This window comes from Triticum dicoccoides, chromosome 3A, assembly GCF_002162155.2.
Source record: "Triticum dicoccoides isolate Atlit2015 ecotype Zavitan chromosome 3A, WEW_v2.0, whole genome shotgun sequence".
Classification (NCBI taxonomy): Eukaryota; Viridiplantae; Streptophyta; class Magnoliopsida; order Poales; family Poaceae; genus Triticum; species Triticum dicoccoides.
Genome location: NC_041384.1, coordinates 210,183,876 through 210,255,964, shown reverse-complemented (window position 1 = coordinate 210,255,964; position 72,089 = coordinate 210,183,876). Strand labels below are relative to the sequence as shown.

General features: G+C 46.1%; 3 protein-coding genes across 5 annotated transcripts; 1 reads left to right on the top strand and 2 right to left on the bottom strand.

Annotated features, from left to right (window-relative positions):
* Positions 1 to 40,015: 40,015 nt before the first annotated feature.
* Positions 40,016 to 41,880, top strand: LOC119267886 (pentatricopeptide repeat-containing protein At5g56310-like). Its single transcript, XM_037549326.1, has one exon. The coding sequence runs from the start codon at positions 40,049 to 40,051 to the stop codon at positions 41,531 to 41,533; it is 1,485 nt and encodes a 494-aa protein (XP_037405223.1). The 5' UTR covers positions 40,016 to 40,048; the 3' UTR covers positions 41,534 to 41,880.
* A 54-nt stretch (positions 41,881 to 41,934) lies between these two features.
* On the bottom strand, positions 41,935 to 49,208 carry LOC119267885 (kinesin-like protein KIN-14B). Of its 3 annotated transcripts, none has more exons than XM_037549323.1 (14): positions 48,888 to 49,208; positions 48,608 to 48,789; positions 48,310 to 48,476; positions 47,722 to 48,029; positions 47,559 to 47,642; positions 47,280 to 47,444; positions 47,084 to 47,190; positions 46,772 to 46,950; positions 45,603 to 45,764; positions 45,122 to 45,337; positions 44,979 to 45,016; positions 44,750 to 44,877; positions 43,341 to 44,421; positions 41,935 to 42,280 (listed from the first exon to the last, which is right to left on the bottom strand). In XM_037549323.1, the coding sequence occupies exons 4-14, from the start codon at positions 47,939 to 47,941 to the stop codon at positions 42,165 to 42,167; spliced, it is 2,496 nt and encodes an 831-aa protein (XP_037405220.1). In that variant the 5' UTR covers positions 47,942 to 48,029; positions 48,310 to 48,476; positions 48,608 to 48,789; positions 48,888 to 49,208; the 3' UTR covers positions 41,935 to 42,164. The 3 variants fall into 3 exon arrangements, with proteins under 3 accessions (XP_037405220.1, XP_037405221.1, XP_037405222.1); XM_037549324.1 differs by having other exon boundaries at positions 48,310 to 48,424; XM_037549325.1 differs by having other exon boundaries at positions 48,310 to 48,418.
* Positions 49,209 to 57,825: 8,617 nt separating this feature from the next.
* Positions 57,826 to 59,031, bottom strand: LOC119271488. Its single transcript, XM_037553303.1, has one exon. It carries the CDS (start codon positions 58,969 to 58,971, stop codon positions 57,913 to 57,915), a length of 1,059 nt encoding a protein of 352 aa, XP_037409200.1. The 5' UTR covers positions 58,972 to 59,031; the 3' UTR covers positions 57,826 to 57,912.
* Positions 59,032 to 72,089: the final 13,058 nt, after the last annotated feature.

Below are 72,089 nucleotides of genomic sequence, written 5' to 3'. Positions count from 1 at the left end.
TCCTCTAATAATTATGGTAATTCCTACAACAATTATTATGGAAATTATAATAAGATTCCCTATGATTTTGAATCTAGTATTAAAGAATGTATTGGTTCGCAAAAGAGTTTCAATGCTTTGATTGAAGAAAAATTGCTTAAGATTGATGAATTGGCTAGGAACGTGGATAGAATTTCTCTTGATGTTGATTCTTTGAAACTTAGATCTATTCCACCTAAGCATGATATCAATGAGTCTCTCAAATCCATGAGAATTTCCATTGATGAGTGCAAAGAAAGAACGCTAGGATGCGTGCTAAAAAAGATTGCTTCATAAAAGCGTGTTCTTCTAGTTTTCATGACAATAAAGATGAAGATCTAAAATTGATTGATGTGTCCCCTATTAAATCTTTGTTTTGCAATATGAATCTTGATAATGATGGGACTGGATATGAGTCAACTTTAGTTAGAAGACGTCCCAAAAATTCGTAGTTTTTAGATCTTGATGCAAAAATTGATAAAAGTGGGATTGGAGAGGTCAAAACTTTCGATAGCAATGAACCCACTATATTGGAATTAAAGGAATTTAATTATGATAATTGCTCTTTGATAGATTGTATTTCCTTGTTGCAATCCGTGTTAAATTCTCCTCATGCTTATAGTCAAAATAAAGCTTTTACTAAACATATCGTTGATGCTTTGATGCAATCTTATGAAGAAAAACTTGAGTTGGAAGTTTCTATCCCTAGAAAACTTTATGATGAGTGGGAACCTACTACTAAAATAAAAATTAAATATCATGAATGCTATGCTTTGTGTGATTTGGGTGCTAGTGTTTCCATGATCCCAAAAACTTTGTGTGATTTGCTAGGTTTCCGTGAATTTGATGACTGTTCTTTAAACTTGCACCTTGCGGATTCCACTATTAAGAAACCTATGGGAAAGATTAATGATGTTCTTATTGTTGAAATAGGAATTATGTAATTGTAGATTTCATTGTTCTTGATATAGATTGCAATCCTTCATGTCCTATTATTCTTGGTAGACCTTTCCTTAGAACGATTGGTGCAATTATTGATATGAAGGAAGGGAATATTAGATTCCAATTCCCGTTAAGAAAAGGCATGGAACACTTTCCTAGAAAGAAAATTAAATTACCATATGAATCTATTGTGAGAGCCAATTATGGATTGCCTGCCAAAGATGGCAATACCTAAATCTATCTTCGCTTTTATGCCTAGCTAGGGGCGTTAAACGATAGCGCTTGTTGGGAGGCAACCCAATTTTATTTTCGTTCCTCGCTTTTTGTTCCTGTTTAGTAATAAATAATTTATCTAGCCTCTGTTTTGGTTGTGTTTTTTGTGTTTAATTAGTGTTTGTGCCAAGTAGAACCGTTGGGAAGACTTGGGGAAAGTCTTTTTAATCTTGCTGTAAAACATAGAAACTTTAGCGCTCACGAGAATTGCTGCCATTTTTTATTGGAGAGTGATACTTAGTTAATTAATTTTGAAGATGATTAATAGATAAATTCCTCACGTCCAGCAATTTATTTTAGAATTTTTGGGGTTCCAGAAGTTTGCGTTAGTTACAGATTACTACAGATTGTTCTGTTTTTGACAGATTCTGTTTTTCGTGTGTTGTTTGCTTATTTTGATGAATCTATGGCTAGTAATAGACTTTATAAACCATAGATAAGTTGGAATACAGTAGTATTAACACAAATGTAAATAAAGAATGATTTCATTACAGTACCTTGAAGTGGTGTTTTGTTTTCTTTCGCTAACGGAGCTCACGAGATTTTCTTGTTAAGTTTTGTGTTGTGAAGTTTTCAAGTTTTGGGTAAAGATTTGATGGATTATGGAACAAGGAGTGGCAAGAGCCTAAGCTTGGGGATGCCCAAGGCACCTCAAGGTAAATCCAAGGACACCAAAAAGCCTAAGCTTGGGGATGCCCCGAAAGGCATCCCCTCTTTTGTCTTCGTTCATCGGTAACTTTACTTGGAGCTATATTTTTATTCGCCACATGATATGTGTTTTGCTTGGAGCGTCTTGTATGATTTGATTCTTTGCTTTTTAGTTTACCACAATAATCCTTGTTGTACACACCTTTTGAGAGAGACACACATGAATTGGAATTTATTAGAATACTCTATGTGCTTCACTTATATCTTTTGAGCTATATAGGTTTTGCTCTAGTGCTTCACTTATATCTTTTAGAGCACGGTGGTGGTTTTATTTTATAGAAATAATTGATCTCTCATGCTTCACTTATATTATTTTGAGAGTCCTTTAGAACAACATGGCAATTTGCTTTTAGGCATAATAAAAAACGTTCATATAAGTGCATTGAATAATAAGAGAAGTTTGATACTTGATGATTGTTTTGAGATATGGAGATAGTGATATCAAAGTTGTGCTAGTTGAGTAGTTGTGAATTTGAGAAATACTTGTGTTGAAGTTTTCAAGTCCCGTAGCATGCACATATGGTAAACGTTGTGTAACAAATTTGAAACATGAGGTGTTATTTGATTGTCTTCCTTATGAGTGGCGGTCGGGGACGAGCGATGGTCTTTTCCTACCAATATATCCCCCTAGGAGCATGCGTGTAATACTTTGTTTTTTATGACTTGTAGATTTTTGCAATAAGTATGTTAGTTCTTTATGACTAATGTTGAGTCCATGGATTATACGCACTCTCACCCTTCCATCATTGCTAGCCTCTTCGGTACCGTGCATTGCCCTTTCTCACCTTGAGAGTTGGTGCAAACTTCGCCCGCGCATCCAAACCCCGTGATACGATACGCTCTATCACATATAAACCTCCTTATATCTTCCTCAAAACAGCCACCATACCTACCTATTATGGCATTTCCATAGCCATTCCGAGATATATTGCCATGCAACTTTCCATCGTTCCATTTATTATGACACGGATCATCATTGTCATATTGCCTTGCATGATCATGTAGTTGACATCGTAGTTGTGACAAAGCCACCGTTCATAATTCTTTCATACATGTCACTCATGAGTCATTGCACATCCTGGTACACTGCCGGAGGCATTCATATAGAGTCATATCTTGTTCTAGTATCGAGTTGTAATCATTGAGTTGTAAATAATAGAAGTGTGATGATCAACATTAATAGAGCATTGTCCCAAAAAAGGCCAAATAAAAAAAGAGAAGGCCCAAAAAAGGGGGCAATGCTACTATCCTTTTTCCACACTTGTGCTTCAAAGTAGCACTATGATCTTTATGATAGAGAGTCTCTTGTTTTGTCATTTTCGTATACTAGTGGGAATTTTTCATTATAGAACTTGGCTTGTATATTCCAACAATGGGCCTCCTCAAGTGCCATGGGTCTTCGTGAGCAAGCAAGTTGGATGCACACCCACTTAGTTTCTTTTGTTGACCTTTCATACATTTATAGCTCTAGTGCATCCGTTGTATGGCAATCCCTACTCCTTGCATTGACATCAATTGATGGGCATCTCCCTAGCCCATTGATTAGCCTCGTCGATGTGAGACTTTCTCCTTTTTTGTCTTCTCCACATAACCCCCTTCATTATATTATATTCCACCCATGGTGTTATATCCATGGCTCACCCTCATGTATTGCATGAAAGTTGTAAAAAGTTTGAGATTACTAAAGTATGAAACAATTGCTTGGCTTGTCATTGGGGTTGTGCATGATGAGAGCATTCTTGTGTGACGAAAATGGAGCATGACCAAACTATATGAATTTGTAGGGATGAACTTTCTTTGGCCATGTTATTTTGAGAAGACATTATTGCTTAGTTAGTATGCTTCAAGTATTATTATTTTTATGTCAACATTAAACTTTTATCTTGAATCTTTCGGATCTGAACATTCATGCCACAATAAAGAAAATTACATTGAGAAATATGTTAGGAAGCACTCCACATCAAAAATTCTGGTTTTATCATTTACCTACTCGAGGACGAGCAGGAATTAAGCTTGGGGATGCTTGATACGTCTCCAACGTATCTATAATTTTTGATTGTTCCATGCTATTATAATATCTGTTTTGGATGATAACGGGATTTATTTTACACTTTTATATTATTTTTGGGACTAACCTATTAACGAGGCCCGGCCCAAATTGCTGTTTTTTTGCCTATTTTAGTGTTTCGTAGAAAAGGAATATCAAACGAAGTCCAAACGGAATGAAACCTTCGGAAGCGTGATTTTTGGAACAAACGTGATCCATGAGACTTGGAGTGGACATCAAGAAACAATCGAGGAGGCCACGAGGCAGGGGGCGCACCTACCCCCCTGGGCGCGCCCTCCACCCTCGTGGGCCCCTCGTTGCTCCACCGACCTACTTCTTCCTCCTATATATATCCATATACCCCGCAAACATCCACGAGCACCACAAAACCCTATTTCCACCGCCGCAACCTTCTGTACCCAAGAGATCCCATCTTGGGGCCTTTTCCAGAGCTCCGCCGGAGGGGGCATTGATCATGGAGGGCCTCTACATCAACTCCATGGCCTCTCCGATGATGTGTGAGTAGTTTACTTCAGACCTTCGGGTCCATAGCTAGTATCTAGATGGCTTCTTCTCTCTCTTTGGATCTCAATACAAAGTTCTCGATTCTCTTGGAGATCTATTCGATGTAATCTTCTTTTGCGGTGTGTTTGTCGAGATCCGATGAATTGTGGGTTTATGATCAAGTTTATCTATGAACAATATTTGAATCTTCTCTGGATTCTTTTATGTATGATTGGTTTATCTTTGCAAGTCTCTTCGAATTATCAGTTTGGTTTGGCCTACTAGATTGATCTTTCTTGCAATGGGAGAAGTGCTTAGCTTTGGGTTCAATCTTGCGGTGCTCGATCCCAGAGACAGAAAGGGAAACGACACGTATTGTATTGTTGCCATCGAGGATAAAAAGATGGGGTTTATATCATATTGCATGAGTTTATCCCTCTACATCATGTCATCTTGCTTAAGGCGTTACTCTGTTCTTATGAACTTAATACTCTAGATGCATGCTAGATAGCGGTCGAGGTGTGGAGTAATAGTAGTAGAGATGCAGGCAGGAGTCGGTCTACTTTTCACAGACGTGATGCCTATATACATGATCATACCTAGATATTCTCATAATTATTCGCTTTTCTATCAATTGCTCGACAGTAATTTGTTCACCCACCATAATACTTATGCTATCTTGAGAGAAGCCACTAGTGAAACCTATGGCCCCCGGGTCTATTTTCCATCATACAAGTTTCCAATCTATTTTATTTTGCAATCTTTACTTTCAATCTATATCATAAAAATACCAAAAATATTAATCTTATTATTATTATCTCTATCAAATCTTACTCTTGCAAGTGGTCGTGAAGGGATTGACAACCCCTTTATCGCGTTGGTTGCGAGGTTCTTATTTGTTTGTGTAGGTACGAGGTGACTCGCGCGTGGTCTCCTACAGGATTGATACCTTGGTTCTCAAAAACTGAGGGAAATACTTACGCTACTTTGCTGCATCACCCTTTCCTCTTCGAGGGAAAACCAATGCAGTGCTCAAGAGGTAGCACCCGCCGGCCGTGGGCGACCTACGGCGCATCAAGCAGCAACCAGGGAAACCCTGCAGAAGTACATCCAGTGCTTCAACAGCGTCCACCTCAAGATCCCCAAGGTGACGGACGAGGTCATCATCTCTGCGTTCTCCGATGGCGTTCGTGACGTCAAGATGAAGGAGGATCTCTCCATCCACGAAGAGCTATACTCGGCCCTGGAGATGTTCAACATGGCAACCAAGTGCGCAAGGGCTGTGGAAGGGCGCCTTTCCCTCCTTGAGCTCCCAGCTGCAGACCAGGAGGACAAGAAGGCAAAGGTCAAGGACATGAAGTGCAAGGGGGCTGTCGTGCTCGCGGCAAAGCCGGAGATGAAGCGTGGCCGCGACCACCCCAAATCATCAAGGGCCAACCGCCCATTCTGCGCCTTCCACAATGTTCACATCCACAACACCAGCGACTGTCAAAAGCTCAGGACCATCCGAGATGGGCGCTTCGGTCGACGCCCCGAGCGCAACGACCGAGGCTATGACCGAGGAGGAGGATGAAGTGGAGGACGCTGGGACGATTGCGGTCCCCACCAGGAGTGGCGTGACCGGCCTCGTGAGGACCACTGGCAGGACCAGCCTCACGAGGGCCCCTGGAGGGAGCAGCCTCGTGAGGACCGCCCTCAGGGCAACACTGGCCTCCCACCGCTGCCGCCACCACCAAGGAGAAACAACGACCATCATCAGGACGAGGGGGTTGGGGGCTTCCAGGAGCCACGCGCCATCGCCTGTATCTTGGGTGGTGCTCAAGCCCCAGCCTCTTAGCGTGTCTTCAAGCAGTTTGCTCACGAGGTGAATGCGGCCCTTCCCAGGCTCGAGGCCACGCGCCCGCTCAGGTGGTCCAAGTGCGCCATCACCTTCAGCTCAGCAGACCAGCTCAAGTGCGCGGCAACTGTCGGCGCCCTCCCGATGCTCTGCTCACCTGTCATTAGCAATGTTCAAGTCACAAAGACCCTCATCGATGGCGGTGCAGAGCTCAATGTCCTGTCCGTCGAGACATTCGACAGCCTTCAGGTGCCATACGATCAGCTGCAGCCCACCAAGCCTTTCTCAGGAGTGACCGACGGGTGCACCACCCCGATAGGGCTGGTCCGCCTCCCTGTCACCTTCAGCCAGCGTGACAGCTACCGCACCGAGCTCATCGACTTCAACGTCACCCACATCTGCATGCCATACAACGCCATCCTTGGGTATCCAGCCTTGGCCAAGTTTATGGCAGTGACCCACCACGAATACAATGTCCTCAAGATGCCAGGGAGTGGCAGCGTCATCTCGGTCGCCTGCGAGGAAAGAGATGTGGTGTGCTCCCTCGAGCGTGCTTACCAAGCTGCAGCGACCGAAGACCCTGACAACAAAGGCACCCTGTACCCTCCTGAGGCCAATCCCAAGAAGAAGAAGCGGCTACTCCATCAAGGGCCTCAAGAGGGCGGCGTCTCCAGCGGCACCACCTCATGACCTGCACCCGCAGACAGGGCGCCTCCTTCCCTCGCATAGGAAGACGCACCTGGCACCCTCCTCGGGCTGGGCTCGGGGGCTCTCTTGTGGAGGGCCTCAGACCTGGCCATCATCACGAGGGAGGCGCTCGGGCACCATGTGGAGGCGTGCTTTGCCGCACGCTTCCCTCAAGAGGGAACGAGGCGTGGAACGCCTTGTGCTCTGGAGTTCATCACCAAGGCGATCTAGGAGCTTCAAGAGGCAAGGACAGTACATGGCGACCGTCGCCCACCACCCAGCGCAGCTCCCCACCCTGGCAAGGGCGGCGGGCTGCGCATCCGCATCGACATTCCAGGGCTCAACAGGGTTGTGTCTCAGGGACGTTTCTGGCCTTCGCGCGTTGGGCGATGCGAGGGTCCCCCTCACAGCTATGTTCGCATGCCTCTAGGTCTGCCAAACACGGCTGTCACCTTCCAGCACCACCTGCGGAGCATTCTGGCGGCTCAGGAGGCCAGGCATCACATTGTCCTGGCAGAGTCGCGACAGTTCTTCAGGAGCCACCTGGGCCTGCGGAGCCTCCCGAGGCTTAGGACCCTGGTGACTCATGAGGGGCAACTTCTCTTGCGCACATCTTCAGCTACCCCGACACCACTCCAGTTACGGTATCAGGTGACTCTTTCTAGTTTATTCAGTTAGGGGAGCCCTTCGGGCAGCATCGTCCCCAAGTCGCATGGGCCTGTCCCTGCGGCGTGTATCCTTTTGCGTCTTTAGCTTACTCTGTTGGGAGCGCCTCACGGACTGCATCATCCCCAGGCCGCTTGGGTCCGTCCCAGTGGCATGTATTGTTCTTGCATCTATCTGAACCAGCTTACCCTCTTGCATGAATTGCCTTATGATTATCACATGCCTATCTGGTACTTCGATACCATGAATGTTGCACGCCCTTGCAAGCCCGCCCACGACCGCCCCGTGATTAAGGACTAGCACGGCGTCTCTGCTCGAGTCCGTCCCTGCAGCGTCGCCAAACCCCAAGAGGCTGAGCTCTGGCTCGTGGGCCCGCTCATGTGTACGTCACCTCCCATGGCCCTTGGTGCCTTGTTCTCGCATGGGCTAATCGCGGACGGACAAGCCAGGGCGCGTGACCCAGTGCCCCGCCACCACGAGAGCCGCGCGCCGGCCGTCTTTCTTTAGGATTTTCGCATGAGAAGACTAGGAACGCCGTCTGTGCTCGGGTCTGTCCCTACAGCGTCGATAAACCCAACGACTGAGCTCTGTCTGGCGGGCCGGCCCCGTTCACATCACCCCCTGGGGTCGTTGGTGTTTGGCCTTCTCATGTGATCGCCTCAGGAGATTCGTCCAGCGCAGGTTGCCTAACCACCTCGCAGGACCACCGCAGCCATCAAGAACCAAGACCAGGCGCAACCCGCCTTGAAGTAGGGCCTCGTGAGTCCCGTGCTGGCTCATGAGTGCCCAAACACACCTCGTCTAGCCCTGCCGTGCAAGCCACGTGTTAGGGCGGGGCTGTACACACCCCAAGGGCTCCACTCAGAGGAAGCCCTCACCCACGCACTAGTGGAAGCACCATGCTCCGCGTTGGCAGTCGACATGGTCGAGGAGCGGCTATGCCCGTGCAAGTGCGGAAGCGCTATGCTCCGCGCTGGTGATAAACAACTGAGGGCGACCCCTTGGCCGCATTAACCTCAGGGAGCCATCAGGCTCAGTGTCCAGCCTCACCACAACGATTTCCCCTCGGGAGAGTCACGCGAGGGGGCTAGGCACAGGGGCTACACTCAGGTCATGCCTAGCGTACGTCGCCTGCCAGGTCCCCTGGACCTGGTCGTCGTGCATCCCTCCCGAGCCGGACCTCGGCGAGGACAGGTATGAAGGTCTGTTTGCGCGTCAAGGGGGACTCATGAGCATTGCGACTCAGGAGCCTAACTGGCCACATAGCCCCTCGCCCCTTGGCCCCGTCCTGGCGATCCGGATGGTCCAACGGCGGCTGAGGTATGCGCGGGGTCGGGCTCTGCCGACATAGAACACTAAGGCCTACTTTCGCACCTCCTCCTGGCAGGCTGTTTGCGCGTCAAGGGGGGCTCCTGAGCATCGTGACTCAGGAGCCTAACTGGCCACGTAGCCCCTCACCCCTTGGTCCCATCCCAGCGATCTGGATGGTCCAATGACGGCTGAGGTATGCGCGCGGTCGGGCCCTACAGACGTAGAACATCAAGCAAACGGGAAGGGGGTCACGGAATCTTAACGAGATACTACTAAAAACATGTTGTTCCTTAAACACCAAACAAGAGTTTTAACACCTCCACGAGGCACGTCGCATGTTGCAGGAAAGTTCGCACAAAGTAAAAGCAGGAAGGAGCACCATCGTCTACCAGCGAGCCTCCTCTTCACCCTTGGATGCCGTCGTCCGGAAGAGCCCGCTCGTCGGCAGTGTTGCCGTCGCCCGTGTCGTCGGCGTTGGTCGAGGGATCGGCAGCACCATCAGCTGGAGGCACGGAGTCGATGGCAAGGAACTTCTTCAGCAAGGCCTCCACTTGGCCCTTCACGACCTTTGCAGTGGCTTCCCAGCGCCCCTCATCCACAGGCTCGAGCCGGACACCAAGGTCGGCGTTGGGGTCGCGAAGGTGAAGGTGGCTAAGGACGCGCGTCAGGGCCGATGAGGAAAGCACGCGCGCTTCCCCCTCCACCATGGGGCCGATTCCGTCAATGACATCCTCAAGCGCTGTGACGAGCTGAGGAAGCAGTTGGGCGGGCCGTCGTCGTCAGTCACCAAAGACTTCTCCAAACCCTTCTCATAGAGACCCTGCAGCTCCTTGCGGAGCCTCTCCTCAAGAGACTTGAAGGCCTCGCGATCTTCGGCAAGCACCTTCGCCTTAATTTCCAGCTGGGCCCTCTCCGCTTCCACCTCCCCCTCCAGCTTCTTCAGGCGGTCGCGCTCTGCGGCCTGCGCCTGCGCCAGCTGCTCCAGCTTAGCGTCACGACCGACGACCGTGTCAGAAAGTGCGTTATATCGACTAGAGGGGGGTGAATAGGCGATTTTTATGAAAGTCTTCAAAACATGGAAGTTATGAAGACAAACGATAGAAATAAACCTATTACCCTGCAGCGGAAGGTAGACTACACTAGGCAAGCCATAGTCAAGTATTCAATGGAGTGAAAGCACAATGACTAATAGCATCAATGTAGTAAGGATCAGGTAGGAAGATATTATGAAGCCAAACAGAAAACGCAGTCACTCAGTGAAGATAAAAGATAGTGCAATCATACAATGACTTCACAAGGAGTAACAGTAAGTAAAGGGAAGGGAAGATGAAACCAGTGACTCGTTGAAGACAATGATTTGTTGGACCAGTTCCAGTTGCTGTGACAATTGTACGTATGGTTAGGGCGGCTAGGTATTTAAACCTTAGGACACACAGTCCCAGACACCCAGTCCTGAACACGCAGCTTAGGATACCCAGTCCTCACCGTATTCCCCTTGAGCTAAGGTCACACAGACCTCGCCCAATCACTCTGGTAAGTCTTCAAGGTAGACTCCCAAACCTTCACAGACTTTGTTCACCGGCAATCCACAATGTCTCTTGGATGCTCAGAACGCGACGCCTAACCGGCTGGAGGATGCACAGTCCTCAAGTGTAATAAGTCTTCAGATCACACAGACAAGAAGACTTAAGTGATGCCTAATTCTCTTTGGCTCTGGGTGGTTAGGGCTTTATCCTCGCAAGGAATTCTCTCTCAAAGGCTTCGAGGTGGGTTGCTCTCAAATGACAAAAGTCGTACTCTGAATCTGAGCAGCCAACTGTTTATGGTTGTAGGGGGTGGGCTATTTATAGCCACTTGGCAACCCGACCTGATTTGTCCGAAATGACCCTTGGTCACTAAGGAACTGACACGTGTTCCAACGGTCAGATTTCAAACTCACACGGCAACTTTACTTGGGCTACAAGCAAAGCTGACTTGTCCGACTCTGGACAAGATTCGCTCTCAAAGTCTTCACTCGAAGACATAGGTTTTGTTTAAGCATCACTTCAGTCATTCTGACTGGTTCTCTTGGACCCCACTTAACAGTACGGTGGTTCCTATGACTCAACAAAGAGGAAGAAAAAGAACTACGAAAGATCTAAGTCTTCAAGCTCCATAGGCTTCATGCGATGTCTTCTCTTGTCATAGTCTTCAATGTGAATATCTTCATATACCACCTTTGACTTCAATGTCTTCATACATTTTTAGGGGTCATCTTTGGTAGGAAAACCGAATCAATGAGGGACTTCTACCTATGTTATCCTGCAATTCTCACAAACACATTAGTCCCTCAACTAGGTTTGTCGTCAATACTCCAAAACCAACTAGGGATGGCACTAGATGCACTTACAGTGTCCTCTTGGGCCTTCATCTTCTCCTCCTCCGCTTTGCGATCGTGAGCCTCGGTCGCATGCTCATTGCGCATGGTCTCCAGCTCGGCCTCCATCACCCGGCAATGCTCCTTGGAGGCTTCGTCATCCTTCAATGCCGCCTCGCGGGGCGGCCGTGGCCTGGTCGATGGCCCGCTTGCCCTCCTCGAAAGCCGCCATGGTCTGACCCCAAGCCACCCTCACAGACGCGGCGGACCGCAGCCACCCCGAGATCAACTCCAGGCGCCCTGATGCCAAACGATGGTTGGCGCCTCGAAGGTCACCTCGAAGCTGGGTCATCACGACAAGAGCCTCCTCCAGAGCGTCTGGTGAAGCAGCTGGATCACGGACCGGCGCTATGACGGGAGGAGGAGGAGGCAGAATCATCGTCTGTGAGTCGGCGACAGCAGAAGAAGGGGCCAGGGGCTCCCGAGCCTTTGGGACCTTGGCCGATGAGTTGGGGGCGGACGCCTCCAGAGTTCGCTGGGCTGGTGAGGCGGTTTTCTCCTGAGGATGGTCCTCTGCGCCTCGCGAGGATGACCGGACCGGAGAATCACGGGCACCGTTGTTGCCTCTCCGCACCAGAGGGGCTGCAGTCGCTCCCTCTCTCTTCTTCTTTGCCGCCAGCGTCGGCCTGATGGCGCAAAAGGAGAGCATCAAGAAGCAGCGGCAGAAGCAGAAATGAAATCAAGGCAAGGTACTTACTGGTCCACTGCGGCGTAGTCCCTCGGCATCTTCAGAAGCACGGAGCCCGGAGGCCTCGCAGCCCGGGCCACCGGCCCGCGAGTCCCACGAGCGGACGAGGTCGCGGCGATCGGCACTGCGGCAGCACCGGATGATGTCAGAACGGTGGCGCCACCTCGGGAGACCAGCGCCGACCTGCTCTTCATTAGGACCCCAGCCAACGGCTTCTTCAGGGGGGTGCCCCTGGACCTCGTAGTGACTCCGGCAGGGGCCTAGACCTCCCTCACCGGATGGTTGTCGACCTCGTCATCGTCGGGGAGGGATCGGAGGAGATCCGCTGCAAGGGGAGAAGTCTCACCTTCCCCCTCCAGGGTCGCCTCCGAGTCAGGCCTCTCCTCCTCGCCAGAATCATTAGAAGACAATAGTACTAGGGTCGCCTCCTCCGTGGCCTCAGAAGACGCTGGCGGCACGAGCCCGCGCCCATCAAAGACAAGCATGGTGGCAGCTACCTTTGCCCCATCTGGGCGGTGGTACAGAGGAAGATGGGAGTCTAGCGGGTAGCCCAGATCGTCCACGACCAGGAGACGGATGGCCGCTCCCAGCCCCTCTTCGGACAAGGCATCCAGGCGCAGACGGAGGTCGTCCCCCTCTCCCCCAAGCTTCCACAAGGGGTGTAAGCGCGCCTGGAGCGGGGCAACGCACTGTGCCAAGAACTCCTTCACGAGCATGGCCCCCATTAGCTTCTCTGCCCTCGGGTCGTCAGGCTTCAGGTCGGCAGTCATCTTCTCCAGCACCTGCTTCCCCCGAGGGTCGGTAAGCTTCGCGCGGAGCCAACTGTCGTGAGGTGAGGGCATCCCCGTCGGCAGCACCAACCGTGGGTGGATGCACTTGGCGTCCATCATGACCCACTTGCTCCTGAAGCCCTCGGCCTTCTTCCCGGCCTTCGAGATCGCGTTGGTCCCATTGGCCGCAACGAATTTGGCGCACCCCGAGTAATGGCCCTCCTTGAGCCAAAGGTAGAAGAAGTGGCGAAGCGACGCCACAGACGGCATCACCCCCACAAATGCCTCGCAATAGAAGGCGAAGATCGACAAGAGGAGGACGGAGTTGGGATGACGATGAAGGGCATGCAGCTTGTAGTGGCTGAGGACGGCATAGAAGAAGTCGGAGAAAGGAGGGACCAGCCCCATGACGATGTTGTTCATGAAGAAGGGATAGAAGGTATTACCTAAGGGCCCCGCCTCGTCGGAGCCAGCCTGAAGCGTGGTCTTTCCCCCTTGTTGGTGCTATCCGCCGTCATCAGGAGCGTGATGGCGAGATTCTTCTCCGAGATGCTAGGCGCACTCAAGGCCGGCTCGTACCAGGAAGGCAAGTTTGCGGCCTTCACCTTGTCGGACGCCATCGGTTGCAGGCTCGGAGAAGGGTTCGTGTGGATCCGGAGTCTCTCGGGGTGAGAAAGAGAAAGGGGATCTGGAGCAAGGAGAGGCAAGGCAATGAAAGCCATGCAGCACGCGCCAGCCTTTTGTCAGCCAAGAACAGTTGCCGAGGCAGCATGGGGAAGCGGAGACGCCCATGACCTATCAATCACCACGCGTCAATCAAGGCCGTGGGCGGTTGGGGCCCGTGGTGCTTCGCACTTGTCCTTTGGCTTCGCCTCGAAGCCAAGTCCGCACGCACCTTGGGCTCGGGGGCTACTGTCGACGTCCTGGGAACGGGGGTACCCAGACTTGCCTGCCTGCGGCCCAGGGCATGGCTCCACCAATGGCCTGGTACGGCCAATCTTCATCAGCAGTCACTCAAGACCCTCGCGAGGGGCCAAGCCTCGCGAGACGGATGACACCAAGACCTCCTCTGGGGCGGCCTCGCTAGGCTTGCTCCCGAGGAGCGGAGATATCTATGCAAGGAGCACCTTGCGAGGTCCGCGTGACCTAAGCCATGACGACCGAAGCGAGGCAGGCGCCAGCGGTTGCAGAGTGCCAGTTTCCTCTTTGGTGCTAAGGAAGCAGGCGCAGGCGAGGAGTCCCGAGGCATCAGGCAAATGTTACCATGTTGGTGCAACAAGACCAAGACCAGCAGGACGGCAGGACGGAGGTCACAGCGGAGCCCACGACGGCGTCACTACCAAAGCTTTTAGCAGGCGAAGACCACCTTTCATCAGGATAACTTGTACTAGTTGTCCCCCTTTGAAATTGGTCATTGTGGGATCCCTTCCCGCCTAAACATTTGGGAAGAGGACCAAGGCCTCTATAAATAGGACTAGCCACCACCGTAGTCAAGGATCGGCTCATCTGGGACGGATCATTCAGATCACCGTCAAGCACACCAGCTCATCGAGCTCAAGAACACCTCTCCTCAGGAGGCTGTTCATCCACTGTACTAGTTCATCCTTAGCTCACGAGGCAATCCACCACACTACACTGCAGTAGGGTATTACACCACAACAGTGGCCCGGACCAGTATAAACTCTCGTGTCTCTTGTTCCTTGGGTTCGGCGAGTTAGGCCTTGAGATCGTTGCGAGAGGAGCTAGGGAGAGATCTTCTTGCGCACCCTAGTGTTCAAACCTCGAGGGTTTGCCGGAACCCAGAATCCGACAACGCGAGTGACTAGCTTACTCGTTGAAGCGCACCTTCCTATCGCTCTCTGATTATTAAAAACAAAACTAACGCTATGTGTGCTTGACCTAGTTGACCGCCAACGTTGCTCGGTACACCATGTGACTGTTGATTGTTAACATTTTAGTAAATAAATATGTGCTTGTTTTTCTGAATTTTTTTTTTACGAATTTGAGAAAAAGTTCATGAATTCAAGAAAATCAAGACTAGAAAATGTTCATGAGTTTTAAAAAAATCATCATTTTTTTTAAAAGTTCATGAATTGAAAACAAATCACGGATTCGAGAAATGCTCATGGATTTAAAAGGATAATGAATTAAAAAATGTACATGAAATTTGAAAAACTACCACGAAATAAAACAATGTTCACGATTTTTTAAAACAAGCATTTGAAAAAGTACATAGATTTAATTCTTTAATGGATTGGGGAAAAATGTTCATCTATTTGAAAAAAGTTCATCAATTCGGGTAAAAATTCACATAATGTTTTTACAAATTCATAAGTTTGGAAAAAAATTCACGAATTCATGAAATTTTCACGGATTTGAGAAAGTTTTGGATTTGAAGAAGCCCACAAATTGTTAAAATGTTCATGAGTTTCAAAATGTTTCAGAAATAGAAGGAAAATTAAAAAAACAAAAGAAAAAGGAAGTATCAAACCGAAAAAGAAAACAAAAAAACGATTAAAAGGAACAAAACCTGGTGGAAAAACGATAAAAAGGAACAAAAACTAGTGGATAAACCCATTGATAAAAAGGTGGAAAGAAGCCAAACATATAGAAAACATACCTACTACCGCACTACTACTGTGATGGGCTGGCCCACTCAGAAACATGTATATGGAGGGGGGGTGCCGTCAACCGTGAGAGCTCCTATTCCTCGTGGGCCGGCCCAAGTGGTCGAGCAGTTCGCCCAGTCTATCGCTATCCGCCATTCGTTCACTCGGGTGACAAGTCAACTTGGTGGCCGTTTGAGTTTCGGGAAAAAGGAATCTAGATAAAAATCATAAATTTTAAAAGAAACACAATGTTTCACAAGTCATGACCTGTTTTTGTAAATGTTCATCAAATTTGAAAATAAATTATGGATCTGAAAATAGTTCATTGGTTTGCCAAAAAAACTCATGAATATGATTTATTAATTAGTTCAAAATGTACATGAAATTGATTTTTTATGGATTCAGAGAAAAAACACAGATTTGAAAAAAGTTCATCAATTTTGAGAAAAACATAAATTTGGAAAAGGTTCACGGATTTTGAAAATAAATTTCACAGATTAGAAAAAATCATCGATTTCAAAAACAAAAGGTTGACGGATCTAAGGAAAAAAATCACCAATTTGAGACAAAAATTCACAAATTTTAAAAGTTTGCAAATTTGAAAAGTTCACTGATTTAAGAAAAGAAATTCATGAATTTGAGAATAATTCACGAATTTGAAAAATTGGAAAACCATGAAAATTAGAACAAGAAAACAAAATAAAAAAACGAGTCCTAAAACAGACAGAAAATAGAAACGAGCTAGGAAAAAACACGCAAAGACCAAGACTACCTACAATGCTAAATGGGTTGTTCCATTTCAATCGGAATGTGCGCCGCCTATGGAAGACACTTTATTTGGTGCTGAAGGCCCCAAATAGGATTCAGGATCAACCATTTAGGGGCAGTATTTCAAGGCTTCGTGCTGGATGTGGAAATAAGCTGCCTTCTCTTCAGCTTATTTTAGAAGTCCAACCTACAATGTTATTTTAGAAGCCTACTATTATAATAGGCTTTTAAAATATTAGCCCTTCCGTAAGCCATATAAAAGAACTGACCCTTAGCCTATATGTAATGCATAAGGCGTCAATATAGGATTCGGGGCTAGAAAACGCCCAAAAATCAGCTTTGTAAAACCTTGAGTAACCATGCTTTTCACGAGAGCAACTAGTTTTTTTCTAAAGCAACTAGTTAAGGTTACCCCTCACGGAAGCCCCGCATGGGTCACTTTGGTGGGCTGGGAGCACGCCAAATGGTGCGTCTAGATGTTGCCACATGTCACATGGTGGGCGCTTCCTTATATTTTTTATATGCTTTTTTGGTTTTTAGATATATTTTTTGTTTGGGGGGTTTCATCCAGTTTTTACTAGGTTTTGGAGAATTTTTTTAACTTTTTTGCGTGAATATTTCTTGTCCTTCCAAGAGAAGCACTGATTTGCTTCTCGTGAAGGCACATATTTGTTTTCGTGAGAAGAACAACTATGGCTGTCGAGAAGAAAAAAGCATATGTTTTTTTGTTTCCTCGAGAAGCATAAATTTGCTTCTTGTGGAGGGACCAGCTTCCGTGATAAGATCAACTATGCCTCTTGAAAAGAAAGAATATTACTTTTTTTCTTTTATGAGAAGCACATATTGGCTTCACGTGAATGCACACATTTGCTTTTAGGAGACACGTAATTGTGCAAAAACATGTTTTTTCTGCTTTCACGTGAAGCACACCCGTGCCTTTCGGAATTTTGAATATCTCGATGTGAGAAATCTAATTGTGAAAACGGTTCAGGATTTGAATGCACAGTTCAAGAGATAAAATATTTTGAATAAATGAACTAGAAAAAAAAACCTGTCAGCGCTTGAGAAGGTCAGAGTGACGTTTGCAAAGGGTACTCCTTAATTAGTGATCTAGGCTTTTCGCCAGCTTAGGCCAACTCGAGTGCACAACCCGAAACTAGCATTCGTTTTGTCCAGATTATGTTCGTTTGGAGTAGGCATAGGGTTGTTGTCGGGCCGCAATGGAGCAAATCTGGCTGTTGTGCCCAAGTGATGGACACATTTCATCCGGGCGCCATGCTCATTTTGCAAGAAAAAAATTAAAACTAAAATAGCCCACGACAATAGTTCATGCCTGCCAGAGCGTCAACGACCGACAAACATGCTAGTCTACAAAATGGTCACCCCAACGGTTCAGGTCGTCAAATAAGCCAGCGGCATGCACATTCGCCAGCATAGAAAAACGACCATAGTTCATGTCTCGCGACCCCTAGTTCATGTTGGCACACAAGCCAGCATACAAATGACCATCAGGACGGTTGACCGTAGGAATCGCCCACGACCACTTCTGTTGCATCCCGGTGGCCGACTGGCCGATGCCAGACTCAGGCGTGATGTTGAGGTCGATGCTGACTGCGGCAACGGGGGTGGTCGGCACGATCATGCTATCGTCCGACTACGTTAATAAGCGGGTCACACCATGTTCATGCTCGGAGACCACCCGTCTGCGGTGTTGTGGAGGAGCTCGACGACTGCCCATATGGAGGGTGAACGACCGACGAGCAGGTGCTCGCCACGGCCTTGGAGGCGATAGTAAGAATGGCTAGTGTGGGTCGTCTGACCCCTAGCATGAGGAGGTCGTGCTATGTCGCCTCCCGCGTGGCCTTGGTGACCAGGGTCTCGTTATCCTTGGTGGCGGCCCATTGTTGCGCGGCGGCGGCGGCGATGGCGGCCTAGGCTATAGCATTCCTCTCTGCATCTCTGGCCCTACGGCCAGCCCTCTTCACCGAATCTCTGGTGATCTCCTCCGGTATAAGCTCCTTCTAGGGCTTCTTCTTCTTCGGGGCCATGGGTGGGCAGTGGTGGCAGCCGGGATGGCCTTGGCGGTAGCGTGTTTTGACGTGGCGACATCGGGAACGGGAGGTTTATTAAAAGAGAAGTGGAAAATTGGGAGGTTTGTGCCCCAGCGGGGGGCGGGCCAGGGGAAGGAGCATCCTGCCCGTCTGTGTCGTGTGTGTTTTGACGCAAATACAACCCAAATTTGGTCCTGAAATGAGTCGTCGACGAGCATGAAACAACGAAATCACTAGTTGAGGAGTACTCGTTGCAAAGATCACTTCAACTCCGCATGCTGTGACAGGTAGCGCACATGCAGCGCACCACTTGTCGCAACCTGGGAGTTTTCCCTTTTTTCGTAGATCCGTTTATTCAAAACGTTTTATCTCTAAAACTTTGCGTCCAAATCTTGAACCACTTTCACCGTTGGATTCCTCACGTCGAGATCTTAAAAACTAGATCCTATGTTGATAGGTTTTGACGAACTTTTTTTCATGAAGAAAACCAGACAAAAACCGGATGAAAAAAACAAACCGGGAGCACGGGGTTTTACCCTTTTCAAAAGAAGCACGCCCGTGCCTCTCACGAAATCACAACCGTGCCTCTCGCGGAAGCAACCCCGTAACTCTCGCGGAAGGAAAAAAAGAAGAGAAAACGTGTTTTTTTCGTTTCCAAGGAGGCACGGCCGTGACTCTCGGGAAAGCACAACTGCGCCTCTCGCGGAAGCAAAACCGTGACTCTCGTGAAAGAAAGAAAAACAGAAAACGCATTTTTTTCTGTTTCCGAGAGGCACAGCCGTGACTCTCGTGAAGCAAAACCGTGACACTCGCGAAAGGAAAAAAATAGAAAACACATTTTTCCTGTTTCCGAGAGGCACGGCCGTGAAACTCGCTAAAGCACTACCGTGCCTCTTACGGAAGCAAAATCGTGACTCTCGCGAAAGGAAAAAAAACAGAAAACACATTTTTCTCGTTTCCAAGAGGCACGACCGTGACTCTCGCGAAAGCACACCCGTGCCTCTCGCGGAAGCAAAACCGTGACTCTCGCGAAAGGAAAAAAACAAAAAAAACACTTTTTTTCGTTTCCGAGAGGCACGGCCGTGACTCTCGCGAAAACAAAACTGTGCCTCCCGCGGAAGCAAAACGTGACTCTCGCGAAAGGGAAAAAAGAAAATGCATTTTTTTGCGCAAAATTTTTTCCCCAAATTTTTTTTATCGAAAAGCTAAGGAAGACCAGTGGAAAACCAAAACGTCGAAAAAAACAAAAAAACCATTTAAAAAGCCAAAAACGCGTCCGAAAAAAACCAAAATCCGGAGGGAGCGTCCAGAGTGTGACACGTGGCGAATGGCTGAGAGCGCGCCAAGTGGCGCTGATCATTGCGAGGCTCCCGAAGGAGCGCTCGTTAACTAGGTTTTTTAGGAGTAGAACCAAGCTTTATTCATCAAAATCCACAATGTGTGGGATACAAATCGGGTTATGGGGTTGGCCCAACCATACATGGCGCCCCGGACCCAGAGAAAGAGAATGTTTGGCTAGTCTATATGCTTCTACATTATTCTCACGACCTTCGAAAACAAAATTACAGCGAAAAGAAACTTGTTGTAGTCTAATCTCCTTGATGATAGCAACAAAAGCTCCCATGCTTTCATTATGGATGGCACTAACCACTTGATTTGCATCCGACACGATCACGAACTGATCTAAGTGAAGGTCTACTGCGAGCGTCATTCCTTCCCGACACGCTACAACTTCTAGTGTTGCCGGATCATCCACTCCGCGAATAACCAATGCCGGACTCCCGAGGAAAGCATATGTACTGTTCCTACAACATGCGGCCTCTGTTCCTCGACTTCCTCTTCGGCATCCAGCATCAACATTGATCTTGGCGTATTCCATTGGAGGAGCTTTTGGTCTCCTATTTTGCGCTAGCACCCTTGGTTCCATCCTCGTCGGTTCCTGCTTCCCACCAATAGCCTTGAGCTCATCTATATATCTGTCCACAAAAGTGATGATTGCATGCGGACTCTTAAAGATTCCTTCGTGAATGGCTTTACGTCTTGCTGCCCGTATGGCCCAAAGTGTAACTGAGAGCCTCACGAATTCTGCATGTGATAATAGATCCATAAGTGTGAAAAGCCAATGTTTCGCCTTTGGTTATGTTGTAGTTGCCAGTTTCTGTGTCAATTCCTCATCTATGAGCGACCAAGTGCAGCGGGACATGGTACACTCCAGGAGGGAGTGCCTCCAAGAATCTGGAGCTCCACACATGCCACATAGATTAGAGTCTACTATATGTCTTCGCGCTCGGACATCATTAGTTCGAACCGAGTGTTTTGATAGTGTCCATAAGAACAACCTCACCTTCCCAGGCACTTGTATCTTCCATAAGCTCTTCCAAGATCTTTCCTCCCCCGCCATGCTCGATGAACCCGACGTGTTCTCGAGCCATGCTTCTCTTCTTGACCTAGTTGCAACAAGCATGCGGGAGGCCGATCGGACTGAAAAGAGCCCATTCTTTTTGTAGTGCTAGATCCAAAAATCGGGTATATTACGTGTGCATAGAGGAATACCTAGGATCACTTTAGCATCCATCGGCATGAACACATACTCGATCTTCTGTCTATCCCAGCACGCTGATGTACTGTCGATAAGTTCAGAAACCAGTTCTGGAGGGGTTTGAGCGATGCATCCATAAGGTTTCATCATCTCTTCTCTCGGTAGCCAATTCTCGTCCCAAATCTTTGTTGAAGCTCTGTTAGCAATGCGCCTGACAAGACCAATCTTCAGGGTGTCACAACCCTCAATTATGGCCCTCCAAATTTGACTCGGGTGGTTTCCCAGTGAAGCTTCCAGTATTGAGCAGCTAAGGTAGTATATACTTTTCAGCGCACTCAGAGAGTTCGGGTCCTGCAGCAGCCTCCATGCTGAAGGAAATATGCCCTAGAGGCAATAATAAAGTTATTATTTATTTCCTTATATCATGATAAATGTTTATTATTCATGCTAGAATTGTATTAACCGGAAACATAATACATGTGTGAATACATAGACAAACAGAGTGTCACTAGTATGCCTCTACTTAACTAGCTCGTCAATCGAAGATGGTTATGTTTCCTAGCCATAGACATGAGTTGTCATTTGATTAACGGGATCACATCATTAGGATAATGATGTGATTGACTTGACCCATTCCATTAGCTTAGCAGTTGATCGTTTAGTTTGTTGCTATTGCTTTCTTCATAACTTATACATGTTCCTATGACTATGAGATTATGCAACTCCCATTTACCGGAGGAACACTTTGTGTGCTACCAAACGTCACAACGTAACTGGGTGATTATAAAGGTGCTCTACAGGTGTCTCCGATGGTACTTGTTGGGTTGGCGTATTTCGAGATTAGGATTTGTCACTCCGATTGTCGGAGAGGTATCTCTGGGCCCTCTCGATAATGCACATCACTTAAGCCTTGCAAGCATTGCAACTAATAAGTTAGTTGCAGGATGATGTATTATGGAACGAGTAAAGAGACATGCCGGTAATGAGATTGAACTAGGTATTGAGATATCGACGATCGAACCTCGGGCAAGTAACATACCGATGACAAAGGAAACAACGTATGTTGTTATGCAGTCTGACCGATAAAGATCTTCGTAGAATATGTGGGAGCCAATATGAGCATCCAGGTTCCGCTATTGGTTATTGATCGGAGACATGTCTCGGTCATTTCTACATAGTTCTCGAACCCGTAGGGTCCGCACGCTTAAAGTTTCGGTGACGATTGTACTATGAGTTTATGTGATTTGATGTACCGAAGGTAGTTCGGAGTCCCGGATGAGATCGGGGACATGACGAGGAGTCTCAAAATGGTCGAGACTTAAAGATCGATATATTGGACGACTATATTCGGACATCGGAAAGGTTCCGAGTGATTCGGGTATTTTCGGGGGTACCGGGGAGTTACGGGAATACGAGGAAGAAGTAATGGGCCTCATGGGCCAAGTGGTGGAAGAGAGGAGGCAGGGCGCACGGCCCCCCTAGCCCAAACCGAATTGGACTAGGGGGCTGGCCCCCCTTTCCTCCTTTTCCTCCTTCTCCTTCCTTCTCCTTCTCTTCCTTCCTTTCCTCCTCCTAGTAGGAGTAGGAAAGGGGAGTCCTACTCCTACTAGGAGGAGGATTCCTCCTCCTGACGCGCCCATAGAGGGCCGGCCGGCCTCCCCCCTTGCTCCTTTATATACAGGGGCAGGGGGCACCTCTAGACACACAAGTTGATCAGTTGATCTCTCCCAGCCGTGTGCGGTGCCCCCTCCACCATATTCCACCTCGGTCATATCGTAGCGGTGCTTAGGCGAAGCCCTGCGTCGGTAGCAACATCATCACTGTCACCACGCCGTCGTGCTGACGGAACTATCCCGTGAAGCTCTGCTGGATCGGAGTTCGCGGGACGTCATCGAGCTGAACATGTGCTAAACTCGGAGGTGCCGTGCGTTCGGTACTTGGATCGGTCGGATCGTGAAGACGTTCAACTACATCAACCGCGTTGTGCTAACGCTTCTGCTTTCGATCTACGAGGGTACGTGGACAACACTCTCCCCTCTCGTTGCTGTGCATCACCATGATCTTGCGTGTGCATAGGAATTTTTTTGAAATTACTACGTTCACCAACGGTGGCATCCGAGCCAGGTTTTATGCGTTGATGTTATGCACGAGTAGAACACAAGTGAATTGTGGGTGATATAAGTCATACTGCTTACCAGCATGTCATATTTGGTTCGGCGGTATTGTTGGATGAAGCGGCCCAGACCGACATTACGCGTACGCTTACGCGAGACTGGTTCTACCGACGTGCTTTGCACATAGGTGGCTGGCGGGTGTCAGTTTCTCCAACTTTAGTTGAACCAAGTGTGGATACGTCCGGTCCTTGCGAAGCTTAAAACAGAACCAACTTGACAAACTATCATTGTAGTTTTGATGCATAGGTAAGAACGGTTCTTGCTAAGCCTGTAGCAGCCACGTAAAACTTGCAACAACAAAGTAGAGGACGTCTAACTTGTTTTTGCAGGGCATGTTGTGATGTGATATGGTCAAGACATGATGCTAAATTTTATTGTATGAGATGATCATATTTTGTAACCGAGTTATTGGCAACTGGCAGGAGCCATATGGTTGTCACTTTATTGTATGCAATGCAATTGCGCTGTAATGCTTTACTTTATCACTAAGCGGTAGCGATAGTCGTGGAAGCATAAGATTGGCGAGACGACAACGATGCTACGATGGTGATCAAGGTGTCGCACCGGTGACGATGGCGATCATGACGGTGCTTCGGAGATGGAGATCACAAGCACAAGATGATGATGGCCATATCATACCACTTATATTGATTGCATGTGATGTTTATCTTTTATGCATCTTATCTTGCTTTGATTGACGGTAGCATTATAAGATGATCTCTCACTAAATTTCAAGATAAAAGTGTTCTCCCTGAGTATGCACCATTGCCAAAGTTCGTCGTGCCCAGACACCACGTGATGATCGGGTGTGATAAGCTCTACGTCCATCTACTACGGGTGCAAGCCAGTTTTGCACACGCAGAATACTCAGGTTAAACTTGACGAGCCTAGCATATGCAGATATGGCCTCGGAACACTGAGACCGAAAGGTCGAGCGTGAATCATACAGTAGATATGATCAACATATTGATGTTCACCATTGAAAGCTACTCCATTTCACGTGATGATCGGTTATGGTTTAGTTGATTTGGATCACGTGATCACTTAGAAGATTAGAGGGGTGTCTTTCTAAGTGGGAGTTCTTAAGTAATATGATTAATTGAACTTAAATTTATCATGAACTTAGTACCTGATAGTATCTTGCTTGTCTATGTTTGATTGTAGATAGATGGTCCGTGCTGTTGTTCCGTTGAATTTTAATGCGTTCCTTGAGAAAGCAAAGTTGAAAGATGATGGTAGCAATTACACGGACTGGGTCCGTAACTTGAGGATTATCCTCATTGCTGCACAGAAGAATGACGTCCTGAAAGCACCGCTAGGTGCCAGGCCTGCTGCTGGAGAAACACCAGATGTTATGAACGTCTGGCAGAGCAAAGCTGATAACTACTCGATAGTTCAGTGTGCCATGCTTTACGGCTTAGAATCGGGACTTCAACGACATTTTGAACGTCATGGAGCATATGAGATGTTCCAGGACTTGAAGTTAATATTTCAAGCAAATCCCCGGATTGAGAGATATGAAGTCTCCAATAAATTCTATAGCTGCAAGATGGAGGAGAATAGTTCTGTCAGTGAACATATACTCAAAATGTCTGGGTATCATAATCACTTGACTCAACTGGGAGTCAATCTTCCTGTTGATAGTGTCATTGACAGAGTTCTTCAATCACTGCCACCAAGCTACAAGAGCTTCGTGATGAACTATAACATGCAAGGGATGGATAAGACAATTTCCGAGCTCTTCGCAATGCTAAAGGTTGCGGAGGTAGAAATCAAGAAGGAGCATCAAGTGTTGATGGTCAACAAGACCTCCAGTTTCAAGAAAAAGGGCAAAGGGAAGAAGAAGGGGAACTTCAAGAAGAACAGTAAGCAAGTTACCGCTCAAGAGAATAAACCCAAATCTGGACCTAAGCCTGAAACTGAGTGCTTCTACTGCAAGCAGACTAGACACTGGAAGCGGAACTGCCCCAAGTATTTGGCGGATAAGAAGGATGGCAAGGTGAACAAAGGTATATGTGATATACATGTTATTGATGTGTACCTTACTAGAGCTCGCAGTAGCACCTGGGTATTTGATACTAGTTCTGTTGCTAACATTTGCAACTCGAAACAGGGACTACGGATTAAGCGAACACTCGCAAAGGACGAGGTGACGATGCGCGTGGGAAATGGTTCCAAAGTCGATGTGATCGCGGTCGGCACGCTACCTCTACATCTACCTTCGGGATTAGTTTTAGACCTAAATAATTGTTATTTGGTGCCAGCGTTGAGCATGAACATTATATATGGATCTTGTTTGATGCGAGACGGTTATTCATTTAAATCAGAGAATAATGGTTGTTCTATTTATATGAGTAATATCTTTTATGGTCATGCACCCTTGAAGAGTGGTCTATTTTTGATGAATCTCGATAGTAGTGATACACATATTCATAATGTTGAAACCAAAAGATGCAGAGTTGATAATGATAGTGCAACTTATTTGTGGCACTACCGTTTAGGTCATATCGGTGTAAAGCGCATGAAGAAACTCCATACTGATGGACTTTTGGAATCACTTGATTATGAATCACTTGGTACTTGCAAACCGTGCCTCATGGGCAAGATGACAAAACACCGTTCTCCGGTACTATGGAGAGAGCAACGGATTTGTTGGAAATCATACATACAGATGTATGTGGTCTGATGAATATTGAGGCTCGTGGCAGATATCGTTATTTTCTCACCTTCACATATGATTTAAGCAGATATGGGTATATCTACTTGATGAAACATAAGTCTAAAACATTTGAAAAGTTCAAAGAATTTCAGAGTGAAGTTGAAAATCATCGTAACAAGAAAATAAAGTTTCTACGATCTGATCGTGGAGGAGAATATTTGAGTTACGAGTTTGGTCTACATTTGAAACAATGCAGAATAGTTTCGCAACTCACGCCAGCCGGAACACCACAGCGTAATGGTTTGTCCGAACGTCGTAATCGTACTTTACTAGATATGGTGCGTTCTATGATGTCTCTTACAGATTTACCGCTATCGTTTTGGGGTTATGCTTTAGAGTCAGCTACATTCACGTTAAATAGGGCACCATCGAAATCCGTTGAATACGACGCCTTATGAATTGTGGTTTGGCAAGAAACCAAAGTTGTCATTTCTGAAAGTTTGGGGCTGCGATGCTTATGTGAAAAAGCTTCAACCTGATAAGCTCGAACCCAAATCGGAGAAATGTCTCTTCATAGGATACCCAAAGGAAACTGTTGGGTACACCTTCTATCACAGATCCGAAGGCAAGACTTTCGTTGCTAAGAATGGATCCTTTCTAGAGAAGGAGTTTCTCTCGAAAGAAGTGAGTGGGAGGAAAGTAGAACTTGATGAGGTAACTGTACCTGCTCCCTTATTGGAAAGTAGTACATCACAGAAACCGGTTTCTGTGACACCTACACCAATTAGTGAGGAAGCTAATGATCATGATCATGAAACTTCAGATCAAGTTACTACCGAACCTCGTAGATCAACCAAAATAAGATCCGCACCAGAGTGGTACGGTAATCCTGTTCTGGAAGTCATGCTACTAGATCATGATGAACCTACGAACTATGAAGAAGCGATGGTGAGCCCAGATTCCGCAAAATGGCTAGAAGCCATGAAATCTGAGATGGGATCCATGTATGAGAATAAAGTGTGGACTTTGGTTGACTTGCCCGTTGATCGGCAAGCAATTGAGAATAAATGGATCTTCAAGAAGAAGACTGACGCTGACGGTAACGTTACTGTCTACAAAGCTTGACTTGTTGCAAAAGGTTTTAGACAAGTTCAAGGGATTGACTACAATGAGACCTTCTCACCCGTAGCGATGCTTAAGTCTGTCCGAATCATATTAGCAATTGCTGCATTTTATGATTATGAAATTTGGCAAATGGATGTTAAAACTGCATTCCTGAATGGATTTCTAGAAGAAGAGTTGTATATGATGCAGCCAGAAGGTTTTGTCGATCCAAAGGGAGCTAATAAGTGTGCAAGCTCTAGCGATCCATTTATGGACTGGTGCAAGCCTCTCGGAGTTGGAATAAACGCTTTGATAGTGTGATCAAAGCATTTGGTTTTGTACAGACTTTTGGAGAAGCCTGTATTTACAAGAAAGTGAGTGGGAGCTCTGTAGCATTTTTGATATTATATGTGGATGACATATTATTGATTGGAAATGATATAGAATTTCTGGATAGCATAAAGGGATATTTGAATAAGAGTTTTTCAATGAAAGACCTCGGTGAAGCTGCTTACATATTGGGCATTAAGATCTATAGAGATAGATCACGACGCTTAATTGGACTTTCACAAAGCACATACCTTGACAAAGTTTTGAAGAAGTTCAAAATGGATCAGGCAAAGAAAGGGTTCTTGCCTGTGTTACAAGGTGTGAAGTTGAGTAAGACTCAATGCCCAACCACCGCAGAAGATAGAGAGAAAATGAAAGATGTTCCCTATGCTTCAGCCATAGGATCTATCATGTATGCAATGCTGTCTACCAGACCTGATGTGTGCCTTGCTATAAGTCTAGAAGGGAGGTACCAAAGTAATCCTGGAGTGGATCACTGGACAACGGTCAAGAACATCCTGAAGTACCTGAAAAGGACTAAGGATATGTTTCTCATATATGGAGGTGACAAAGAGCTCATCGTAAAAGGTTACGTTGATGCAAGCTTTGACACTGGTCCGGATGATTCTAAATCGCAAACCGGATACGTTTTTATATTGAACGGTGGAGCTGTCAGTTGGTGCAGTTCTAAACAAAGCGTCGTGGCGGGATCTACATGTGAAGCGGAGTACATAGCTGCTTCGGAAGCAGCAAATGAAGGAGTCTGGATGAAGGAGTTCATATCTGATCTAGGTGTCATACCTAGTGCATCGGGTCCAATGAAAATCTTTTGTGACAATACTGGTGCAATTGCCATGGCGAAGGAATCCAGATTTCACAAGAGAACCAAGCACATCAAGAGACGCTTCAATTCCATTCGGGATTTAGTCCAAGTGGGAGACATAGAAATTTGCAAGATACATACGGATCTGAATGTTGCAGACCCGCTGACTAAGCCTCTTCCACGAGCAAAACATGATCAGCACCAATGCTCCATGGGTGTTAGAATCATTACTGTGTAATATAGATTATTGACTAGTGCAAGTGGGAGACTGAAGGAAATATGCCCTAGAGGCAATAATAAAGTTATTATTTATTTCCTTATATCATGATAAATGTTTATTATTCATGCTAGAATTGTATTAACCGGAAACATAATACATGTGTGAATACATAGACAAACAGAGTGTCACTAGTATGCCTCTACTTGACTAGCTTGTTAATCGAAGATGGCTATGTTTCCTAGCCATAGACATGAGTTGTCATTAGATTAACAGGATCACATCATTAGGAGAATGATGTGATTGACTTGACCCATTCCATTAGCTTAGCACTTGATCGTTTAGTTTGTTGCTATTGCTTTCTTCATAACTTATACATGTTCCTATGACTATGAGATTATGCAACTCCCGTTTACCGGAGGAACACTTTGTGTGCTACCAAACGTCACAACGTAACTGGGTGATTATAAAGGTGCTCTACAGGTGTCTCCGAAGGTACTTGTTGGGTTGGCGTATTTCAAGATTAGGATTTGTCACTCCGATTGTCAGAGAGGTATCTCTGGGCCCTCTCGGTAATGCACATCACTTAAGCCTTGCAAGCATTGCAACTAATAAGTTAGTTGCGGGATGATGTATTACGGAACGAGTAAAGAGACTTGCCGGTAACGAGATTGAACTAGGTATTGAGATACCGACAATCGAATCTCGGGCAAGTAACATACCGATGACAAAGGGAACAACGTATGTTGTTATGTGGTCTGACCGATAAAGATCTTCGTAGAATATGTGGGAGCCAATATGAGCATCCAGGTTCCGCTATTAGTTATTGATCGGAGACATGTCTCGGTCATGTCTACATAGTTCTCGAACCCATAGGGTCCGCACGCTTAAAGTTTCAGTGACGATTGTATTATGAGTTTATGTGATTTTATGTACCGAAGGTAGTTAGGAGTCCCGGATGAGATTGGGGACATGATGAGGAGTCTCTAAATGGTCGAGACGTAAAGATCGATATATTGGACGACTATATTCGGACATCGGAAAGGTTCCGAGTGATTCGGGTATTTTCGGGGGTACCGGGGAGTTACGGGAATACGAGGAAGAAGTAATGGGCCTCATGGGCCAAGTGGTGGAAGAGAGGAGGCAGGGCGCGTGGCCCCCCTAGCCCAAACCGAATTGGACTAGGGGGCCGGCCCCCCTTTCCTCCTTTTCCTCCTTCTCCTTCCTTCTCCTTCTCCTCCTTCCTTTCCTCCTCCTAGTAGGAGTAGGAAAGGGGAGTCCTACTCCTACTAGGAGGAGGACTCCTCCTCCTGGCGCGCCCATAGAGGGCCGGCCGGCCTCCCCCCTTGCTCCTTTATATACAGGGGCAGGGGGGCACCTCTAGACACACAAGTTGATCAGTTGATCTCTCCCAGCCGTGTGCGGTGCCCCCCTCCACCATATTCCACCTCGGTCATATCGTAGCGGTGCTTAGGTGAAGCCCTGCGTCGGTAGCAACATCATCATTGTCACCACGCTGTTGTGCTGACGGAACTCTCCCGTGAAGCTCTGCTGGATCAGAGTTCGCGGGACGTCATCGAGCTGAACGTGTGCTAAACTCGGAGGTGCCGTGCGTTTGATACTTGGATCGGTCGGATCGTGAAGACGTTCAACTACATCAACCGCGTTGTGCTAACGCTTCTGCTTTCGGTCTACAAGGGTACGTGGACAACACTCTCCCCTCTCGTTGCTATGCATCACCATGATCTTGCGTGTGCGTAGGAATTTTTTTGAAATTACTACGTTCCCCAACACATGCCTGCTTGGCTAACATGGCCATGTTAAAAAGCTCAAAATCCTTAAAACCCAAGCCCCCCATTCCTTTCGGTTGTGTCATGGTCTTCCAAGAGACCTAGTGGGGTTTACGCTTTCCTTCCTTACTCCCCCACCAAAATTTCCGAATTAACATATTTAGGTGCTCACACAAGCCTCGTGGCAATTTAAAACAGGACATTGAGAAAACCGGAATTGCTTGAGCAACTGCTTTGACCAACACCTCCTTGCATGCTGATGACATTGTATTCTCTATCCATCCTTGCACTTTGCTCCATGGGCGGTCTTTGAGGTATTTAAAAGCACCGTTTTTTGAACTTCCAATATCAGATGGCATTCCTAAATATTTTTCATTTAGGATTTCATTGGGAACTTGCAACACCGTCTTAATTTCAAGCCGAATACTATCAAGACCCCCCTTGCTGAAGTAGACCGAAGATTTGTTGTGGTTAATACGTTATCCGTTGCTTGACAATACCTATCCAGTACCAGGTTCACCTCGGTAGCACCCATACTATTTGCCTTGAAGAACAACAGGTTTTCATTTGCGAATAATAAATGATTCACCCTTGACGTGGGCGCCACTTGTAAACCACTCATGTTGGATGACTCACTTCTAGATTTTAAGAGGCACGAAAGGCCCTCTGCTGCTAGCAAGAACAAGTATGGAGATATCGGGTCCCCTTATCTGATCCATCGAGTTGGTGTGAACTCCTCCAATCTCTTCCCATTAAACTGGACTGAAAAAGTAACTGAAGTCACCAATCCCATAACAATATCTACCCATCTCTGAGAAAAACCCAACTTCAACATGATTGCCTAGAGGTATTGCCACTCAAGCCTGTCATGGGCTTTCATCATATCAAGTTTTAGAGCACATGATTGGTGTTTCTTGGCCTTGTTTCTCTTCATGAAGTGTAAGCACTCATAAGCAGTCACAATGTTATCAGTAATGAGTCTCCCTAGCACAAATACTGACTGCTCCTCAGAAATAATCTCAGGCAAAATAATTTTCAGATGGTTGGAAATTACCTTTGAAGCAATTTTATAGAGGACGTTGTTGGGGAACGCAGTAATTTCAAAAAAAATCCTACGCACACGCAAGATCATGGTGATGCATAGCAACGAGAGGGGAGAGTGTCGTCCACGTACCCTCGTAGACCGTAAGCGGAAGCGTTATGAGAACGCGGTTGATGTAGTCGTACGTCTTCACGATCCGACCGATCCAAGTACCGAACGTACGGCACCTCCGAGTTCAACACACATTCAGCTCGGAAACATCCCACGAACTCCAATCCAGCAGAGCTTTGAGGGAGAGTTCCGTCAGCACGACGGTGTGATGACGGTGATGATGATGCTACCGATGCAGGGCTTTGCCTAAGCACCGCTACGTATGACCGAGGTGGATTATGGTGGAGGGGGCACCGCACACGGCTAAAAGATCAATGCTCAACTTGTGTGTTTTAGGGTGCCCCTCCCCACGTATATAAAGGAGGGAGGGGAGGCCGGCCGGCCTCTCTAGGCGCGCCAAGGGGGGAGCAATCCTTCTCCTAGTAGGAGTAGGATTCCTCCTTTCCTAGTCCTACTAGGAGGGGGAAGGAAGGAGAAGGGGAGAAGAAGGAAAGAGGGGGTGCAACCCCTCCCCTAGTCCAATTCGGACTAGGCCCATGGGGGCGCACGGCCAGGACTCGTGGCTTCTCCTCTTTTTCCCTTAAATCCCACTAAGGCCCATATGTACTCCCGTATTCCCGTAACTTCCCCGGTACTCCAGAAAAATACCCGGATCACTCGGAACCTTTCCGATGTCCGAATATAGCCTTCCAATTTATCGATCTTTACGGCTTAATCATTTCGAGACTCCTCGTCATGTCCATGATCTGGGACTCCGAACAACCTTCGGTACATCAAATCACATACACTCATAATACCAATCATCACCGAACGTTAAGCGTGCGGACCCTATGGGTTCGAGAACTATGTAGACATGACCGAGACATGTCTCCGGTCAATAACCAATAGCGGAACCTGGATGCTCATATTGGCTCCTACATATTCTATGAAGATCTTTATCGGTCAAACCGCATAACGGTATACGTTGTTCCCTTTGTCATTGGTATGTTACTTGCCCGAGATTCGATCGTCGGTATGTCAATACCTAGTTCAATCTCGTTACCGGCAAGTCTCTTTACTTGCTCCGTAATGCTACATCCCGTAAATAACTCATTAGCTACATTGCTTGCAAGGCTTATAATGATGGACATTACCGAGAGGGCCCAGAGATACCTCTCCGACAATTGGAGTGCCAAATCATAACCTTGATCCATGCCAACTCAACAAACACCATCGGAGACACCTGTAGAGCACCTTTATAATCACCCAGTTACTTTGTGACGTTTGGTAGAACACAAAGTGTTCCTCCGGTATTCGGGAGTTGCATGATCTCATAGTCATAGGAACATGTATAGTTATGGAGAAAGTAATAGCAACAAACTAAACGATCATCGTGCTAAGCTAATGGATGGGTCAAGTCAGTCACATCATTCTCTAATGATGTGACCCCGTTAATCAAATGACAACTCATGTCTATGGTTAGGAAACATAACCATCATTGATTCAACGAGCTAGTCAAGTAGAGGCAAACTAGTGACACTCTTTTGTCTATGTATTCACACATGTACTAAGTTTCCGGTTAGTACAATTCTAGCATGAATAATAAACATTTATCATGATATAAGGAAATATAAATAACAACTTTATTATTGCCTCTAGGGCATATTTCCTTCAGTCTCCCACTTGCACTAGAGTCAATAATCTAGTTCACATCGTCATGTGATTTAACACCAATAGTTCACATCTTTATGTGATTAGTTCACATCTCCATGTGACTAACACCCAAAGGGTTTACTAGAGTCAATAATCTAGTTGACATAGCTATGTGATTAACACCCAAAGAGTGATCATATTTTGCTTGTGAGAGAAAAATTTAGTCAACGGGTCTGCCACATTCAGAGCCATATGTATTTTGGAAATTTTCTATGTCTACAATGCTTTGCACGGAGATACTCTAGCTAATTGCTCCCACTTTCAATATGTATCTAGATTGAGACTTAGAGTCATCCAGATCGGTGCCAAAGCTTGCATCGACGTAACTCTTTACGACAAACTCTTTGTCACCTCCATAACCGAGAAACATTGCCTTATTCCACTAAGGATATTTTTGACCGTTGTCCAGTGATCCACTCCTGGATCACTATTGTACCCTCTTGCCAAACTTATGGTGAGGTACACAATAGGTCTGGTACACAACATAGCATACTTTCTAGAACCTATGACTGAGGCATAGGGAATGACTTTTCATTCTCTTTCTATTTTCTGCCATGGTCGGGTTTTGAGTCTTTACTCAACTTCACACCTTGCAAAACAAGTAAGAACTCCTTCTTTGGCTGTTCCATTTTGAACTACTTCAAAATCTTGTCAAGGTATGTACTCATTAAAAATATATCAAGCGTCTTGATCTATCTCTATAGATCTTGATGCTCAATATGTAAGTAGCTTCACTGAGGTCTTTCTTTGAAAAACTCTTTTCAAACATTCCTTTATGCTTTCCAGAAAATTCTACATTATTTCTGATCAACAATATGTCATTCACATATACTTATCAGAAATGTTGTAGTGCTCCCACTCACTTTCTTGTAAATACAGGCTTCACCGCAAGTCTGTATAAAACCATATGCTTTGATCACTTTATCAAAGCATATATTCCAACTCCGAGATGCTTGCACCAGTCCATAGATGGATCGCTGGAGCTTGCTCACTTTGTTAGCACCTTTAGGGTCGACAAAACCTTTTGGTTGCATCATATACAACTCTTCTTTAAGAAATCCATTAAGGAATGCAATTTTGACATCCATTTGCCAGATTTCATAAAATGCGGCAACTGCTAACATGATTCGGACAGACTTTTAAGCATCATTACGGGTGAGAAAATCTCATCGTAGTCAACATCTTGAACTTGTCGAAAACCTTTTGCGACAATTCGAGCTTTGTAGATAGTAACACTACTATCAGTGTCCGCCTTCCTCTTGAAAATCCATTTATTCCCAATGACTCACTGATCATCGGGCAAGTCATTCAAAGCCAATACTTTGCTCTCATACATGGATCCCATCTCAGATTTCATGGCCTCAAGCCATTTCGCGGAATCTGGGCTCATCATCGTTTCCTCATAGTTCGTAGGTTCATCATGGTTTAGTAACATGACTTCCAGAAAGGATTACCGTACCACTCTGGTGCGGACCATACTCTGGTTGTCCTACGAGGTTCGGTAGTAACTTGATCTGAAGTTTCATGATCATCATCATTAGCTTCCTCACTAATTGGTGTAGAGATCACTAGAATTGATTTCTGTGATGAACTACTTTCCAATTCGGGAGAAGGTACAATTACCTCATCAAGTTCTACATTCCTCCCACTCACTTCTTTCGAGAGAAACTTCTTCTCTAGAAAGGATCCACTCTTTAGCAACAAAGATATTGCCTTTCAGATCTGTGATAGAAGGTGTACCCAACAGTTTCTTTTGGGTATCATATGAAGATGCGCTTTTCCGATTTAGGTTTGTGCTTATCAGGCTGAAACTTTTTCACATAAGCATCACAACCCCAAACTTTAAGAAACGACAACTTAGGTTTCTTGCTAAACCATAGTTCATACGGCGTCGTATCAACGGATTTAGATGGTGCCCTTTTTAACGTGAATGTAGCTGTCTCTAATGCATAACCCCAAAAATGATAGTGGTAAATCGGTAAGAGACATCATAGATTGCACTATATCCAATAAAGTACGGTTATGATGTTCGGACACACCATTATGCTGCGGTGTTCCAGGTGGCATGAATTTGTGAAACTATTCCACATTGTTTTAATTGAAGACCGAACTGGTAACTCAAATATTCGTCTCCGCGATCAGATCATAGAAAATTTATTTTCTTGTCACGATGATTTTCCACTTCACTCTGAAATTCTTTGAACTTTTCAAATGTTTCAGACCTATGTTTCATCAAGTAGATATACCCATATCTTCTCAAATCATCTTTGAAGGTCAGAAAATAACGATACCGAGCCTCAACATTCATGGGACCACATACATCATTATGTATTATTTCCAATAAGTCAGTTTCTCGCTCCTTTGTTCTGGAGAACGGAGTCTTAGTCATCTTGCCCCATGAGGCATGGTTCGCAAGCATCAAGTGATTCATAATCAAGTGATTCCAAAAACCCATCAGCATGGAGTTTCTTCATGTGCTTTACACCAACATGACCTAAACGGCAGTGCCACAAATAAGTTGCACTATCATTATTAACTTTGCATCTTTTGGCTTCAATATTATGAATATGTGTATCACTACGATCGAGATTCAATAAACCATTTATATTCAGTGTATGACCATAGAAGGTTTTATTCATGTAAATAGAACAACAATTATTCTTTGACTTAAATGAATAACTGTATTGCAATAAACATGATCCAATCATATTCATGCTTAACGCAAACACCAAATAACATTTATTTTAGGTTCAACACTAATCCAGAAAGTATAGGGAGTGTGCGATGATGATCATATCAATCTTGGAACCACTTCCAACACACATCGTCACTTCACCCTTAACTAGTCTCTGTTCATTCTGCAACTCCCGTTTCGAGTTACTAATCTTAGCAACTGAACTAGTATCAAATACTGAGGGGTTGCTATAAACACTAGTAAAGTACACATCAATAACATGTATATCAAATATACCTTTGTTCACTTTGCCATCCTTCTTATCTGCCAAATACTTGGGGCAGTGTTGCTTCCAGTGACCAGTCCCTTTGCAGTAGAAGCACTTAGTCTGAGGCTTAGGTCGAGACCTGGGCTTATTCACTTGAGCAGCAACTTGCTTGCTGTTCTTCTTGAAGTTCCCCTTCTTCCCTTTGCCCTTTTCTTGAAACTAGTGGTCTTGTCAACCATCAACACTTGATGCTTTTCTTGATTTCTACCTACGTCGGTTTCAGCATCACGAAGAGCTTGGGAATCATTTCTGTTATCCCTTGCATATTATAGTTCATCATGATGTTCTAGTTACTTGGTGATAGTGACTAGAGAACTCTGTCAATCACTATCTTATCTGGAAGATTAACTCCCACTTGATTCAAGTGATTGTAGTACTCAGACATTCTGAGCACATGCTCACTAGCTGAGCTATTCTCCTCCATCTTGTAAGAAAAGTACTGTCAGAGGTCTTATACTTCTTGACATGGGCATGAGTATGAAATACCAATTTCAACTCTTGAAACATCTTATATGCTCCGTGGCGTTCAAAACATTTTTGAAGTCCCGGTTCTAAGTCGTAAAGCATGGTGCACTAAACTATCAAGTAGTCATCATATCGAGCTTTGCCAAAATGTTCATAACGTCTGCATCTGCTCCTACAATAGGTTCGTCACCTAGCGGTGCATCAAGGACATAATTCTTATGTGCAGCAATAAGGATAATCCTCAGATCACGGACCTAGTCCGCATCATTGCTACTATCACAACATAGTTTTTCTCTAGGAACATATCAAAAATAAACGGGGAGCTACATCGCGAGCAATTGATCTACAACATAGATATGCAAATACTAACAAGACTAAGTTCATGATAAATTAAAGTTCAATTAATCATATTACTTAAGAACTCCCACTTAGATAGACATCCCTCTAGTCATCTAAATGATCATGTGATCCAAATCAACTAAACCATGTCCGATCATCACGTGAGATGGAGTAGTTTTCAATGGTGAACATCACTATGTTGATCATATCTACTATATGATTCACGCTCGACCTTTCGGTCTCCAGTGTTCCGAGGCCATATCTGCATATGCTAGGCTCATCAAGTTTAACCTGAGTATTCCGTGTGTGCAAAACTGGCTTGCACCCGTTGTATGTGAACGTAGAGCTTATCACACCCGATCATCACGTGGTGTCTCGGCACGACGAACTATCGCAACGGTGCATACTCAGGGAGAACACTTATACCTTGAAATTTAGTGAGAGATCATCTTATAATGCTACAGCCGAACTAAGCAAAATAAGATGCATAAAGGTTAAACATCACATGCAATCAAAATATGTGACATGATATGGTCATGATCATCTTGCGCCTTTGATCTCCATCTCCAAAGTACCGTCATGATCTCTATCATCACCGGCATGACACTATGATCTCCATCATCTTGATCTCTGTCAACGTGTCATCACATGGTCGTCTCGCCAACTATTGCTCTTGCAACTATTGCTATCGCATAGCGATAAAGTAAAGCAATTATATGGCGCTTGCATCTTATGCAATAAAGAGACAACCATAAGGATCCTACCAGTTGTCGATAACTTTAACAAAACATGATCATCTCATACAATAAAATGTAGCATCATGTCTTGACCATATCACATCACAACATGCCCTGCAAAAACAAGTTAGACATCCTCTACTTTGTTGTTGCAAGTTTTACGTGGCTGCTACGGGCTGAGCAAGAACCGGCAGAACCAGTCTCGCATAAGCGTACACGTAATGTCGGTCTGGGCCGCTTCATCCAACAATGCCGCTGAATCAAGAATCGACTAGTGACAACAAGCAATATGTATATACCCACGCCCACAACTCCTTTGTGTTCTACTCGTGCATATGACATCTACGCATAAACCTGGCTCGGATGCCACTCTTGGGGAACGCAGTAATTTCAAAAAATTTCCTACGCACACGCAAGATCATGGTGATGCATAGCAACAAGAGGGGAGAGTGTCGTCCATGTACCCTCGTAGACCGTAAGCGGAAGCATTATGAGAACATGGTTGATGTAGTCGTACGTCTTCACGATCCGACCGATCCAAATACCGAACGTACGGCACCTCCGAGTTCAGCACACGTTCAGCTCGGCGACGTCCCACGAACTCCGATCCAGCAGAGTTTTGAGGAAGAGTTCCGTCAGCACGACGGCGTGATGCCGGTGATGATGATGCTATCGACGCAGGGCTTCGCCTAAGCACCGCTACGATATGACCGAGGTGGATTATGGTGGAGGGGGCACCGCACACGGCTAAAAGATCAATGATCAACTTGTGTGTTTTAGTGTGCTCCCTCCCCACGTATATAAAGGAGGGAGGGAAGGCCGGCCAGCCTCTCTAGGCGCGCCAAGGGGGATGAATCCTCCTCCTAGTAGGAGTAGGATTCCTCCTTTCCTAGTCCTACTAGGAGGGGGAAGGAAGGAGAAGGCGAGGAGAAGGAAAGAGGGGGCGCAACCCCTCCCCTAGTCCAATTCGGAATAGGCCCATGGGGGGCGCGCGGCCAGCCCTCGTGGCTTCTCCTCTTTTTCCCTTAAAGCCCACTAAGGCCCATATGTACTCCCGTATTCCCGTAACTCCCCCGGTACTCCGAAAAATACCCGGATCACTTGGAACCTTTCCGATGTCCGAATATAGCCTTACAATATATCGATATTTACGGCTTGATCATTTCGAGACTCCTCGTCATGTCCGTGATCTCATCCAGAACTCCAAACAACTTTCGGTATATCAAATCACATAAACTCATAATACCAATCGTCACCGAACATTAAGCGTGCGGACCCTACGGGTTCGAGAACTATGTAGACATGAGCAAGACATGTCTCCGGTCAATAACCAATAGCGGAACCTGGATGCTCATATCGGCTCATACATATTCTACGAAGATCTTTATCGGTCAAACCGCATAACGGTATACGTTGTTCCCTTTGTCATCAGTATGTTACTTGCCCGAGATTCGATCGTCGGTATCTCAATACCTAGTTCAATCTCGTTACTGGCAAGTCTCTTTACTCGTTCTGTAATGCTACATCCCGTAACTAACTCATTAGGTACATTGCTTGCAAGGCTTATAGTGATGTACATTACCGAGAGGGCCCAGAGATACCTCTCCGACAGTCGGAGTGACAAATCCTAATCTTGATCCATGCCAACTCAACAAACACCATCGGAGACACCTGTAGAGCACATTTATAATCACCCAGTTACATTATGACGTTTGGTAGCACACAAAGTGTTCCTCCGGTATTTGGGAGTTGCATGATCTCATAGTCATAGGAACATATATAGTTATGGAGAAAACAATAGCAACAAACTAAACGATCATCGTGCTAAGCTAACAGATAGGTCAAGTCAATCACATCATTCTCTAATGATGTGATCCCGTTAATCAAATGACAACTCATGTCTATGGTTAGGAAACATAACCATCATTGATTCAACGAGCTAGTCAAGTAAAGGTAAACTAGTGACACTCTGTTTGTCTATGTATTCACACATGTACTAAGTTTCCGGTTAATACAATTCTAGTATGAATAATAAACATTTATCATAATATAAGGAAATATAAATAACAACTTTATTATTGCCTCTAGGGCATATGACTGATAGGCCGAAACAGTGATAATAGAGTGGGGTTTTTCACCATTGGGATAAGCACCAAGATGGCATTGATGCTTTTTGTTGACTCCTTTTCCTTCACAATATCAAAAACTGCTTTGGTAACATCATCCCACAAATCTCCCAATGACGCTGAAGAAGTGAGCCCGAAAACCATCCGGACCCGATGACTTAGTAGGAAACATTTGAAAGAGTGCCGTTTTTACTTCTTTTAAGTGTAAGGAGCATTCAACATGTCATTCATCTCCTGGGTTACTTTGCATGGTACTGTTGAAATGACGTTGTCCATATCCTGAACCCCTTCTGAAGTGTACAGATTTTTATAAAACATGTTGGTCATTTCGTTAACTAGTTGCTCTTAAGAAACGGATGCTCATTTGTTTGCATCGGCGCGTTGGTGGTGTTTTTTGTCCATTTCGACCCAAACCGGTAGAAACGCGCGCTGGAGTTGGAGAGGATACCGAGCCCAAAGTCCAACACTAAACTCCGGCCCGGTTCGTTTGGTCTCGATCGAATTCCTCCCAGGCCTGTTCACAAGTCACAACACAGTACCCCGCGTCACGAATGCACGAAGTCCCGCCACTGCCCGGCAGTCACCACCGCGCCGCCTCTCCGCATGCCGCCGCTGCCCCTAGCGCTCCACCGCGCGTTTTCCCTCCTCAACCGTCTCGACTCCCCGCGCCACCTCCTGCAGGCCCACGCCTTCCTCCTCCCCCGCGGCGGCCACCACAACGCGCGACTCCTCTCGGCGCTCCTCCTCGCCTCTCTCCGCCTTCCCCTCTGCCCCCACGCCCTCGCGCTCCTCCACCGAACACACCCCTCCGTATCCCTCAACGCTGCCTCCCGGATTCCCCACCTGCGTGGCACTCTCGGCCCGCAGCTCCACTCCATTGTCGTCCGTGCCGGGCTCGCCTCCGACGCGCACGTCTCGGCCAGCCTCACCCAGGCCTACTTTTCCTGTGCCTGCGCAGCCTCCGCACGCAGTGTGTTCGATGAAACGGTCCACAAGGACATCTTTTGCTGGAACGTTACCATCTCGGGGTATGTCAAGTCCGGGAACCTGGTCTGTGCGCGTGAGCTGTTCGATGCTATGCCACAGAGGAACGTCGTGTCGTGGACGACCTTGATCGGAGCATATGCACAGATGAAACGGCCAGCAGAGGCGGTCGAGGTGTTCCGGAGGATGCAGGTGGAGGGCATCGAGCCTGATGGGATAGCAATGCTGTCCGTGCTGTCGGCTTGTGGGGATCTCGGAGCTGTTGATTTGGGGGAATGGGTGCACAGGTTCGTGGTGAAGCGGGGGTTATGCTGGCATATACGGCTGATGAACGCCATAATTGACATGTACCTCAAATGCGGGTGTGTTGCCAAGGCGGTGGAGGTGTTTGAGGGTATGGGGCAGAAGAGCATTGTGACTTGGACGACGTTGATCGCTGGATTTGCTTTGCATGGCCTTGGTTTGGAAGCTGTTGATATGTTCCGCCGGATGGAAAGGGAGAATGTGGCACCAAATGACATTACTTTTCTTGCCATCCTGTCAGCGTGTAGCCACATTGGACTGACTGATTTGGGCCGCTGGTATTTCCAAATCATGGTATCGCGGTACAGGATTAAGCCACGAGTTGAACATTATGGATGCATGGTCGATTTACTTGGCCGTGCTGGTTGTTTGATGGAAGCTCAAGACTTAGTTAAGGACATGCCTTTCAAGGCAAATGCAGCAATATGGGGAGCTCTTCTTGCTGCTGCTCGGACTCATGGTGATGCTGAGCTTGGGGAACAAGCCCTGTTACATCTAATTGAGCTTGAGCCTCACAACAGTGGGAACTATATTCTCCTGTCAAACATTTATGCAGAGCAGGAGAGGTGGGATGAAGTTAGCAAACTTCGGAAGGCAATGAGAGACGGGGGCTTAAGAAATGTACCAGGGGCAAGTTCTATTGAAGTTGATGGTGTGGTTCATGAGTTCACTTCCAGAGATGGGTCTCATCCTTGCTTACATAAGATACGTAAAGTATTGTGTGAGATCACCGCTGACATGAAATCCATTGGTTATGTCGCCACGCTCCCTGAAGCACCGCATGATATTGAAGAAGGGTAAGACCGTAAGAGCATTAAGTAAGAGCATTCTTCGAAGAGTATATCGGTGTGTGTGTACGGAAGGTCAAAATTCAGATAGCTGATCCTTGATGGTGTAATCGTTGGCTTGTTATATGAGAGATTTGTTCTCATGATGCGAACTAACCAAGCCTTTGAGCTTTGGCTACAGGTAATGGTAAGGGTACCATCTATTAACTAACAGGAGCCCCTTACCTGCTATTAAATGATCAGTTGTTTCCCATGTCTTTGAATTTTAGCTAAGAATATGTAGCATAGTATCTTAATTTACTGTTCTGGCCTTATGACATACATTACTTTGACATGTAATTAAATCAGCTAGCTAAATACGACCTCTGAATTAATATAGTGCAGTTTCATCTGTACACACTTTAACAGTTGCTGTTTCAGGATATGTCAAATTTCTCATTCATAGTTTGTTCACTCATACACTTTTTTTACAACTTCCACTATATTCCTAGTACAATCCATCTGGCATCAAACCAACTGTTGCAGCAATGCAGCATCAGATCAGCAATTCACCTGCCGCTATGTCAAACCGGCAGTACATTTCCTGAAGCAGTGTACTCTCAAAAGTGAGTACTACCTCTTAAAATGACGACATTACAGTTACTTCAAACTATCAAGCTTTGAAAGAACTCGTGCTCTAATCCAAGGTTGACAATGCCTAATCCTAGACGAACACAGCCCCATGCTGTCTGTAGAGCTTGAAAGAACCTTTTCAGTTTTCCTGTGCAAAACAATAAAAGAAGTAAACATATAGCCTCTGAGGGACTATATGTACATTGAAAGAAGTGCAGAAGTGGAAATTGAGGCCACTAAAATTAATAAACAGTACTATATTTATGCTAATTGTGCAGTTTGTGTTATATAATAATATGGTAACATCACAAAGATTTACATCATTATTTCTGTTAAGGCGACAACAACACAGTTAGTTTTTGTAGTATAACCTAACTGTATCCCATCGTTGTTTCCTTAGTTATTATTTATAAACTACTCCCTCCATGGAACGGAGGGAGTATTATCCTATTAGGACTTGATTTTGCTGAATTCACTGTTCTTCCTTCACAGGAAAGTCTAAACAACATCCTTAGATAGCAATCATAAAGTCTCGTGTTAGTTTGAATTTCATTTTATTATTGTCCATAACTCAAGCTCCAGAAGGCTTATTCTAGTTTCACTCTGGGATGGTGACTCTATAGCTCAGTTATTTGTTAGAACAGTGAGCAGTGAAGCTTACAACTTTGCCATAGGTTTTTTCAACAGTCCACTATCTAGTAGCAGTTACACATGGTCTATGAGTTTTTTCAAGTTTGTCTTAATGATGATCTTCTTTGATTTATTTTGCCTTTGCTGCGCTCAAGTACTTTTGCAGTAAAAGTACTATAAGAACCATACTATCATCTGCAGGTTTCGCTGTGTTTCCTCAATCTGCCTTATCATTGCTAAATGAAGATGGTGGGTATGCGGGAGAAAACAGTTCTAGACCACACATAATTTAAGTTAAACCATCTGCAGGTGTTTGTAATCACTTGAATCGATGTGAATACAGCAAAGTTTGTTTATGTTAATGCATATGAAAGCTTTAACTGACTGGAATTTTGATCTTTTTGCCCACTTTTGTTTTCTAAATAATGTACTGCTGTATATGCATACTCTAATTTTGTTTATGCCAAGCCATTCTCCTATGTTGATTCCAAGTTTATAAGATATAATAACATCAACTGATCCAGATATCACAAATAAATTATTCCCAAAGCACATTCTCCAATGCTAGACAACATTACCTATGCTGTGTTCCTCTTCCCGGGGCCTGGTTTCAGGACTTGTATTGAGATCAGATTCTGGCAGCTTTAGCATGCAACCATCCAGCTTTTCTTGAAGAGATCTTCTGGATCTCCCCTGATATGCAAGATTTTCATTCATATGTTTCTTTGTCTCGTTGGTGCTGCGATGTTCTCTTGATGGATGACTGCATAATTCTTCTGTGGCGAAATGATTAACTGCCTTGGGTCGCTTTATATCCTTAGCATCGAGTGGTGGGGGTTGTAGGGTTAGTTCACTTTTTTCGTCCTGTGCTTGCTTACAACCTTTAGGCCCTTCAGTCTTAATTGGTGAAGGAATATTGAAAGTTTCTTCTTCAGTTACATTGGGAACAGTTAGAACCCTTTTGCTTTGGCATGTGCCAGCACTTTGAAGTATTTGTTGGTGGATCCAATTATCAATGTCTATAATACTCCTTTCTTCAGTTTTGTTCTGCATATTCTCTGATTCTGTAAGTTGCCATTCTTTGAAGGAAATGACTTGACCCTGTGATGGTTTCTCATGTTCTGAGAAAATCACCTGTTTGATCTCGTACTCTGATGCATCTTGGCTACATTCAGTCCCATCTAGTATGCTCGGTGTCCAATTCATGTCACTTGTCATGGAGATACTGCACTCAGAACTGCATTCTGACTGCCAAGTATCGGCATTTACTGGAAATCTTACAGATTCTGCATAGACGGAAGAAGGCCTTCTCTTTGGTGGCATTGGTGGTTTCATCCTGTTAATACTGGGAACATTATTGTTTAAACCTATCCTGTGCTGGCTAGCAGCAGTTGGCTTCATGAACCTTGGTAACCCACGCGGAACTTCTCTGTGATTCTTCAGACTTCTTACATTCTTTGACATGTCAATCTTGAGTTCCTGAGTGGATGGATGTGAAGTTGCAAAATTTGTGCTAGCAGATGTTTGATGCCCTCTCAAATGTTCCACTGTATCCTCGAGCTTCTTAATTTCTCTTCTAATATTGTCACATTCTTGTTCCAAATTACTGACCGTCTGTTCTAACTCCTTTAAGAAATCTTCCTTCCTTGTTTTTACCTCCTGATTGATATCAAAATATTATCTATCTTGTAGCAAGAGTGTTATCAAGTAGATAAAAACTTAAACCCATATCTAAAATTGTTGGGTTACTCATGGTGTGTGCATGAATGCATACCATTGTGTTAATTTCTGGAATGTTCATTAATTTGGCAGATCTAAATGAGCCTCAGATCGGCTGAGTTGTCATTTTATCAATCGAAATGTTTTGGCATTAACTTCGAATTGACTAAACCACGCAATATTTGACCCATAAGCTCGTAGAAATGATGAATACCATTATCTTTTTCTTGGATGTATATTCATGTTAGTGATAATTGCAAAAACTTACTGGCGATTCTTCACTTTCTAGACGGATACTTCTCACTCTTGTTGCAAAACCCAAGGTACAAACGGTCTCGCACAAATCATTCTCATTTGGTCTAATATGGACAAGCATCAATGTTTTGGACTCACATCCTGTGAACATGAATACAGCATGGTGAGCTACACGAAATCTAGGTTTATAAAACAAGAAAGTTAAAAACTTCCTTCAAAACATTCAGTGAGGCTCTGTTTACCTAGAGAATCTCTCAGAACTTGTGTAAGCTTACTATTCCTGCAAAATCAAAGAAGTGGAAGGTATCACTGTCTTCAACTTTAATGGTAAAACAACAATCATTTGTGCCAACTGTCAAACATGAGCATGGTGAATTTCACATACCTGTAAGGTACATGAGGTTTTTTAGTCTGTAGTGCATCAATCACATCCCCTAGGGCTGACAATGACAAATTTATGGCTTTGCCTTCCTTCAGCCTTTTACCAGTTGCTTTGGTCTTTACAAGTCTCTCACTTCCACCTAGATCAATCATCCATATTTTGTTTCTTGCTTTTTTCCTCTCCGGTGCATCAAAGGAGGTCAATGAAATGCGAATCAAACTGTTGCATAAATGAATACAAAAAATATAAGCTTCAGGTTAGCAATCCATCCGTCCTGTTCTCTTTCTAAAATCAGTCATTTTTCTTTACACAAGCATAGTAGGGTTTAGTGAGCATTTGGTCTCCACTTCTGATTCAGGACCTCTTTTAGCCAGGTGCAACCATGGTTAATGTCTTCTCAATTGTTATGAAAGAAGGCATGCTTTCTTCAATAAAATAAATAAATACGTTTTTTTACCAAGAATAAAATAAATAAATACGTTACCAGTGAGATCTACTTGATGTAGAATTAGCCATAGTGGAAGCTGTTGATCTAAGACGGGTCCCCACACCATATAATCTTTTCACTTCTTGAAAATTATTCACGGTAACTGCCACTAGATTTTCAATCTCAATGCCACCATCAGGATCCGTTTTAATAGAGAGGCTGTATGCAGAGATGCATTAAATAATTTTCTACATAGAAAGAAAGAAACTGACAAGGTGTGAAGATATACAGAATTAGTTAACCTGCACTATCGGAAAACATAGGAACTACCCAAACAATTCATGTAGATGATGTACGATTCTCTTTCTCTTCCCTAAATAAAATGGTTCTATTTCCTTGGAAATGACTCTTTCATTTTGATCCCCAATGGCTCTCTATCATTTTGATCCTTAATAATGGCATAAAAAAGTAAAAGTTGGATTCTCCACACATATTTCTTGATTGACTATATATTTATGGTTTTTACAGTGTTCAAGAAATCATGATAACGTTCATATGTTGGCTCTGTTACACCATTATGCAGGGTAGGATAGGAACAAAACAAGTAAGCACTCACATGACAATATTAATTGATCTAAACAATACCACATTGACATGAGATTTATCTTCTTAAGTTCATATATTTACATGAGGCCCTTTTAGTATTTGAGCCAAGAACCTACACAGGCATTTGGGCTTGATCTGGAAAGCATAGTGCCCCAGTCGATACCTGACAGCCTCATACCTATGCAAAGACATGCTACCCAAAATTTTGCATAATATTGACAACTCAACAGAGCAAGCTCTCGTGTCATTATATTGGAAACAAGGGTACAACTTATCCAGAAATGGCATCCAACATGATTGGAATGGTGTCCAACACCTCCTTAAAATATCAAACAATAACTATAATACATTTTAGTTATGTGGATTTAAGATAATTAGGCAACAGGCACCCAACTGACAGTTGTTACTTGTGCATTGCTGTTACTACATCACAGTCAGGATTCAGGAGCTGGCTCGAACTTTCATTGTCTTCTATTTGTTACAAGTGGGAGTTCAGAACCAGCATATCTTGATATTTAGTAATATGTATCTTTAGCTATTCTGGTAATAAACCATACTGTAAAAGAAACCCTGTTATTTGAAAGCAGTCCATTCTCCTTCTATCAAGTTTAGAAAATTACCTCGGAACATTCTTTAACCCATTGGTCTTGCTTCCTGGAACTAGTAGATCTCGTAGGTTTCCCATATATATCTCGAGCATGCTGAAAGTGAACTGAAATCTGCTGTTGCTCTCTGAAGCTCGATCAAACAGTACTTGAATCCCACGTGGTATGACACCCAAATCTTTAGGCTTGCCTTCCTAATTCATATGGTAATGAATTGTAACTAAACATTAGCCTTTCAGTCTGTCTGGGGTGTTTGAACTGTGAACTTTTTGTTTATTTTTGTTTGCGGAAAGAGGGAGGGAAAGTGGTGGATGAAGTACATCTTACCATTGTATAAGTTTTTCCACTACCTGTCTGACCATAGGCAAATATGCAAACGTTGTAGCCATCTATAGCTGATTTTATCACTGGTTCGACCTCAGAAAATACATCACCTGGAGAAGCAAACTATCTTCTGTAGACTTGAATTCAAACAATCAAGAAAGGATGGCTCCTATTAAAAATCTGATGAAATACCTAATACCTTGTGTTGAGCATGGGTCGAAAACCTTATCGAACTTGTATTGCTTTGTCTTGGTTTCAGCAACTTTTAAGAAAACATTACTCTCATCAAGGGTGAACATGGTTCTGGAGCTGTAACTTTCTTCATGGTTGAAAGGCCTCATACGACAGAACACCCTTATACTTCCTGGGGAATAAGGCATGATAATTAACAGATAGGCAAACCCATTTTTCTTTCTTGAAGTATACTAACCAAACGCAATTAAATTCCTGGGAGTAGAAAATTCGACAAAAGTTCTACCTTTCAAGTCCAAATAGTTATTTAGTGACTCTCTCTTCTGCAGTGTTTTCTGCTTTAGTTGGGCACCCAGTGAAACCATTTCATCTGTCATATGATAAAAGAAGAACAATAATAGTTTCAGGAATGCCTGGAGGTTTTGAGGTCAAGAATTAGAAGTACATACCTTGAATCTTTGCAACTTTAATGTCTAATTCTGTGTCATCACACTCAAATACATTTTGAGCCTCCTCTTCCATTACTTTCTGTGGTTTGGTTGGTGTCAACTCCTTGAGGATGTGGGACACTGATTCAATCCAACTGGGTGTGAGGTACTTGTTGAACCCCTTGAGGGATGACAATGTATCCGGTAGACTCTGCATGGTTTTCCCTGACTGCCCTTCCATGTATGATGCCTAGCAAGTTATCACCAAGAACCAGGATTAATGATGGCTATCCTGCTGCTCCTGTTTCATTCTTTGCTGGTGACACCGCCTGCCATTTGGAATGAGATTCTCAAATTTTATAGAAAAGAAAACAGAGTGACGCTGTGTCAAAGTCAGAAGCAATTCAAACTAGACGGTTTCAGCATGCCGAGTCTACCACATGTAGTTGACTGACATCCAAGACCTCTCGTATTATTTTCTAATAATAATCCTTTTTCTGACCAAGTATTTTGCAGTTAGACTTGAGAAGCATACAAAAAGAATGCCGCGAAGAAATTTGAAGACACCACATCTATAGAACATATGAACGAGAAATTGGTAGCTCATACCTGCACTTCCATACCGCATCAAATGCTTAGAGTGTGCAAGAGCAAAGGGAGCAGTTGCCTTCAGCGGAACCCATACATTGCTTAAATCCTTGTTGGAGTTCCCAGGTCTCTATCACTTTTCAAGGAAAAGGTCAGTTCTACTTCAGAGCCGCCAAGTACTACATTTCCTAGGTTAGATGAAACGGAGACCATCATCATGAAGCAAGGCAAAAGAAAGGATACATTGCTTATTCTTGCAGAGTGATTCAAGTGTCAAAGAAGGTTTCCAAGCATTGGAAGAGAGGAAACTTTGCAATACCTCAATTCCTCAACTAGCTCTTTCCCTCCAAGGATCACCGTGTCACTATCAAAGATGACAGCGCCCAACTACAAACCAGTGGCTGCAATTCTACATCATCATATGCAAGTATGTTCTGGTTGTTTCAGCATTTTGAACCTTGGCAGTAGAGTCCGCCATAGCTGCCACCTCCATAGAAGTTCCTGCAGCTAACAGATCAGTCAAGAGGACTCGGAGGATGGAGATAACATAACCATGGGGCTGCTGCTTCAACTGGCAAAACAAAGCATATGCACCATACCTGGGATCTTTTGGTCAAGGGAGCTCAAATCCAGTCAAAACCGATAGCAGCTCAGTAGCCCCCGCTCTGTGCGCGTTTGAGTGTCTGCTTCAGAGAGAGATGGAGAGGCAGGGGAGAGAGAGGAACAGACAGAGAGACCGAGACAGAGGGAGGCGAGAGAGGGAGAGAGGTGATGGTGATTAAGTATGACAGATTCTGTGCTCTGGCGTATGGCGACAATATTTAATGGGTGGATGTTGTTTGGCAAATGAAATAATCACTCCTGTTCTGCTGTCATCGAGGAGCTCACCCACCATGTGCCATGCCGAGCTTTTCAGAGAGGCCGCAGCAGGTGGGTCTGCGCCTCAAAAATGCTGGGGTTCGCATCAATCTTGTGATCATCGCTCAAAACAAAAGGCCATGCCAGTATTTTTCAGCCAGCTCGTACTACTGTGCTCGCAGCAGCACTGTTCCCGATCATGTCAGCGGGAACTGATAGTGTGGTGCGTTCTGGCATTGGTTCATGCACGAGATGCTCCCAGTCTTTCTGATGACCACGTACGTTCATCATATACATCAATACATGTACTACTTGTTTTCTTTTAACCCCCTTTGGGGTTCTCTTATCTGGTTGTGATCATAAAATGATCTTGTACTGTACATTACTCAGTACTGGTGCCTTCCATGGACCGTAGAGTAGAAATGAAGCAGCTAGCTATGAATGTCTTGCAATATAATTCTTGTGTGCAGCTAGGTGTCTGCTGATAAAAAATAACCCAGTGAGGCAATTACAATTTATATTATTTTCTAGACAATCCAGTGAGGCAATCAAGCAAGGACATAGATGATTGTGCTGATATGTGGGTCTCAACAGGGAAATCTGACCGGTGAGGCAGTGACCAACTGTGGACTAATAAATCAAGGGCCCACCACTGAGAGCTTTATAGCTTGTCACCATCCTTAATTACTAAGGAATTGTATCTTCGAGTATGCTTTGCTGTCCAACACAAAAAGAGAGAAGTTAACCGACTACATATACTGGTACGCAAAGGGCACTAGTACTCTCTGAAAGTTTCCCCAGCTATGCAAGGGCTTGTATTTGTTTTGTTTATGCAGATTGCCATGTCTGTGGCTGATCAAGCTCGGCGATTCCTGGGCACAGAAAACTGATAAATGATAGTACCAAGGATCTCTTTATAGATCCGGGGAGATAAGATGAACTGGAGCCATGCCATAAGAATCGTATGATCATGAGTACAGTACTTGTCTACACTCCTATGCATGGCCCAGAGTCTTCCTGGCTCCCTTGTCTCTCGCTGGCAAGCACGTTTTGAGCCCCCAAGTGAGTAAAGACATGACCAGTTTTTTTTTTGTTCTTAAAAAAAAGGAAGGGGAAAGACATGAACATGTTGATGGCCACATGTGGGATGGAGGATATGCCACCAAAATCGATGGACATCGCACAAAGAGCAAAAGAATGACCATTAAGGAAAATCCAAGTGACTTATTGAGATCATATAATGTCTTCAAAACAATAATATCAAGTAGTGTTAAAAAAACATCAAGTATAGAAGAATTGGAAGGTAAAAAGAAAAATGTCTGCACTAGCCCCAGGCTCATTTGGTGACATATCGATAGTTGGAATGTTATATGTTTTTGCTTCTTCTCATTACATATTTCCAACTGACAGGCTGATTTTATAAATACTCCTATATCAGTAGCATGCATCTTTCTCTCAACCACCTTGTTAGCCTCATCAATGGATCTCTTTGGACCTTGCTAGCCAGCGACGGTGGACCGAGGTGCATGCACATATGTTAATGTGTGAATTGCAAGTACTTGGTGCCAGAGGTGCTTGCATTATAGTTTAAGACATGCATGCATGTTGTTGGAGGGGATTTGTGGCAATGCAGGGGCGGGGGCACTGACCCCATTTTTCTCTTTTGGCTTTCAATTTTTAGTCTTTTATATCTTTTGAACCAAAAAGTCCAAATTAAGTTTCGTTTGCATTTTCGTGTTTTTCTAATATAGTACGGCTGTAGACGCTCACATAACACACACACACACACACACTTCATATTCGTGTTTCTTGTTATGAGGGCTTTCAAAAAAGATCCAGTATGAATACGTTTCGACGTCTTTTTAAAAACTTGTTTAAGTTTCAACCGCTGAAACTTGGTACGATCAAATGATAAAATCACAAGTTTCACAAACTAGAACTTAAAACTTGGTGTGCGGAATCCAATAACTTTACGGATCGCGAGGCAATCGGACGATCAGGCACGGCTGGGCAGTTGCGTGCCCCTTTGAGTTACAGCACCTTGTTGATATATATACTATATATTTAGTACTGGTTACTGATCAAACCCGCCTCATACGTCAGGCAGGCCTGTCCGGTCGTGAAATTTTGATCCAGACGGGCGCCTCAAATGGGCCTCAAACTTCCGGGCTGACCCTCATATCCGGCCCTAATATGGGACGGATATGGGGGCGCCTGGGCACACATGGGCCCGCCCGCCATGTCGGATCCATCCCACGCTGACCCACCTGACCCCACATATATTCCTCGTCATCTGCTCGCCAGACCAAACCCTAGCCACTTCACTCCACTCCCCTCTGCCACCCAAGCTCGTCTCCGGCGCCGTTTGGCCGTCTCCGGCATGGCGGGCATCGGATCCGAGACGTTCACCTCCAGATCCGTCGACCCCGAGCTCATCCCACGTAGCCCCGAGGAGGAGATGGCCGTCCGGCTTGCGCTCCGCCGCTCTCGGGAGGAGGCCCGTGCACGACAACGCTCGGACTCCTTCCGTCGGAAATCCATTGCATCGCCCAAATGGATTATGGATCCGACGCTAGGGCAACCGTCGCTGCCTCACCAGAGGCGATGCGGTCCGTTTGGCGTCCAAATGCGGTGGTAGACGTGCAACCCTTTCGTTGGCGCACCGAGGCCATGGACGCACCGTGGGCGTCATCCGACGCAAATATGGCGCGGCAACGAGCGCGGGACGTGGCGGCAGTGCTCGCGGCAGTGGACGTCGGCCAGGTAGAGGCACATTCTCCGACGCCCTGTGCGGTGCACCAGTCCGGGCGCCGCAACCGCGTCATGGTGGACGTCGCCGGCTCGTCCCAGGACGGATCTATCATTGATCTGACGTCCACCGGCACCCAACGAGTTACGGGCTCGGACGAGGAAGAGTAGGGCATGGGAGACGGCAGCGCCTTGAGTCCCGTGAGCCGGCTCGTGTCCCATGCCCTACTTTACCTTGCCAGCGTCCGGGCCAACACTCTGGGAGCGCAGCCGGCCGCCGGATATGGCCACGGCGACCGGACGAGCTCCATTTAAAGATCGCTACGTTGCATGTAATAATATGGATTTGAGGTTTTTAATTTAAGATATCCAAATGTGGATTGCGTTATTTAAGGAGGGAAGTCCGGTAGTAGATGCTCTAACTCATCGGAATGAAGTGTCACTTTAGGCAGAAGCTAAAAAGTTGAATTAGTTGGACAAGGTTAGCGTGAACATGCATATCACATTTACTGTCGATTAGAACATCAAATTAGATAGCACGCCAATGTCCCTACAAATCAACTGTCACAAAATGGTTTAAAAGTATTCGGCAACTTGCCAACAAAGGAGTATTTTGCATCAGGGGACACATATTGTTTGAAACTTGTGTATAAACAACGAGCATATGAATATGTGATGGCATAATTATGATGTGGTCTCATACCACTTCAGATGTAATAACAAGTACAACTCAGAAAAAAAATGTAATAACGAGGCAAGAATGCTATTGTACATGTTTCTTTTTGTGAGAAAACTTTCAATCTATTCATTTTCAATCATGGCAATACAACAAACACCGGAAATAATAAAAAATGCATCCAGATCCGTAGACCACCTAGCGACGACTATAAGTACTGAAGCGAGCCGAAGGTGCGCTGCCGTCATCGCCCCTCCCACGCCAGAGCCGGGCAAAACATGTTGTAGTAGATAGTCGTGAAGTCGTTGTGCTGAAGCCATATAAAATCAGCGCACCAGAACAACAACTGCCATCGATATTGTGCATGTTGGCTCAAAAGAGAGAAAAGGAGATACCATAGGCCATATATTATAGATAGAACCAAAAGAGGCAAGCAAAATCCTTACAAACCTATTATCAAACATCATTGGACATATGCTAACAAGCAAGCATTGCTTAACACCTACTCACGGCAAGTGAATAAGTTCCAGTAACATCATACGTGCACCAACCAGTTGGATAGAACACCCCTAAAAATTATTAGCCTTTCATAGAACTTTAAGCATGCCATAAACAAAAAAAATATCAACATGTATACCATGAACCTTCCCGGTATAGCACAGATAGCCAGTTATGTGACCATATCAAGAACAAACGTAGCAAGGAAAAAACTAAAGAAATGTTAATTTACACAATTATTTTTGTACAAATATTTATTGTGCTCGCCCAAGCGATACGTAGAGCGACATCAGCCTTCCGACGCCACCAGCCTCCCTTCCCTCTACCTTCTCTTCACATCACCGGAGGACGACATCAGGCGAAGCAATAGCAAGAAAAAAAGGAATGGTCAAATTACATGTTTATTTTTGTATGAATGCCGGTTCTGCTCGCCTGAACGATATGCAGAGCGAGTTCAGCTTTCTACCGCCATCATCCTCCCTTCCACCTCCCTTCTCTTCACATTGTCGGAGGAAGACGTCAGACGAAGCAATAGCAAGAAAAAACAAAAAGAACGGTTAATTTACACAGTTATTTTTGTATGAACACCGGTTCTACTCGCCCAAGCGATATGTAGAGCGACCTAAGCCTTCCGCCGCCACCAACCTCCCTTCCCTCTCCATTCTCTTCACCATCATCGGACATTGGGTGAAGCCTCGTGCGGCGGATAGATGCGGTAGGGTTCTCTCCCCAGTGAGCCTATGATTTAGATCACCTGGCCTTTTGTTTGGTGCGGTAGAGTGCAAGCGTAGACTGCATTGGCATGGTGTGAGAATGGTAATCTTGTGGCTCTATTATTGCCTCCGATAGATCTTGGCAGTGGAGGTTGCAGGCCAGTGAAATGAAAGCCATCAAATGTGTCTCTCTTCTTCGCGTCGGTAGTCCAGGACGACGACTTGTTTTCACTCTTTGATTTGCTTTGATCTTTGAGGATTGACGGACATGTGACAACGAGAAATCCCAACTTGGCATTGGTTGATGTAGACAACAACAATGCATGTGACTCGCTTCTCCTCCTTGGAGGCGTTATCATGGCACTATTTGTGCCCTCCTCGAGAAATGGGGTAAATCCTAGTCTCGGTTCGTCGGGCCAGGCAACGGTGGCACCATGACATCATTCCCTCCTTGGAGGCATTGCCGAGTTGAATGTTGAGTACCGAGAGTGGCAACCAGAGTTTCCATGTCTCGCCGGTTAGGCTTGGTGGCTGCTACTAAGGGCATGGACCTCCTGGGCGTAAATGTACGCTGCTGTCAGTGCCTTCTAAGAGGCATCTTCCTTGGGTCTTGTTTCCCACTTGTTGACTCCTCCTAGGTGCTCGAGTGGAGAGTACATTGACCCAGCCTGCCTTGGAGTCATGGTTGTGATTTCTTAGGTGTCCAACATTGATCGTGGCACGTCCTTGATGATATCTCTCCCGCCCCTCGCTATTCGTGGCGAGAGGTTGGACAAGGCGCGACGTCTGCCTTCCCGGCCCCTACGGAGTCATGGGCTGCCCTCAGGACAACCGCTAAAATGACATGCACTGCTACATCATGGCGAGGCGGAAGAGGTCATGGTAATTTTCAATCATGCAGGCCTTGGAGGGGAGAGTGTCGGATGGTGCTAGGAATTTCGTGCTTGCAGCAAAAATTCAGGTGATGCAGAGGGATGATGAATCTTCTCCGACCCCTATCGTCCGCCCTTGATGCCGCCGGTAGCGTCCTCCCACCGCCAATCCATGGGCACAACGCTGGCGCCTTTGAGTCCAACACCGTCCACTTTACCCTCAAGCACCCTCGAAATCGGTTCGATCTCGTCGTCGTAGCTCTAGCAGCTTGCTTGTCTATTTTCTCTACTTCCTGATCCTATGATACATGGGCATGATTCACTAGGTATGTGGGTTAGGAGAGAGTTGGTTTTATAGATCTCTTTCGACAGGTATCATGCATGGAGTGAAAAGAGATTTTCTGAGGACTCGATGGATATCTTACGTGGGGTGGAAATCGAGTTGGTTCACATGGGTTATCATACATGTAAAACCAATCTACTTAGTTTTACAGCTTTTGCCTTCATGTTGCCTTTTCAGGTTTTTTCCATTTATGGATGACATTGAGGGTAATTTTCGTCAGCTACACGAGATGGACGAAGAAATGAAAGAAATTTCTGTATTAGTAGGTATAGAAGTAGGCGCAGGCCTTCGTTCTAAAAAACCACGGTCTAGTACCTTGCCTCATTGTGCGCCGTGAGGGCATCTAGCTCAATACCAAGCCGGACAGGTTGATCCGGTGGACTAAGGATTGGCACTACTCATCCAAATCATGCTACTCGGTCCTATTCTCGAGCTCCCGTAGACTGACATGGCAGTGCTGACGCGCCATACAAAGTGAAGTAGTTTTTTTTTTAAGATCCATCATTTGCTAGTGTTCCATATCAAGTGAAGTAGTTGGGGCAGTTGAAGATGTTGTTAGTCACTCTTGAAGCTCAAAGGTAAAGTCTGACAACTTAAATAACGAGAGAAGCTCAAGGCCTTTACATAATGGACATCCCTCAGTAGCAGTCAGTTTTGTAAACTCCATCTTTTTCAAGAAAACATGAAGCTAACCGGTTGTAGCATATCCGAGCAATGCCCTCTACTCCCTCTGTTCCGAATTACTTGTTTTGGATTTGTCTAGATACGAAGGTATCTAGTACTAAAATGAGTCTAGATACATCCGTATCTAGACAAGTAATTCGGAACGGAGAGAGTATAAGATAACGATGCAAAAACATCGTTATACACATAAACATTGTCAGAACTAATTCAGATTAGACCTACGCTCTTGGCATTGCATTGGGTTAAATACCAATATCACAAGATAATGGCATTGAGATTGAATGCCAATATTTTTGTTTGGAGGTTTAGGTATTCAGAACAGAGACCTGATATTGAGGTTGAGTGCCAAATGATGTTTGGATGGTCAAATAATATACCAGGGTGAAGGTCGCTGAAGAGAGAGATGAGGTGGACTGCTATCTCCTTCATGAGCGCCCCCAGGGAGAGACCTCCGGCAAGCCCCGGAAGGACCAGTCCAGGAAAAGGACTTCGAGTGAGGTGCCGTTCTTGCAGTACCGGAAAAGTGGCAGTGCAGCGAAGGTGTCTGGGTAGTCGGTGGTTGAGGCCTGAGACAGGGCCCGGGTAGCCCATCCCATCCTCCTCTTGTCCAGCGGCCGGCGCCACCTCCCGCCCCACCACGCTCACTTTTCCCTTTCTCCCTCCCGGTAGAGCAGTTCCCTCTCATCTCTCTCTTCTGTGCATCCTAGATTGGGGATCCTGTTCACACAATGGGAGAGATCCCTGTTCACACAATGGGAGATCCCGCAGCCGCTTACCTGCTACTCGGGCCGTATGGGAGAGACCTACTGTCTCGAACGGGGATGGGAGGATGACGCTCGTTTCGGTTGCAAACAAGTACGCTATCCCGAATACTCAGCGATGTCGAGCGCGGACCCTTTGATAAGACCGGAACCCCGATGGCGAGTTTCGATCTGTTGTTGCGGCCCGATCTTTCACGACACTTCAGCATTAGCAGTAGCAACCTCTCGCCCGCGCACGCGATGTACACGAAGTAGAGGATTTGAACCTTGCGGCCCAGCACGAGAAAACCAACCTCGACGAAGGTACTCACGCGCAAAACAATTTCCACAAAAAGAAATCGCAACACAGAGATTTTTTAAAGATTCCTCCAAAACTTGATACGGGTGTCTATCCTGAAAAACACATCGTGTCTATTTCATATAAAAATAACCTGACCCCTCTACAACGACGCACACCTAGGCTTTATAGAAGTAGCCAACCTGAAACACACACACTTAAAAGGTTTCCAAAAGACACACGTACACATATTTCCTAATCTGTAGACTCTTTCTTAGTTTAAACTAACTCCAGGATCGGCAAGCTTGGTGGGCCCCATCCAATCTCCTTTAAACATGTAAAAATCCACGTGAGTAACTTCCTGATGCTTGTGATCTTTTCTGGTCGTCGACCCCAACAGAAGTAGTAGTAATTCCGCTCTCTATTTTTAACAACCGATGCAATCTTTGATTTCCTTCTGATTAATATATATGTGTTTGCTTCCCAAATTTCTTGACGCAATATCTGTGCTGGTGCTTTCGGGATCTCAGAAAAAGAAGCTTCATCACTTAATGATTCATACTTATAGGAGTCCCATGTATATTGCCTTCCTAGTAATTTGTTTCCCTGGCAAACTGGCATGCATGCATGTAGCTGACCTTTCTTTGCTTGATCCGTACCATGCAACCAACTAGAATGCATGCACATGACTTCAACTAAGCATGCAACCTTCTTCTTGTAGTTCTCACCAAAACTATTGTATTTTGGTACGTATAAATCTCTGCGCTCTAATTCATTGACCTGTGAAAAACTTTTATAAACATTGAGAACGCTCACATTAATCGTGGCCGCATCACCCTTCGAGTTGGGCCGCTAGCTTTTTGCTTGCGGGACTGGTCGCTCGATATCGAGCCCGAATGCCAGAGCTGAATGCCAAGATTAAGCAAACGGCGGTATTCGGGATATTCAACCCAAACGAAAGCCAATACTCAATACTAGGCCCGAATGCAAACATCCAAACACAGTGCTAGGGTTTTCGCAGAGGGGCTAAAAGATGATTGAGTGCATATGGTGTTGATCTTGACTATGTACATCATCCTAACTATGCAAAAACCAGCTATGCCCTCATTGAATTGATAAAATTCACCATTTGACAAAATAAAAAGCTAGTTGCTCTACTCGAAATTTAATCGGAAATACTGAACTGAAATATGCTTAGCTAGGAACCCGGAATTCCCAACCTTCCCCGTCCCTTCCAAACCCACTGACATCAGGGCCCGCGGTTGCCCGTAGGGCGCTGGCGCCCGACCCGAGGTAGCCATGGAGTGCCATGAAGAGCCTTTCCTTCTCCAGCTCCTCTATGCCCATCCTCCTTGATCTCTGCTTCCTCACGCCGCCGCCGAGCGTCGATCCCTGCGGTGCCCAATTGGCCTTCCTTCTAGCGCCGGCAATGCCGCCGCGCTGCCCTCCTCCGATGGGCACGGGCACGGAATCGAGGCCCATGAGCTTGGCCACGACGCCGGGCTTGCACCACACCACGCTCTCCCCAGCCACCGTGGACGGCATCCGCAGTGTCCGCTCCAGGTCCATCTCGTAGCCTTCCATACCGCACTCTTTCGCTCTGCAGTGCCCCGCGCCGGCGGCGGCGCAGCAGACTGACGCCCTCCGGTGCCGACTGCCGTCGCGGTCTGCAGGGATGTTTCGGCTATCTCGGAGCACGGGGCCGGCGACGCCCATGCCCTCGTGGTAGCTGCTGAACGACGCGCGGCACATGGCGTCCCGGCCGTCGAGGGAGAAGCGCGGGTACTGGCTGAGCGCGTCCCGCGCTGAGCGGAGCACGTGGTCGGAGCTGTTCACGCACGACATGCGGCGAGGGTGGTAGCGGTCCTCCTCCAGCACTGCCGCCGCCACGCGCCGCGCCTTTCTGGCCGCCGCGGCCTCCTCCTCCAGGTCCAGCTGCAGGATCATCTGTTCCAGGGTGACCGCGGCCGCCGCATGCGGGCCTCCACCGGTGGCCGCCTCGCTCTCGGCCGCGCAGGAGCCCACGACGGACGACGGCACGGTCATGAAGGAAGACGACGCTGCGTCGGCATCGGCACCCCCGCTGGCCAGCTGCTGGTGGTCGATGCTGGCGTGGAGGTGCTGCTGTGTGGACGTGGAGCCGACGCCATGGCAGAAGCCGCGGATGCCGCGGCGCATCGTCCTGGAGGCGACCGCGAGCGGGTTCCTGAGGAGGAAGAGCGTGCCGGGCTGCTGCAGCTGGTGCTCCCTCATGTCATGGCCGGCCGGTGCATGCTCTGCTAGTTGAACAGCCTCTGTACAATGCGCGCTCAGCGCGGCTATTCGTGCGTGCGCGCTCGCTTGAGGCTCGCCTGCCCGTGACCCTGTTTAAACTGGACGGAACGGTGCATCGGGGCGTGCACACGAGAGCAAATTAAGTGAGTGTCATGGATCGCGCGGTGGTGCAACAATGGGGATCACATGAGAGAAACTGCAGGGAGGGAGTCAAAAGAAAAACAGGTTCACATGGGAAAGTATGTGGGGGAGCGGCCTACGACAAACATAGAGAAAGAGTGTTTCTTAGCGAAAAGTTCATTCTGCACCCAAGCTCATATGCTCCCGCATGAACAGTAAAATCGAAAAAAATTCAAAAAATTCCAATTTTTTTGAGAGAAACATTGACAAAAGTTCTAAGTGCCTGCAAAAATTCATCATGAAATCACATTCCTGTAAGGCGTGGCAAAAAAACAAATTCAGTGCTTCAAAATGCATTTGAAAGTAGCTTTTTCAGAGTACTGTTTTTGTTTTTTTTGCCACGCCTTCTAGGAATGTGATTTCATGACGAATTTTTGCAGGCACTTAGAACTTTTGTCAATGTTTCTCTCAAAAAAAATTTGGAATTTTTTGATTTTTTTTGAATTTTTTTCGATTTTACTGTTCATGCGGGAGCATATGAGCTCGGGTGTAGATTAGCCGCGTCCGTTTCTTAGAGCAATCTCCAATAGGTCAAAAGTACCTTTCTAATCCCGAGCTCAAATACTCCTGGTGTGAACAGCAAAATTAAAAAAATTAAAAAATTCTGATTTTTTGTGGCAAACTTTAAGAAATGTTTGAAGTGCATGTAAATTATTACCATGAAATCACATTGGTGAAAGTTGTGGCAAAAAATTCTGTGCAACAAAATGCGTTTGAAAGTAACATTTTCAGGGCATCGATTTTGTTTTTTTACCACGCCTTGCACCGACGTGATTTCATGATGCTTTTTTGCATGCACTCAAAACATTCCTTAAAGAAATTTTTGTCTATTTTTTTTAATTTACTGTTCATCGTGGAGCATTTGAGCTCAAGATTAGAAACTCCACGTCCCGGTAGGTGCCCTATAATAGGCCACCAAATTGTGGTTGGATCAAAATTTGCAACACCCTAAAAGTGATTTTTACAAAATCCAGAAACGTCTAACTCCAATAGATGCCTAAAAATAGGTGTGCAAAATACATCACAGTTGTCTTTTTATGGGTGCCTATTTTATGACACCCATTGGAGCATCAGAGTGATGTAAAACAACACTTGGTGTTGCAAATTTGTAGGGTCCCCCTCGTGTTGCAAAAGTTGCTCCAACCGACCAAGTGTTACAAATTTTGCAACACTTGGTGTTGTGTTTTGCAAGTGTTGTAAATTTGGAGCAATGTTGCCCCTCGTGATGTAAAAAGTGGTCCTGCCCTGTTTTAGGGCACCTATTGGAGATGCTCTTATGGCCTTTGTTGTTCTTGAATATTAAAGTTTCAGATTTTAACAGAAGTACATATTTTGAAAAAAATGATGACTCATTTCAAATATTTGAATCTTTTTCGTCATAAGTTCATAATTATTTCAGTAAAAGTTCTAGACACCATTGAGAAATGTTCAATAAAATTCCATACTTTTCAAAGATGTTCAAACATATTTACACCAATTTCAGACTTTTCACAAATATCATGAAATTTATTTGTTTAAAAATCATAAATTCCAAATGTATTTGATGCATTTTAACCCAACTTAGACCCATAAATTATTAACAAAATATTGTAATGAGACTTTATTCTCTTCAAATAATGTTCAAAGAAGGTTCACACATCAACTCCAATGGACCCAAAACATGTTGACACGAATTTTAGTCATGTTCTAGACTTCACTCACATATATTTCATTGAAATTTTATTGTTTTGAAAATGTTCCGGTCAATGTTCACATCAATCTAATGGATTTCAAACATCTTTACATCTATTTGTGTCATGTTTCAATAGATTTTAGAAACATCCAGGCATGTTACATTTTGTTCTCGGTTATGTATTGATGAATTTCGGAAACACAAGAGACATTTACACACAAATTACACAAAGTTGGACCTTCTTTCCACAAATAAAAAGTCAATCATATTTCATTTAGTAATATTTCAACAAATTTAGTCACATTTCGGTTAATTTCATAAAGCTTGAACATACATGGATAACAATTTTCAATACCGACTCATACATATTACATACATTCCACATACTTTGACCAAAAAAGCTTAAATTGCATTTCGTACATGTATCAAACACACAATGTAGTCCGCAAAATTTCATATATATTTCAAAATTTGAAGAGGTATATGTCACATACATTTCAGAACTTTCTTGCTGTGAGCCGGGTCGAAAGCATGAATGGATTACGTTTTTGGTCTTTCATCAACCCTAAATAATCTCACCCAAAAACAATCTAGAACATGGACAAATCAAGGACAAAGTGCATGTTACTGATATATCCTAAAACTAGAACCAAGTCAACGATATGGCATCATGAACCAAATTAGCAAAATCACCTTTGTGACGATTAATGCTTTGCTAACATTGCGATCTATTTGGAATCGCCAACTAGAGCCAGAAACTCTGCATGACAAATAAATGGTGCGCTCAAATGAGAAGTCTAGAGGATTACCATTTCTGTCAAGAGTTTGTCTGTAAGAAATTTCATGTTAGTTTGTCACGCTTGTGGACACTTTTACAACCTTAACTATAACCAAATCAATGGCAATGCATAGTATATTATGTTGTGGATTGCGGAAGCATGGAGTAACTGCAATGACAATGACTTCTAACTCTATTTTGTTCCTGTGTATGTAGAGACCATTGGGTCAGCACTGGTATCGTTGTACCGTGGAACAAGGTATTTTTTACCTTGATTCCTTGCAGCGAAGGGAGTACAATCACTATCGAGACTTCATGGTTATTTTGAACAACAATAGATCATGATTTTGTCATCTTTAAGTCCACGTCCAAGGGGCTTCTTGTAGGAAGTGTCAGCATTCTGGGACCGGGGGTGCCCAGACTTGCCTGTCTGTGGCTTGTGAGCGTGGCTCCACCAATGGCCTGGTATGGCCCATCTTCAGCAGCAACCACCCAAGACCCTCACGAGGGGCCAAGCCTCGTGAGGCGAGCGACACCAAGACCTCCTTGGGGGTGGCCTCACTAGGCCGGCTCCCGAGGAGTAGAGATATGTATGCAAGGGGCACCTCGCGAGGTTCACGTGACATAAGCCATGACGACCGAGGCCAGGCAGGCGCCAGTGGGCACAATGTACCAGTTTCCTCTTTGGTGCTAAGGAGGCAAGTGCAGGCGCAGGGTCCCTAGGCATTAGGCAAAGGTTTTCATATCGGTGCAACAAGACCAAGACCGCCAGGACGGCAGGACGGAAGTCATCGCGGAGCCCACAGCAGCATCACCACCAGAGCCTTTGGCAGACGAAGACCACCTTTTGTCAGGATAGTTTGTACTAGTTGTCCCCCTTCAAACTTGGCCATTGTGGGATCCCTTCCCGCCTAAACATTTGGGAAGAGGACTGAAGCCACTATAAATAGGACTTAGCCACCACCATAGACCGGGATCAGATTCATTCCACCCCGACGAGCTTACCCGTTCATCTAGCTCAAGAACACCTCACCTCCCGAGGCTGTTCATCCATTGTAATTAGTTCATCCTCGGCCCCCCGAGGCAATCCACCCACAAACTGGAGTAGGGTATTACACCGCGAGGTGGCCCGAACCAGTATAAATCCTCGTGTCTCTTGTTCTTAGGGTACGTCGAGCTAGGCCATGAGATCATTGAGCGAGTGAGCTAGGAAGAGAGTGTTTTTTGTGCGCACCCCAGAGTTCAAACCTCTTAAGGGTTCGTCGGAACACGTAATCCGACATTAGGCACGCCAGGTAGGGGTGTGCCGGAGCTCCGCCTCTCCGCTCGTTCTGCCCCTCCTCCTGCATCGTATCTCTGTTCGGCCCTTATGGCAGGTGCTACTCCACCGGCTGGATCGACGGGCGCGCACAGAGGCGACATGGGCCTCCGGGCCTTCACCCCCACCTTACAACATGTTTAGTGGCCGCGCAAGTTCAAGCCGGATATGCCGCCTCGCTACGATGGCGTGACGGATCCAGCAACCTTCCGGCTGGTGTACGAGGAGGCCGTTCGGAAAGCCGGAGGAGATGACAGGGTCATGGCCATTTGGTTCCCCGTGGCCCTGGCCGGCGTGCCGCGCGCCTGGCTGATCAGCCTGCCGGGATCCTCAGTGGCCTCCTAGGAAGAGCTGCGCCGTCTCTTCGTCGCGCGCTTCGCAGCACCAGCGCCCCTCGCCGTTGCAGCCATCCTCGGCGGCTCGCAGGCACTGCCCTCAAATCGCCACATCAAGAAGTTCTTCCGCCAAATGGGCACCGCCTTTGTGCAGCAGGGACCTCCCCCGGGATGGGCGGCGCCCAAGGCCGACCTCACCTTCGACTCAGGGGACCATCCGGCGACCACCACCGGCTTGGGCGCGCTCTCGATGCTTTGCACACCCACCATCTGCAACGTGGCGGTGACCAAGACCCTCATCGACGGCGGGGCTGGCCTCAACATGCTCTCTGTGGAAGCTTTTGGCTTGCTCCACGTATCACACAGCCGGCTCCGTCACACCAAGCCCTTCTCCGGAGTTGGCGGCGGTTCCACCAGCCCCCTAGGGCAGATCCGCCTTCCCGTCACCTTCGGCACCCGCGACAACTACCGCACTGAGCTTATCGACTTCGACATCACTCGCATCATCCTCCTGTACAATGCCATCCTCGGGTACCCAGCCCTGGCTCAGTTCATGGCAGCAACTCACCCTGCATACAACCTCATGAATATGTCGGGGAGCAACGGCATCCTCACCGTGGCTAGAGACACCAAGGAGGCCCTGATGGCCCTCAACTCGCCTTCAGGGCTGCGGCGGCGGCGCGCCCCGTAGGTGAAGCAGCACCCTAGACACAAGGGGCTGCGCCGGCAAAGAAGAAGCAATTTTTCTCCCAAGATCGGGTCAAGATGAAGCATGTGTCGGTCGACGAGGACGGGGCCTCAGGAGCCACCTTCACCATTGGTGCCAACCTCGACCTAGACCAAGAAGAGGCACTGGTGAAATTCCTGCGCATGAACAAGGAGGTATTTGCCTGGGAGCCCAAGCAACTGGTGGGGGTCCCAAGGGGAGTAATCGAGCACCACTTGAGGGTGTATCCCAATGTGCGCCCGGTGAAGCATAAGGCGCGATGACAGTCCGCAGAGAAATAGTCCTTCATCGTCCAGGAAACCCGCAAGCTACAGTCGGCGGGTGTTATCTATGAAGTCCGGTACCTGGAGTGGCTGGCAAACCTCGTCGTCGTGCCCAAGAAGGGCGGGAAGGAACACATGTGCGTCGACTTCACCAACCTCAACAAGGCCTGCCCTCAGGATCCGTTCCCGCTTCCGCGCATCGATCAGATCGTCGACTCCATCGACGAGTGCGACCTGTTATGTTTCCTAGATGCCTTCTCAGGTTACCACCAGATCAAGATGGCGGTGGAGGACGTAGAGAAGACATCATTCTTAATCCCGTGCGGGGTGTACTGCTACACCTACACGCCGTTCGGGTTGCGTAACGTTGGGGCGACCTTCTAGCGGCTGATGCACATCGCTCTGGGCCAACAACTCGGGAGAAATGCTGAGGCCTACGTCGACGACATTGTGGTAAAGTCTCAGGAGGCTAGGACCCTCATTCAGGATCTGGAGGAGACTTTTGTCAGCCTGCGCAAGGTAGATCTACGGCTCAACGCGGAGAAATGCGTGTTCGGCGTCCCCTCCGGCAAGCTGCTGGGTTTGCTCGTGTCGCACATGGGGATCGAGGCGAACCCAGAGAAGGTCAAAGCAATAGAAGATACGAGCCCGGCACAGACTCTCAAGGAAATGCAAAAACTCGCGGGCTGCGTAACCTTGCTAGGGCGCTTCATCTCCAAGCTGGGGGAGCACGCCCTCCCGTTCTTCAAGCTGATGAAGAAAAAGGGCCTGTTCGAGTTGACTCCGGAGGCTGACATGGCGTTTTAAGACCTCAAGAGATACCTAACCAGACCACCGATGATGGTAGCGCCTCGTCCCCCTTGAGCCCCCGGTGCTTTACCTGGCCGCCACACCTCATTCCGTTAGCGCGGCGCTGGTGGCCGTCCAAGAGGAGCGCCAGGCCAAGAGCCTGCCATCTGACGCCGCACATCCGGTCAGAATGGTGCAACACCAAGACAGCGCCCCTGAAGCCAAATCGGAGCCAGCAGATGACCATGCACCACAAGACAGCGCACCTGAGGCCGCGATAGCCTCGATAGGCGACCGAACTCCTGAGGCCCCCCAGCCTCAAGGAACGCCCCAGCCTCAGGAGATCTTGGACTCCACCAACACTTCCGCCTTCGTCGAACACCCGGTGTACTTCGTCAGCACGGTGTTGCGAGACATGCGGGCACGCTACCCCATGCCGCAGAAGCTTTTGCTCGCGCTCCTTGTGGCCTCGCGCAAGTTATTCCATTACTTTCAAGGCCACCCCATCAAGGTCATCTTGGCGTACCCACTGGAGAGGGTACTTCGGAGCCCCAATGCAGCAGGTAGGGTCGCTGAGTGGAACATCAAGCTGCAGGCATTCCAGCTAGAGTTTAGCACCACCAGGGTCATCAAGGGAGCCGCACTTGCCGACTTTGTGGCGGAGTGGACTGACGCTTCAGGCCCCGAAGCGGGTGAGGACCAGTCTCTCTTACCAGGGAGAGAAGCACTAGATGACTGGGTCATGTGCTTCGATGACACCTTCGCGCGCCAGGGCGCGGGGGCTGGGGCTGTGCTCATTTCGCCCACCCAAGACAAGTTCTACTACGTTGTGCACCTCTGATTCCTGTGGGGCGAGGTCTCCAACAACATCGTGGAATACGAAGGGTTGATCGCCGCCGTTAAAGCTGTGGTGGCCCTGGGGGTAAAGCGCCTCACCATCAAGGGCGACTCCTAGCTCCTCGTCAACTTTTCCAACAAGGTGTACAAGCCGAAGGACGAGCACATGGAGGCATACCTCACGGAGGTGCGCAAAATGGAGAAGCAATTCTTGGGCCTAGAACTGCAGCATGTGCCCCGCGGCACAAACAAGGAATCTAATGATATCGCCCAGAGGGTGTCAAGGCGTCAGCCCCAGGAGCCTAGCGTCTTCAAGGAGCGGCTCTTCAGGCCTTCTGCGGCCCCTTTGGCTACGGATGTTGGAAATATGCCCTAGAGGCAATAATAAAATGATTATTATATTTCCTTGTTCATGATAATTGTCTATTATTCATGCCATAATTGTATTATCCGGAAATCGTAATACATGTGTGAATACATAGACCACAATGTGTCCCTAGTGAGCCTCTAGTTGACTAGCTCGTTGATCAACAGATAGTCATGGTTTCCTAGCTATGGACATGGGGATGTCATTGATAACGGGATCACATCATTAGGAGAATGATGTGATGGACAAGACCCAATCCTAAGCTTAGCTCAAAGATCGTGTAGTTCGTATTCTGAATGTCAAGTATCATTTCCTTAGAACATGAGATTGTGCAACTCCCGGATACCGTAGGAGTGCCTTGGGTGTGCCAAACGTCACAACGTAACTGGGTGACTATAAAGGTACATTACAGGTATCTCCGAAAGTGTCTGTTGGGTTGGCATGAATCGAGACTGGGATTTGTCACTCCGTATGACGGAGAGGTATCTCTGGGCTCACTCGGTAATGCATCATCATAATGAGCTCAATGTGACCAAGGGGTTGGTCACGGGATCATGCATTATGGTACGAGTAAAGTGACTTGCCGGTAACGAGATTGAACAAGGTATTGGGATACCGACGATTGAGTGTCGGGCAAGTAACGTACCGATTGACAAAGGGAATTGAATACGGGATTGATTAAGTCCTCGACATCGTGGTTCATCCGATGAGATCATCGAGGAGCATGTGGGAGCCAACATGGGTATCCAGATCCCGCTGTTGGTTATTGACCGGAGAGGCGTCTCGGTCATGTCTGCGTGTCTCCCGAACCCGTAGGGTCTACACACTTAAGGTTCGGTGACGCTAGGGTTGTAGAGATATTAGTATGCAGTACCCGAAAGTTGTTCGGAGTCCCGGATGAGATCCTGGACGTCACAAGGAGTTCCAGAGGTAAATATTTATATATAGGAAGTCCAGTTTCGGCCAGCGGGAAGGTTTCGGGGGTTACCGGTATTGTACCGGGACCACCGGAAGGGTCCCAGGGGTCCACCGGATGGGGCCACCTATCCCGGAGGGCCCCATGGGCTGAAGTGGCGTGGGAACCAGCCCCTGATGGGCTGGTGCGCCCCACCCAAGGGCCCAAGGCGCCTAGGGTTGGAAACCCTAGGGGGCTGTTGCCCCCCGAGGGGGCATGCGCCCCCCTGGTTGGAAACCCTAAGGGGGCCGTTGCCCCCAGGGGCCTCTCCCCCTTTTAGATGGGATCTCCAAGGGGGCATGCGCCCCCCTAGCCCCTATATATAGTGGAAGGGAGGGAGGGCAGCCGTACCTTGCTCTTGGCACCTCCCTCTCCCTCCGTAACACCTCTCCTCCCCGCTTGTGCTTGGCGAAGCCCTGCCGGGATCCTGCTGCATCCACCATCACGCCGTCGTGCTGCTGGATCTTCATCAACCTCTCCTTCCCCCTTGCTGGATCAAGAAGGAGGAGACGTCTTCCCAACCGTACGTGTGTTGAACGCGGAGGTGTTGTCCGTTCGGCACTTGGTCATCGGTGATTTGGATCACGGCGAGTACGACTCCATCATCCCCGTTCACTTGAACGCTTCCGCTCGCGATCTACAAGGGTATGTAGATGCACTCCTATTCCCCTCGTTGCTAGAATACTCCATAGATTGATCTTGGTGATGCGTAGAATTTTTTTAATTTCTGCTACGATCCCCAACAGTGGCATCATGAGCTAGGTCTATGCGTAGTTACCATGCACGAGTAGAACACAAAGTAGTTGTGGGCATCGATATTGTCAATTTGCTTGCCGTTACTAGTCTTATCTTGATTCAGCGGCATCATGGGATGAAGCGGCCCGGACCAACCTTACACGTACGCTTACGTGAGACCGGTTCCACCGACTGACATGCACTAGTTGCATAAGGTGGCTGGCGGGTGTCTGTCTCTCCCACTTTAGTCGGATCGGATTCGATGAACAGGGTCCTTATGAAGGGTAAATAGAAATTGGCAATTCACGTTGTGGTTTTGGCGTAGGTAAGAAATGTTCTTGCTAGAAACCTATAGCAGCCACGTAAAAACTTGCAACAACAATTAGAGGACGTCTAACTTGTTTTTGCAGCAAGTGTTTTGTGATGTGATATGGCCAAAGGTTGTGATGAATGATGAATGATATATGTGATGTATGAGATTGATCATGTTATTGTAATAGGAATCACGACTTGCATGTCGATGAGTATGACAACTGACAGGAGCCATAGGAGTTGTCTTTATTTATTTATGACCTGCGTGTCAACATAAATGTCATGTAATTACTTTACTTTATTGCTAAAGCGTTAGCCATAGTAGTAGAAGTAATAGATGACGAGACAACTTCAAGAAGACACGATGATGGAGATCATGATGATGGAGATCATGGTGTCATGCTGGTGACAACGATGATCATGGAGCCCCGAAGATGGAGATCAAAGGAGCAAATGATATTGGCCATATCATGTCACTATTTGATTGCATGTGATGTTTATCATGTTTTACATCTTATTTGCTTAGAACGACGGTAGCTTAAATAAGATGATCCCTCGTAATAATTTCAAGAAAGTGTTCCCCCTAACTGTGCACCGTTGAGAAGGTTCGTTGTTTCGAAGCACCATGTGATGATCGGGTGTGATAGATTCTAACATTCGAATACAACGGGTGTAAGACAAATTTACACATGCAATACACTTAGGTTGACTTGACGAGCCTAGCATGTACAGACATGGCCTCAGAACACAGAAGACCGAAAGGTCGAGCATGAGTCGTATAGAAGATACGATCAACATGAAGATGTTCCCCGATGTTGACTAGTCTGTCTCACGTGATGATCGGACACGGCCTAGTTAACTCGGATCATGTTATACTTAGATGACTGGAGGGATGTCTATCTGAGTGGGAGTTCATTTAATAATTTGATTAGATGAACTTAATTATCATGAACTTAGTCTAAAATCTTTACAATATGTCTTGTAGATAAAATGGCCCATGTTGTCCTCAACTTCAACGCGTTCCTAGAGAAAACCAAGCTGAAAGACAATGGCAGCAACTATACGGACTGGGTCTGGAACCTGAGGATCATCCTCATAGCTGCCAAGAAAGATTATGTCCTAGAAGCACCGCTAGGTGACGCACCCGTCCCACAAAACCAAGACGTTATGAACGCTTGGCAGACACGTGCTGATGATTACTCCCTTGTTCAGTGTGGCATGCTTTATAGCTTAGAACCGGGGCTCCAAAAGCGTTTTGAGAGACACGGAGCATATGAGATGTTCGAAGAGCTGAAAATGGTTTTTCAAGCTCATGCCCGGGTCGAGAGATATGAAGTCTCCGACAAGTTCTTCAGCTGTAAGATGGAGGAAAATAGTTCTGTCAGTGAGCACATACTCAAAATGTCTGGGTTGCATAACCGCTTGACTCAGCTGGGAGTTAATCTCCCGGATGATGCGGTCATTGACAAAATCCTTCAGTCGCTTCCACCGAGCTACAAGAGCTCTGTGATGAACTTCAATATGCAGGGGATGGAAAAGACCATTCCTGAAGTATTTGCAATGCTGAAATCAGCAGAGGTAGAAGTCAAAAAGGAACATCAAGTGTTGATGGTGAATAAAACCACTAAGTTCAAGAAAGGCAAGGGTAAGAAGAACTTCAAGAAGGACGGCAAGGGAGTTGCCGCGCCCGGTAAACAAGCTGCCGGGAAGAAGCCAAAGAATGGACCCAAGCCCGAGACTGAGTGTTTTTATTGCAAGGGAAGTGGTCACTGGAAGCGGAACTGCCCCAAATACTTAGCGGACAAGAAGGCCGGCATCACGAAAGGTATATGTGATATACATGTAATTGATGTGTACCTTACCAGTACTCGTAGTAGCTCCTGGGTATTTGATACCGGTGCGGTTGCTCACATTTGTAACTCAAAGCAGGAGGTGCGGAATAAACGGAGACTGGCGAAGGACGAGGTGACGATGCGCGTCGGGAATGGTTCCAAGGTCGATGTGATCGCCGTCGGCACGCTACCTCTACATTTACCTACGGGATTAGTTTTAAACCTCAATAATTGTTATTTAGTGCCAGCTTTGAGCATGAACATTGTATCTGGATCTCGTTTAATATGAGATGGCTACTCATTTAAATCCGATAATAATGGTTGTTCTATTTATATGAGAGATATGTTTTATGGTCATGCTTCGATGGTGAATGGTTTATTCTTAATGAATCTCGAGCGTAATGCTACACATATTCATAGTGTGAATACCAAAAGATGTAAGGTTGATAATGATAGTCCCACATACTTGTGGCACTGCCGCCTTGGTCACATAGGTGTCAAACGCATGAAGAAGCTCCATGCAGATGGACTTTTAGAGTCTCTTGATTATGAATCATTTGACACGTGCAAACCATGCCTCATGGGTAAGATGACCAAGACTCCGTTCTCAGGAACAATGGAGCGAGCAACCAACTTATTGGAAATCATACATACTGATGTGTGCGGTCCAATGAGTGTTGAGGCTCGCGGTGGCTATTGTTATGTTCTCACCCTCACTGATGACTTGAGTAGATATGGGTATGTCTACTTAATGAAACACAAGTCTGAGACCTTTGAAAAGTTCAAGGAATTTCAGAGTGAGGTTGAGAATCAACGTGACAGGAAAATCAAGTTCTTGCGATCAAATCGTGGGGGAGAATACTTGAGTCACGAATTTGGCACACACTTAAGAAAATGTGGAATAGTTTCACAACTCACGCCACCTGGAACACCTCAGCGTAATGGTGTGTCTGAACATCGTAATCGCACTCTATTAGATATGGTGCGATCTATGATGTCTCTTACCGATTTACCGCTATCATTTTGGGGCTATGCTTTAGAGACTGCCGCATTCACTTTAAATAGGGCTCCGTCAAAATCTGTTGAGACGACACTGTATGAATTATGGTTTGGGAAGAAACCTAAGCTGTCGTTTCTAAAAGTTTGGGGATGCGATGCTTATGTCAAGAAACTTCAACCTGAAAAGCTCGAACCCAAGTTGGAAAAATGCGTCTTCATAGGATACCCTAAGGAAACCATTGGGTATACCTTCTACCTCAGATCCGAAGGCAACATCTTCGTTGCCAAGAATGGATCCTTTCTAGAGAAGGAGTTTCTCTCGAAAGAAGTAAGTGGGAGGAAAGTAGAGCTTGATGAAGTATTGCCTCTTGAAGCAGAGAGTAGTGCAGCTCAGGAAAATGTTCCTGTGGTGCCTGCACCGATTAGAGAGGAAGTTAATGATGATGATCAAGATACTTCGGATCAAGCTCCTACTGAACTTCGTAGGTCCACAAGGACACGTCCGCACCAGAGTGGTACGGCAACCCTGTCTTGGAAATCATGTTGTTAGACAATGGTGAACCTTCGAACTATGAAGAAGCGATGGCGGGCCCAGATTCCGACAAATGGCTAGAAGCCATGAAATCCGAGATAGAATCCATGTATGAAAACAAAGTATGGACTTTGACTGACTTGCCCGAAGATCGGTGAGCCATAGAAAATAAATGGACCTTTAAGAAGAAGACAGACGCGGATGGTAATGTGACCATCTATAAGGCTCGACTTGTCGCTAAGGGTCATCAACAAGTTCAAGGGGTTGACTACAATGAGACTTTCTCACCCGTAGCGAAGCTGAAGTCCGTCCGAATCATGTTAGCAATTGCCGCATTCTATGATTATGAGATATGGCAAATGGACGTCAAAACGGCATTCCTTAACGGCTTTCTTAAGGAAGAATTGTATATGATGCAGCCGGAAGGTTTTGTCGATCCTAAGAATGCTAACAAGGTGTGCAAGCT

Coding starts and splice junctions, on each gene's coding strand:
- LOC119267885 (XM_037549323.1), bottom strand. CDS start 47,941: ATGGAAGGGCAGTCAGGGAAAACCATGCAGAGTCTACCGGATACATTG. Junction 47,643..47,721: donor TAAAGTTGCAAAGATTCAAG/GTATGTACTTCT, acceptor ATCATATGACAG/ATGAAATGGTTTCACTGGGT. Junction 44,422..44,749: donor TAGAAAGTGAAGAATCGCCA/GTAAGTTTTTGC, acceptor GATATCAATCAG/GAGGTAAAAACAAGGAAGGA.
- LOC119267886 (XM_037549326.1), top strand. CDS start 40,049: ATGCCGCCGCTGCCCCTAGCGCTCCACCGCGCGTTTTCCCTCCTCAAC.
- LOC119271488 (XM_037553303.1), bottom strand. CDS start 58,971: ATGAGGGAGCACCAGCTGCAGCAGCCCGGCACGCTCTTCCTCCTCAGG.